The 71,733-nt window shown below is 44.2% G+C and overlaps 2 protein-coding genes and 4 long non-coding RNA genes across 9 annotated transcripts; 3 read left to right on the top strand and 3 right to left on the bottom strand.

Annotated features, from left to right (window-relative positions):
- The first annotated feature begins 2,157 nt into the window (after positions 1–2,157).
- On the top strand, positions 2,158–3,796 carry LOC120691377. The gene is made up of 3 exons (XR_005682210.1): positions 2,158–2,858; positions 2,986–3,044; positions 3,554–3,796. It is a non-coding gene; the product is annotated as an uncharacterized LOC120691377 (long non-coding RNA).
- Positions 3,797–6,331: 2,535 nt separating this feature from the next.
- On the bottom strand, positions 6,332–9,402 carry LOC120692427. Of its 3 annotated transcripts, none has more exons than XR_005682624.1 (5): positions 8,709–9,402; positions 8,427–8,513; positions 7,865–7,919; positions 6,875–6,955; positions 6,332–6,616 (listed from the first exon to the last, which is right to left on the bottom strand). It is a non-coding gene; the product is annotated as an uncharacterized LOC120692427 (long non-coding RNA). The 3 variants fall into 3 exon arrangements; XR_005682623.1 differs by having other exon boundaries at positions 8,427–8,510; positions 8,709–9,401; XR_005682622.1 differs by lacking the exons at positions 7,865–7,919; positions 8,427–8,513; positions 8,709–9,402 and having other exon boundaries at positions 6,875–7,381.
- Positions 9,403–45,119: 35,717 nt separating this feature from the next.
- On the bottom strand, positions 45,120–48,750 carry LOC120690591 (F-box/kelch-repeat protein At1g55270-like). 2 transcript variants are annotated; one of them, XM_039973295.1, is made up of 2 exons: positions 48,233–48,461; positions 45,120–46,953 (listed from the first exon to the last, which is right to left on the bottom strand). In XM_039973295.1, exons 1-2 carry the CDS (start codon positions 48,233–48,235, stop codon positions 45,703–45,705), a joined length of 1,254 nt encoding a protein of 417 aa, XP_039829229.1. In that variant the 5' UTR covers positions 48,236–48,461; the 3' UTR covers positions 45,120–45,702. The 2 variants fall into 2 exon arrangements, with proteins under 2 accessions (XP_039829229.1, XP_039829228.1); XM_039973294.1 differs by lacking the exon at positions 48,233–48,461 and adding an exon at positions 48,535–48,750 and having other exon boundaries at positions 45,177–46,953.
- A 1,172-nt stretch (positions 48,751–49,922) lies between these two features.
- On the top strand, positions 49,923–51,958 carry LOC120693044. The gene is made up of 3 exons (XR_005682836.1): positions 49,923–50,183; positions 51,133–51,322; positions 51,426–51,958. It is a non-coding gene; the product is annotated as an uncharacterized LOC120693044 (long non-coding RNA).
- A 416-nt stretch (positions 51,959–52,374) lies between these two features.
- On the bottom strand, positions 52,375–54,985 carry LOC120692767. Its single transcript, XR_005682736.1, has 3 exons — positions 54,414–54,985; positions 53,023–53,179; positions 52,375–52,808 (listed from the first exon to the last, which is right to left on the bottom strand). It is a non-coding gene; the product is annotated as an uncharacterized LOC120692767 (long non-coding RNA).
- Positions 54,986–60,563: 5,578 nt separating this feature from the next.
- LOC120690268 (putative serine/threonine-protein phosphatase PP2A-4 catalytic subunit) lies at positions 60,564–66,454 on the top strand. Its single transcript, XM_039972861.1, has 11 exons — positions 60,564–60,837; positions 61,353–61,409; positions 62,281–62,364; positions 62,471–62,542; positions 63,323–63,394; positions 63,617–63,657; positions 64,361–64,427; positions 64,995–65,186; positions 65,278–65,367; positions 65,450–65,557; positions 65,768–66,454. The coding sequence occupies exons 1-11, from the start codon at positions 60,739–60,741 to the stop codon at positions 65,831–65,833; spliced, it is 948 nt and encodes a 315-aa protein (XP_039828795.1). The 5' UTR covers positions 60,564–60,738; the 3' UTR covers positions 65,834–66,454.
- Positions 66,455–71,733: the final 5,279 nt, after the last annotated feature.

Here is a 71,733-nt window from a genome sequence, read left to right as displayed (position 1 = left end):
AAAGTTAGATCCATCCCACAGCGTCATTTTTAGCATCCTCTAACATATTAACACATTTTGGTTGGAAATAGGTTTATGAATGGTCGATTCCTTCCTTATCTCATGACTGACGAGGAAACGAGGGAGCAAGTGGCCCGCGAGGTGAAAGAATATTTCATATCTAAAGCGCCAAAGAAGATGATGCCAGTAGATCCAGAAGTAGCAACAAAGGTCTACGTATGCTTGAGCAACCCACCAAGATAAAAAAAAAAACATCCTTGGATTGCGACCGCACGCTAATAAAGGCCCACCAGAAAAATAAGAAATGTGGGAAGACCATTCCTTTGCTAGGCACACAACAAAAAGAACCCGAGCCGCTCCTGGTGCCGCCGAGGGAGGAAGACCAACATGCAGCGGAATTTATTCATGAAACAGGATTGACGCGTGAACAGGCAGCGGGGGAAACAGATGTCTTAGTCGCTTGTTGTGCTTTCAATGGTAGGCGACGTTCTCGTTGAGAGCGAAATGCCTGTGGTGACTCATCAATTTCGAGGATATGCTGACACTACAAAAAATCATTTAATCTGTGACAGATTTTGCATGACATTCTCAGAGAACGTCATGGATTCGCTGTTATGGGTATCAAGCCCAAAAACCGTGACGTTTTATAAATTTCGTCATAGTCCGGCCTAGAACATTGCGACATTTTAACAAATTCGTCATGAACAGCAAACTAAAGTCCAGAACAACGTGACGTAAACAAATTCGTCACGAAATGGAAAAAAAATAAAAGTTGCAAATGGCAAAGCTCAACCTTAGAACCTCTTAACCTAAATGTTTTAAACTTTCCATTGAACTACGGTATTTAGATCTTTTATACTTATTTGTCTTCCCTGGTTAGTAGTGCCAGGTCACCCAGCCCACACCAGCACAGTTACTCGGCCGCCCAGCACCTCTTTTTTTCTCTAAGGCCGACGCGGCCCAACTCGGTTCACCGGCCGCCCAGCATCATTTTTTTTCTCTCTAAGGCCGACGCGGCCCAACTTTCTCTAAGGCCGACGTGGCCCAACTCGGCCCAGCCTAGCAACTCCACCTCCACAAATTGATCTAAAAAAAGGAACGTGGGGGTGAGTGGGGTATCGAATCCAGTACCTGCTGCTTACTCTAGAGCACGTCTACCACCAAGATACCTCCTGATTTGTGCCAAAAATTGTTGTTTAACTCTAGTTAAGTAAAAATAGGAAATAGGAAGATATTTTCTTGCATAATAATCACTAAACTAACTACATATTTTCTCCTACAAAGGTAAAACTGAAGTTTCATCCAATTTTTAGGTACATCCGAATCAAAATATATTTAGATGTATGAAAACTTCAATGTTTGTGTTGAATTATATGAAACTACATGAGAGATGTTTCCATTTGTGAACACTGTATAGTGTCACTTTACCAAAGTCATTTAAGTTTTTTATTGTAAACTTATGTGTCCACATTTAAGGAGTATATGATCAATATAGGATTTGAGTCGTATGAAACTTCAAAGTTTGACTTAAGTCGTGTGAAACAATGTAAGAGACCTATCCATTTTCTGAATAACGTATACTTTCAACTTTTGTAAAAACTTTTGAAACTTTTATGACAATCTTATGGGCCTAAAATGTAATGGAATATCAATTTGTAGAATTTTCTAACCGAATTTGGATATTATTATTTTTATTATCAATAAATTTGTGCATAAAAGTTTAAATTATCCCTAACAAACATTTGAATCATTCATCCATTTTTAGGATATAGGATAAAATTGTATATATTTTTGTAAATATATTTTTACGATATTTTTAGGTATTATTTGGGATACTTGTAGGTCAAATAGTAATTATTTTCAATAAGCATGCAAAAATTTATTTAAATGGTAGAAAAATACTAAATCTGTTAAAAAATTCTTGAAATTTCTGCATGGAAACTTAGATGTTGTCTATTACATGTAAAGAAATAATTAGGTGTACATAAAGTAATTATTTACAAGTTACGGTGTATTAATTAGTAGTAGAGAAAAATATTAATAAGTAGAGAAGGAATGAAACAATATTTTGGCCCAAATGGCCCATCCATCTCCAACCGTTCATTGCCCATCTGATGGTTGTGATCGTAGTCCCAGGCTATATAATCTGTTGGATCCCCAACCCAAACCCTAACTCTCCAGCTCCCTCTCAATCCTATCCCCTCCCCGCCTGCCGCCTCCCCTGGCGCCGCCGGGCGCTCGGCTTTCCCCCTCTCTAGCGCCGTCGACCTCTCTCACTCTCTCGCTCGCTCGGAGGCGGTGGTGGCGTGGATGGCGTGGGCGGAGGGCGGGCTGCACGTGCTCCCGGCCGCCACGCTGCTCCCCTACGCGGCGTCCTGGCGTGCGTCCTGGCGTGGGCGCCGCTCATGCTGGGCAACGGCCCAGCGCGCGCGGGCATGGCCGCCGGCGCCTTGGTGTGCGCGCGTGGGTTCGACGCCGTGAACCTCGTCGCCGGTGACCTTGCCAAGTCGGCCGTCGCCTGGGCCGTTCTTGTCGCTGTCGTCAACAACAAGATCTGAGCCCGCTCCTCCGTCCCGCCTGTTCATGTGTCCTGTTCTCTCGTGTGTGCTATTCATGTTCCACCGTGTGCAGGCCTCTCTCTCCCTCTCTCTCAGACCCACCACTGCTCCCTTCCACAGATCCATCCGGCGGGAGCTCCAGCACCTCATCGGGGACACGGGGCCCGGGGACCTGCACTTCTTCCACTACACCGGCAGGTGCTCAAGGCGGCATTGCGGAGCCCTGGTTGAGGCAGCTCGGGTGAGCAGGATACCAAGGCACCTCGAATGAGCAGGGTACCACCACCAGCAGCAGTTAAGGTACGCATGCATGGTGGTCGATGAAATGTATGTGTGGGTGCACTGGTGATTATTTTACACTAGTAACCATGTTTGTGCTTGGACAACGGCAATGATTTGTATTAAACTATTTGCATCCCCATAGCAGAGTCGTGGTGGTGGAGCATGACCACAATGGCGCAGGATGTCTAGTGGGCAGAACCAAAGGTACATTAGATAGATACAGGATAGTTGCTGTCTTGTTGGCTTCATTTCCAAAACTGAATGGCTAATCATCTAATTCATCTGTAGAATGAGGTTCCATTTCATCGATAATATCTACCTTGCTTGATTTATTTCCCAAAATGAATGTCCAATTATCTTATTTATGTGTAGAACTGCAGTTCCATTTTCCACTTAATTTCTCTTTTTCTTGATGTAATCCTCCTGTTTGTTATTGCCGTTCAAACTATTGTTTGGTCCCTTGATTGTTGTGTAACTTTATTGATAATAATGGCATAAACATTTTAGCATCAGTGCATAATATATCTAATCTGAAATTAGCTTGTTAACTTTAAGGTTGTATATTCTATCACTGAATACTTGAATCATCTTTGCAGTTTACCTATGATATGAACTTATGTCATAGTGCATGAATCCAGATAATAACAAGTGAGACTCATGTCTCCTTTATTTACATATGCTCAACCTTTATTTTGTCTCCATATTTTCTCTAGTTTATGCAAAGATGGAGATAGTGGACAAGGTGAGAGGGGCGACAGCACACCCCAGTTAGCAGGAGCTAGGAGGTCAATTATAGCTTCTCGTGGAACTGCGTACTTGTGTTTGCAATTATGTTGAAACCTTTTTTTTTTGTTTCTGATGCTGTGCAAGTGATGCTAGTGGAAAAAAAATGTATGTGATCTGTTGATTTAATATCATGCTGAATGGAAACGTGATTCATGTGATGCTATTATTTTTGTGCTGAGTGTTTATATGAGTTGTGTGCTGAAATTGGTTAGCTGGAAATTAATTGTGGGTTGAGAAATATTTGGCCCAAGTTTGTGGCCCACGCAGAATTCGATCCATCCAGAAATGGGCTGGGGGTGCTGATGTCACCTGCCACATCATCCGCCACATCAGTACCACTTTACACATCATTGACATGTACACGTCATCATCACCCGCCATGTCGGATGCCACATCAGCCCCCACGTCGTCGGCCACATTGGATGCCACGTCAATATTCATGTCATTGATGGTTGAACACGTGGTGTTATCTGTGATAATATCTGTGACATTTATTTTTGTCATAGATATTGGGTTTGGGTTGGACTAAGTGGGCTTCGGGTTGTGTTGTGATGGTTTAGAAATGTCATAGATCGTGCTAATCTATGACGCTTACGCAAAAAACGTCGATCAATTTAATCTGTGACGCTCATTTCATGACGTTATCCAAAATCGTCATGAAAATGTCATAGATATTGTTTTGCGACGTTTTTTCATTAATTTATGACGAATTTGTTTCGTCATAGATTAAATAATTTCTTGTAGTGTGATTTCAGTCTTCGAAGATGCTTATAGAGATAGAGTTTGCATACATGTATTTATAGAGACGAGTGTGCGTGCGTTGTGAGTGTCTGAGTTGTACTGTGTAATCTCAAAAAATATATCAGTAATCAGTTACTATATCTTGGAAGAGCTGCACCCATTGAGAAATAGTATAGTATTGCTCCTCCTAAGGGAATTTAAGATGGTTTAAGGTGTACTGTAACATAAAAAACTAAATGTTTACAAAGACCGTTTGGCACAAGTAAATTGTAAGGGGGGACTGTTAGTCAGCTAGTGCATGTTAGACCATCAAATTAAGTTGCCAAACATTCTCAAGTGGCCACTGACCACACGGCTCTAGGAAGCGACCACATTCCTCTTTTATCCTCAAGGCAGTTGGAAAAGATAAACAGCTGTTTAGGAAGTGAACATTTCTCGAGGAAGAAGGGTTACAACGTAACGTTGCAGGTCGCAGCTTACATAAGTAGATTAGTTGTATCCTAAAGGCCTGTTTCGAAAGGGAAACTTGGGGACCCAAATGCTTAGGATCTAGTTCATCCAAGAATACCTAAAGAAATATAATCCTACATGCCCATAATCCCTGTGTGTAGTATGTGAAACTTCGTGTGTGTGTATCAATACTAGTTTTCTAAAACCGAAAATTACGGGGTAATAACAACAAGAATGATACCCCCGCCCCTCAACCCAACCCAACCCAACATTATACTCCCTTCAATTAATTTTTACTATGCATCTATAGATATATAGTATGTTTAGATGCATAATAAAATTAATTTATGTAGAAAAACCAAAATAACTAATAAATTGGGACATAAGGAGTAGTATGTTGATCTCAAGGTTGCATGTAATTAAAGAAAACATGCATCTTACCTGCTGGCATCCTGGAACACTATAATATGAGAAGTGTACCAACTTGTGGCGGTTTGACCAGATTGGAGATGGAAGCCTTGTGCACGTGCAACAATCACTTCATTCGGATTGGGTCCTAATGTTAGAAACCAGTCGTGAGCGTACATCGTGGCATCGTGCCAAACCCAATAGGTTGGGTCGAAGCTATGGCACCTACTTCGTTAGGGTTTGTGACGTTTGGCCATGCGGGGAATTGGTGTAGGTACATACGCAGGTGAATCTCACTCTCTTGGGACTTGGGGACACTCACACGGATACCGATAACTTTTATCAGCGGGTCTAGCCGTTGCCAGGACTATTGGCAGGCAGAAGAGAAGGAGGAAGGAAAGAGATGGAGTAGCCATTTAGTGGGGGATTGTTGGAAACGATGCCGAGAGAAACAGGGGCGCTCGTATGCCTTGCGTGAATGATGGGAGACTGGGAGAGGGGTGGTATTAACCAATGTAAAAAATAGTAGGCTAACATATTTAGCGGAAGTACTTCCAAAAAACTAAAAAAGCTATAGTGAAAACTACAGCGGAAGCTAAATCATTTAGCGGAATAATAAAATAATTAATAATTACATACAAATTTAGAAGAATCATTGGTCTAACACTCTAAAAATAGACTCAACTCATCTCTTGACTGTCCAACTATGGCTCTGCTGTTTTGTCTATGATCCACTCTAGTTATATTGATTTTTTATTTTTTTTGAATAAATCTTTAGCGGACATATCAGACATTTATTACCTCTAAATCCTGTAAAACCCCCTTTAGCAGACATAGCGAACAAATGTTATATAGCGTAGCGGTAGATCTCCTAAAAAGCTAATAGCGGGCAATAGCGGGCTATTTTGTACATTGACTAGAACATTAGGCGTGCGATGCGCGCCCTACCATTTATAGAATAAAATAGAAGTAAATCAAAGATAATAAAATGTACATTTAAATATAAATAAATCGAAGGTAATGAATGTGCCAAATGGCATAGATTGATGCATAAGAAATCGAATAGATATAACTTTTAAAGGCATATGCACTCCGGTCACAGTCAGTGCTTTAAAATGAACACACAGATGTTGGTTACTGTAGTAGGTGGTCCATTGTCCTCACATGAAGAAATCAGCAATAACTGGTTCAAAAAAAAATTCAAATTATCACCCATAGAATATACATTTATTTACATATACTTCCGTTGTCATAATCCTTTCCTGAGTTTTTTTTGAAATAAAATATCCTTTCTTGAGTATCAATTGGAGATCCTTTTTGTCTCTGTAGACTTTAGCTTGTACCGAAGCTGCAGCCTTGTATGCAAGGTAAACCATCATCCCTGGAAGAAGCTGCATAAATTAAAGTAAGCCAATTATAATTAGGGATTCAAGATGACAACTCTTACTTTAGTATTAAAATAGTCAACAGGAGAAGAGATCACTGAAATACATGTCTATTTATGGGTTAAAGATAACTGTAACATAATTTGCCAGTAAAATAAGATCTAGTACAATAGCATAGTGGTGTTCACCTGAAAACTAAAAATAGTGCTTTAGAAGTGAACTGAGAAAGCCGATAGTACAAAAATCACAACAGGAATCACATACCTTGGGGATAAAAGGGCCACTCCAGCACCACCCAACGTCTTCTCTATTGTGTTCTTCAAATCTTCACTTGCCAAGCCAATTCTAGCATTAGAATGAATTGTAATAATTGCCAGAAACCATAATATGAGGAATAAAATAATACTGTACAAAATGCAGTTGAGAACAGCTTAGAATCCTGAAAACCTACTTCTTAACTTTCTTCTTTCAAAAAATTTTAAAAATCCTCCTTTAACATGTTACTGTATGCCGATGTGAAGTTGGAGATACAGATTGCTAACCAACATAGATGTAGCTCATTTCAGAATAGTTGAAACACTTGTCACAACCTTCTCAAATACTATGAGACAGCAGCAACAGCACTAAAACCTATCATGATAGTAGCAATAGAAATTGTGGTACTGCAACATGAGATATTTCTATACTTAATTCAACATTGTTCAGGTTGGGTACATATCAATTCCCATGAGCTGGGTACATTCAGCATACATAGATACAGGTCGAGATTGACTCAACTTGTGCAGCCAAACACAATCCTTCATGAGTGTTGTTTTTTTTTTGAAAAGAACTTCATGAGTGTAATTTGCTGGCTTCGGAACATGCATGATTGTCAATGGGCATAATGCATCAACATTTGCTACAAAGAATAAGAGTAACATAAGAGTAATTCAAGTGCCACTTAGTTATAGATATTCAGAAGGTTAGTTTGCTTCTATGTAATAAGAAAATACTTATCATAAACCAAGTATACTGTAAATAATTATTGTTTGATGCTGTGTCTAGTTGAAGGCTTAGTAGATCTCAGCATAGATGAATCTGAGATCACACAAAACTAAATTTGACATGCTGCCTATTTCATTGAAACAGTTGCAGGCAATGACTTCATTAACATCCTAAAACATGAGTGATCTGAATCATAAATGCAGGTTAGCAATTATCAATGATAGAAATAGTATTTATCTAAGCAGTGTATATATGAGGGTAGAAGCTTACATGTATTTATCAGAGTAATGCTCTCTGATCAGAAAAGGTTCAGAATGCTTCTTTCCTGTAAAATAAGAGCATGTTGGAAATCAGAGTCTTTAAATGCTATCTGCTTCTTAAGGAGAAGAAAAACTATAATCAATCTTTGAGCACTGAATCATGGAACAGTCGAATTCTATTTCTACCCATGGAATAAGAGTTTTGACTGGCATAATTAATCTCGCACTATTTTGAAACAAAGAACAGAAATCAAATTTAGTCAAAACTTACGAAGTTGATGTAACTAATCACTTGAGAACTATGTTATACCAGTCAGAAATGACAGTAGAAGATAATGTGAATCATTTTAAATAGTGCTTCTCCAAGTGAATTAAAAGTGGGACACAACAATGAATCCTCATTAATCAGTTACAAGTCGGAAAGCTAGATAAACTTATTGTGTTCCCATCAGAGAAATTTCTCAAGCAGTCAACAAATAAATTAATATTATCATTTTTTGTGACAGCTAATTTAGCAATACATATCTGGAGAACAATGCCAATAAAAGGAGAATTGAAATATCAATTCTTACCTGCTCCAAGCACCTCTTTGAATTCCTATGCTCATTGGCCTGCTTGAGAGAGAGAACGAAACCACTCAAGAGAAATCCCCTTTCCTGCTACAAGAAAAAATAGAGAGACAAGCATTATAGCAGCAAGTTTCATTTTAATCAACATTGAGTTCGCACCATTTGCCTGAACCCTCAAAACTGAAGGGTGTCATCTAAAGATTGGGGACTACTTCACAGGAACAACAAACCATATATCTGGCTCCTTTCATTATTCATGCTAAGATTGAGACGACATGTACGTACCTCATTGCCGTCGTCGGCGACACCTCAACGCGGATCCAGAGATGGATGTGCTGCTGAAGTGGCGAGGTGCCGAAGGAACAAGAGAGAGGGTCGGGAGGAAGGGGGGGGGGGGGGAGGGGGGGGGGGGGGGTTGAGGGTAGATAGGTAGTAGAGATCGGCATCAGTCACGAGTGCAGAGCAACGGGCGACACCGCACCGAGGGAGTGCCCATCCCTGTCCCTTTCCTCCTCGTCCATGCTGCACCCAATGCTCTGGGGCCTCGGCGCGCGGCCCAGCATGGCACGGCACGACGCTCGGCAACAGAGGCCGTGGTGGCGCGGCGGTGGCCGGAATGCGAGCAGGGAGGGATGGCCGGATGGCGCATGGGGGAGGACGGCGTCCACCGCGAGAGCAAGCGGGCGGCCGGTTTGGGCGCGGCGGCAGCCGGCAAGCGAGGCGTCCGCCAGGAAGCGGTCGACCGATGCGGCCACAAACGCCACGCCCTCGCTCGTGCTGGCAATGCGTAGCCGCCTGCCGCCCTCGCCGCTGACGGCGGCGCGGCCGGCTACTCCCCCTCCGACGGCGGCAGCGAAGAGTAGGAGGAGCGACGAAGAAGGGGAGGGGAGGAAGCTGCTGCAGGGAGGCAGAGAGGAGAAAGGGAGCGGAGGTGGCGGCGCGGGGAGGGAGAGAGAGGGCGGAGGGTTAGGATTCCCCTCGGGTTGGTGGGTGGGGGGTTGGCCGGCTAGGTGGTGAGAGGGGGTGTTTGGAAAATCGCCTTGGGGTGGTTTCTGTGAAAATAACAGTATCGTCGATTTTTCTCTCCTTTGTGTTGAATAAATTTTGGTACGAGGTTTTATTTGTAAAATATGTACACGTGGTTACTGTGTGGGTCAGGTGTGTTGGATTATATTGTGATTCCTATAAACTTGGAGGGCTTTTTTGAAAAATACCCAGAGCTACGGCTGAACGCCACGCGTCCACTTTTTGGCATGGAACGCGGGCGTGCGAGCAAACAGGAGCAGGTTTTAATCAACCTGATGATTGGATCGGGAGAGTTTGAGGAATAGAGGAAAAATTTTATATCTGTTTGCCCCTTGGATACACCTTGGATCATATATATTAAAGCACACAAAGACAACACCAAACTTAATCAGATCATTGAATATTTTTTGTCCGGATTGGCACATATCACCTGTTCATAATGATATTCTCTAAGATGTAACTGTAAAAAAAAGTAAAAGTAGCCACCAACTCAATGTCACACCGGTTTTTAAAAATAAAATTGAATATATAACTATATATATGATAGGATCAAATTTTATACGTACAGTGATGATATAATAGAATAATGAGCAACACTAAGCCTATCAGATACACAACTTCATCCTGGAAACGACGGCCGATCGGTTGCGTACACCTAAAACTCAGCAACATCTTCAAAGAACTTCACATCAACTTTCTCTTCTAAGCAGCGATTTTAACAAGTGTGAGTACACTTACGGTTGGTACTGATCAGCAAGTATATTAGGACAATAAATCACATGCAAGGTTTAAACAAAGATAAAGATTGGCTAAAGCGGTAAGCATAAACAGCTGAACATTTACAACCTATTTACTAAGTCATGAATGAATCCTTCCCACATTTATGAAATAAAAATACAACTGAGTAATAAATCAAATTTAGAACATTAAACAATTGAATTAAAGCACATAATTCCAATTAAGTTATCATACGAGGGTCCGAGCCACTCTTGACCATGAGCATCACTGATATATCGGTTTTACCCTCCGTAGAGGTCGCACACTTTACCCACAAGTCGTTTTACCCATCACGCAGTACTGATCAGGCACTATCATCACACTTCCAAGGTATGACTGCATGGGTACAATACGAGGTCTTTATGAAGACTCCCTAACAAGTCAATAGCCCAGTAAGGTTTCAGTAGCTATGTGAGTGAACCTCCCCCAAGACGTGACAAAATCAAACAAAAGAGTACACCCTTAGAAGCCAGCGAACCCCTCATCAAAGCCTCCTAAACCTTTTGGTAACCCACTAACAAGCTATAGACATCTAATTGATTAGTTGGGACCAGAGCCATATAGTCCTTGTGGTTTGCACTATTTTCTCGGATGGTCACTCCATGGTTTGAATTAATTACTTTCACCAATTCATCGATAAAGTAAACACAAAACTCAATGACCTCCTTTGTTCCATAGGCACTGGCGATGCTTCTTCCGGACAAGCACGATTACGAACATATTTCTTTAGTACTGCGATGAACCTCTCAAAAGGGTACATTTTGTGTAGGAATACAGGTTTGAGTATATCAATCTCGTTCACAAGGTGAACTAGAAGATGTGGCATAATATTGAAGAATGATGGTGAAAATATCAACTCGAAACCCACAAAATATAGCACATCGTTCTGCAACTTTATTAGATTATCTGGATTAATTACCTTCTGAGAAATTGCACTGAGGAAGGCACGTAGCTTCATGATGGTTAATGGGATATTCTTAGGCAGAATCCCCCGCAACGCAATCGGAAGAAGTTGAGTCATAAGCACGTAACAATTATGAGACTTTAGGATTGTGAATTTCTTCTCCGGCAAATTTAGGATTCCTTTTATATTGGAGGAGTATCTAGATGGGATCTTGATACTGCTCAAGCATTCAAACATGCTTCCCTTCTCTTCTTTGTGAAGAGTATAGCTAGAAGGACTTAAGTAGTGTCGTCTGTTATCTCTCATTTATGGATGTAGGTTATCTCGTTCCCTCCGTACGTTGCAATTTCTACCGTGCTTCTAGTGTATCTTTTGTCTTCCGGTACACTTCCAAGAATCCTAGTAGGTTGACACAAAGATTCTTCATGAGGTGCATCACATCAATTACATTGCGAACATCTAAGACTTCCCAATATGGTAGTTCCTAAAAAAATAGACTCATGAGTGCCATTCAATTTTTGCTTGAAACTGGTTGGCTACCATGTCCCTTTCCAAATACTACTTCTAGATCCTTTACCATTTTAAAGTCATTCTTACCACTACGGTGCATCGACTTTGTTCGGTGGTCCGCTTGGCTTTTGAAATGCTTTCCTTTTATTCATACCGGATGTCTGACGGGAAGAAACCAACGATGACCCATGTATACAACCTTTCTATAGTGAATCAAGTATATACTATCAATCTCATCAAAACAATATGTGTAGGCTCTATATCCATTTTTCGTTTGTCTTGACAATTACTAAGAGCAGGCCAATCATTGATGGTTACGAACAACAATGCTTGTAGGTTGAAGTCCTACTATTGGTATTCATCCCACATCCGTACACCTTCTTCGTGCCATAGCAATAAGAGTTCTTCAACCAATGGGTTTAGGTACACATCAATGTCATTCCCAGGCTACTTCAAGCCTGGGATAAGTACCAACATCATGATGAATTTCCGCTTCATGCAGAGCCATGGTGGAAGATAGTAGATGTATAGTCACAGGCCAAGTCAGGATGAGAATGGGCCGGCCCGGACCTGGCCCCCATGGCCTCAAGGCCAACTTCTAAGGCCATGGGCCGACCCAAATCAGCATTTTGCCTATGTCCTTGATGGCCCAATGGGCATTACGGGTCGGCCCAAATAAACCTATGCATATGCAATCATTTCAGGCATCATTATGCAATAGATATCTCCACAGTTGGCAAATATTATTACAGTTATAAATCTCTAAAGTTAAAGGTCATTGCAGCAACAACAAAGATCAATTCTTTTTTTCCTCTGTAGACTTTGCTGCTATATAACCGCACTGGATGTTACTCATCGTTGTTGCTATGTTATTACAGTTAAAGGAAATATCAAGAAGTTTTTTCTATCGGAGGAGCCTCTGATGATGATGATGAAAGCTTTTATGGAAAGAAGAAGAATTTCCGGCCAAAACTCAAAACCTGCTGTTGATTGCATGATTTCCCTATTCTGTGCTCTAATAATGCATCTGCATAACTGCGTTTGTCAATGGACGACGCATCATGGTAGTGATTCTTTCCTGCCTGTCAAACCCGAGGCAGCGGGACTACTCATAGGCATAGAATGTTCTAGAGTAAGGGCTAGCGCATGAATGTACCTTACCTCTTTTGTAACTACCCGAATAGGCGTAGAACTAGCTGAAGAACAAGGAAACTACCCGACCGGGTTATAGTAGGACTCCAATAGTACTCGGCTAGGACTTTTTATGTAACTCTGTCCCCCCAGAATATATAAGGGCGAGCAGGGATCCCCTCGAAACACATCAACACCTAAGGCAATACAAGCAACCACACAGGACGTAAGGTATTACGCACCTCGCGGCCCGAACCTGTCTAAATCCTTGTGTTCCTTGCACCATCGAGTTCCAGACCTAGTCGATCCCTTGCCTACAATCCTACTACTAAGGGTATCCCTGAGCAGGCTTGGCGGCTAAACACCGACAGCTGGCGCGCCAGGTAGGGTGTTTGACGAGCTCATCAGCAAATTTGATGGCCGGATCAAGCGACGCCAACAACGTGCCTGAGGGCACAACTCTTGTTTTCGGTTCTTGGGTCTGTACGGCTGATGGGTCGGGCGGCTTCTCTAGCCACCTCGTCACGCCTAAAACACCAAAATCGAAACCTAACAACCAACCCGCCGAAACAGACAACGTAGCCGAACTCGGTGGAAACCAAGCTCCATCCGAGCTCGATTCAGAAATTGTGGAAAACGTATCAACTCCAACTCATCCTCTCGAGTCAGCCGAGTTCGATACAAACTCCAATTCCAAAAATTCTCAATTTTCTGAAACCCTCGGAAAATACGTGGCTTATCTCAAATCAATCAAATGCCCTAAGATCATCAACTCCGAACTACTCGACGGAGTAGACCGGGTTTCATGATCAACTCATGGATGCATCAATCTTGCAGAATCCGCTCTCGGCTCATCCAAGGCACAACAGAACCCAGAAACATCGAACCTACGGTGCCCCTGGTCGGGCAATATGTTCTTAGGGGTCGATCGAGTAGACTCTACACTCATCGACTGCATTAACATAGCTGAAAGAACTCTGCAAGACAAGAAACTGAATTCGGCAGAAAAATTTTGCGGGAAACCCGAGAAGGCACACTCCCGACTCGAATGGATGGGATCGCCTCTCTCAGGGAAACCCCAGAACCCCTCACCAAAAACTGTTCACAAGTGGACTCCAGAACCAACCGATATCTCTGATCCCCTATTCGATCAGGATTTCGATCAATTCATGTAAAGTCTTGACAACCTCGAACCATATGATGATCTCGAGGACTGGTCAGATGACGTCGACTTGTTCAGGGATGTCATGTCTCACTCACCACACATGGCAGACATCCTCTGGGGGCTAGTCAAGATTAAAAAGAAAAATTGAACTGCCAAAACCCCTGAAAAATCCACCGAGTCGATTCTCGACAAGCCTTGGACCAAAGAGCCAGAAGGGTTGACTCCCACCCAATTTTGGCTACATTGGATAAACGAGAATGCCCTCCGAGTAGAGATGGGCATCCCGCTTCTCGTTCACCCAAAACACACATACTCCAAAATCGGTGGTCTAACCGATTCTGACTCTGAGTACTCTTACGATTCGGAGGGTGAGCTGGATGATCTGATCCAGTACAGCAAAGAAGTCAAAACCAATTCGACCAAGAACTCCAAGTCCGATCAGGACTCCTTGCCCAACTTGGTCATATATGCGACACCGCAAGGACGGACAGTACGATTGGAGGAGACACATCCTCAATCTGGTAAGGCTCCTAGCCCTCAGCCAGTCAATCTCCCGTTCCAGAAATGTGCTCCGATAAATCCTCCAGGAAGAAAAGAAGACCAAGAGGTCGAGGACCTTTGTTGTGAAGTTCTCATGGTTTGCATCTCTGAACTCCACGAGTCAGACGATGATTTGACGGAATGCCTCAACCTCAACGACTACAATTCTGATGATTATGATGAGTACCTCTCCGATAACATGGAAGCTACTCCCACAGCAATCACAGAAGTCAAGACTACTATCAAGCAAGACCCGCCTACAGCTCCACCAGCCGTGACGGTGACCGTCCAATTGGAGGATGAGCCTGTGGCGGAGGAACTTTATGAGCGCCGCCGTGTGCTCAACCAAAAAAGGGCATTCAGGCGCCAGCATGTCACCAATCATCGACAAGAATAGCAAGGCGACAACTACGACTACTCAAACAGCGATCTCCGCAACGTGATTAACATTGGGCGTGACGCACGCAATGTAATCATCTCAAGGAAAAAGGAACGTGAGGAGATAGAGGCTTACGGCCCTTCTTCCAACTATCGCATCCCAGCACACATCTGTGGATCTTTCAAGAAGCGCAAGCAGGCAAGTACCACTCCTCAGGGCAAGCCCCGTGGTTAGTACCGTGCAGAAGCGCATAATGGAGGAGACAAGATCAACAAAACACTCCTACATAATTGCTTCATGCATCCAAAGAGCTCCCATACAGTCTTCGAGTGCAACACACTCCGCAAAGCCCTTGGAGCACCCCTGGTGAATGAAACTCTACCAACAATCTAGTCGCCTACTTTGTTGATTAGAATTATCTCTAAATGTTTTCATGTTTAGTCATGTAAACCCTTGCTCAAGTATTTATTACTGTGGGCAAGGGGTAGGTCTTAAGAGTCAGAGTCTGTCATTTTACAAATTCTGTAATCACGACAATTCTCAAATAAAGTTGATTTTGTCATAAATCGACTACTTGGTTTTCTCTTAACCACGGCCTGCACCCTCTTTTGCACTACTTCAAATTCTTTGCCGACAGATAAGACAAAGAGCCACTATCGAGTAGTCCATAGGCTACGGCCTACCTTAGGAGTCCTTAAAAGTGAGTCCCACTTGGGTAACCTGATGGGGTTAATCCTAAATGGTCGACTTTTAAGGTTACTCCAGTCCTCAAGTAGGACACCCTACTCGCTGTCTCGAGTAGGTTTTGGATGCTTCCAAAATAAGTTCCACTTGGGTAACGGTTGTCGGTCAAAACCCACCGACGAGTAGCGACAGGCAACACGTAGAGCCGGGAGGCAGCTGGGGCGCTGGCTGGCACCGGTCCCTCGGTCAACGGCCCAGATCCTGGCACACGCCGCCGCTTCCAGAGATGCAGGGCGTGCCACCTGACCTATACCCGATCAGGAAGGTGCGAACGTGCTTTCGACGATTTGCCTGCATGCACAAACACATGTAAACATTAGTCTGAGCCGTGGTCGGCTCCCCGGGACGACTCTTGCATTGGCTTTAAAGAGCCGATCGAGTCCCGATGTCAGATCAGATCTGCATATCTAGATATTAATAGATAAAGCAATTAACTGCAAAAACTGCTTCAATTAGATCTAGCTAATCCAATCCACGACGGTAAAAGCTTCACTGCTAGATCGGAACATCCTACACGTAGTTAGGCCTAACGAGCGTAATAGATAACCAAACCTTAACTAGAATAGAGACCTAAGAATAAGCGAAAGCCAATTCCCGGATCAATCCCTATTAAGATCAAGGCAAAGCATCTAATACATCGCCGGATCGTCCAACCCGTTTGCAAGGCCTAACCTAGCAGATATTAAGCCGATTTTTAAGTATAAGAACAATCCATAATAGCTTAGATCTACTAGATAGAAAAGAAGCAGGGTGTTATCTCTACGCGAATAACTCTATGCAATGAGAATTAGCGTAAGATTAATACATGATCACGCATAGATAACATGATATTCGTATATGATAAATAACAAGAGCATGATAAATCTACTAAAGGTCATGCTACGAACATCAGGATAACTAGCACTACTCGCCATCAAAACGCTTCAGTACGAGTAATACCAAGGTAAAAGCAAGAACAATGCTGCCCTGATCGCAAGAAGTTATCAGGGCAGCATGGGGCTTACTTGGATGAAACCCTAGGATTAGGGGTGGCGCTGCGCCGAGAATTGTGGCTGCGAGACGTGATGACGTTCATCTTTTTACGAATATCATAGGGTACATATTTATAGTCCGGAGACTTGGAAAACAATCTAAACCAACGTGTCCAAATCGGACTCTATCTCTAACCCAAACTGAACTAAATCTAAAGATACATGGCCCACATGGCCCAAACACTCACGCAGGAGCCGATTCACAAGCCTTCTTTAATTCCTGCTTTAAGCCCAACTTGCTCGCGGCCCATTAATTAACCCTGTTAATTTATGGTGATAACACATGCCCCCTGGTTTTGGCAATGATAATTACAAAACCATTTCGTTGCTTCATCTTCCCATTGATGCTCATTAAAACGCACTACAACCACCATGGAAGACGCAACGTCTCTGCAGCCGGCTCCTCGCAAATGTGAAAATGCCGATCCATCTTCCATTTTTTATTACTTAATCTCACCCCGAATCTATCAGAATCCAACACCAACCAGGTAATTCACCTCTCCGAAACTTCTTTCTTACGCATATATATTCTGGTTGACTGTAATCCTATTTCCAGGACGCAGCTGGAGACATCCTCAGTACTAGAAGCCCAGCACAACAGGGAACCACCGTTCATGAAGCCGACACTGGAACAACTAAAGTCCAAGAACAACAAGAATCAACCATCGTCCCAGCAGAAATTCGCAGCGAAGGAACTGCAACAGCTGATGTACCGATGGAAGTTCAACCCGGAACTCCCGATGCTCCGATGGAGGTGCGTGACGAACAGGCTGACATAGCCGATGCCCCTGTTGTTGCCTCAAACTCAACTGAGCTGATCGCACCCAGATCGACCATTGCTTCTTACTCAGAACAGGTAACACTACATGAGCCGATTCTAAATCAGCCGATAACTCCATTGATGCACCTTGTTCCCAAAACTAACTCCAATATCTCCACAGGGCTTCAATATTTCAGATTTGCTCTCCTTTGACCCAGCATCAATGGGTCTGATCGCCCCTGGAGCGAAAGTACCATCATCACGGCAGCCGATTGACCTCGCGGATCAGCTTCAACACATCAAAAATCTGCTATCTGCTCCAATCAGTACCCTGGTTGATGATTCCAGCGAAATAAAGAAAATCCTCGAGCAGATAGAATCCCAACTCCCAGAGTCACTTCAGGTCAAGCTCTGGCTAGCCGGCCATCTTCCCTTCTTTCGGGCAGAGGTGAAAGCAGCACAACAGAGAATAGAATTATGTCATTCTCAAATTCCTCTGAAAGCCGACATCGCTCAAAAGTGCAAGATGCTCAACAGAAGAAAGAAACTTTGGACGCCAAAGCCGATATCTCTGCGAGTACAAGGTGACTCAATCTCCTGGAGAAAGAACTGGTGGAACTCGAAGAAAAGGTCCGCACCACCCAGAGACTGATCCAACTGGAGAAAGCCTCGATTGCAAACTCCAAGCAAGAAGCCCAAGAAATGACCAAGCAGATACGGGCAGAGTTCGCAGAGATAAGCACCTTGAGTCAACAGATGGTAACAGGCGATGACAAGGACGACGAAGCGATCATAGCAAAAGCCGACGCCATACGCGCAGAAGCCATCCATGCCATAGAAGAGTTCCTGAACTAGTAGAACAATTCAGAGAACATTTAATGTTGCCTGTTAAATCTAAAACTCGTACCTATTAACAACATCTTAAGTCGATGGTTACACATCGGCTGCCTTGCTTCTCATATATATATATATATATATATATATATATATATATATATATATATATATATATATATATATATATATATATATATATATATATATATATATATATATATATATATATATATATATATATATATTACTGGCCAACTCAACGTGTTGGTCTCTCTCCCTTTTTTTTACTGGCCAACTCAACGTGTTGGCCTTTTTATAATACAGCCAGATGGATTTCATCGGCTCTTGTTATTCGCCTTCGCACATGCTCGGGAAATATTTCTTGAGGTGTTGGCCATTGACGGCTACAAGAAACTTGACACCGTCTAATTCTTCAAGCATGTACGCATTTCCAGGCAGGACCTGATCAACCTTGTACGGCCCATGCCAAGTTGGAGACCATTTACCATACTTCCTATCTTTAGTTCCCAATGGTAGCACTGCCTCCCAAACCAGGTCTCCAACCTGGAAATTTTTTGGCTTGACCTTTTTGTTGTATGCACGAGCGACTTTAGCATTGTTTTCCTTGATCTTCTCAAGTGACCAAAGTCTTAGCTCTGTGAGATCCTCCACATTGTCGCTCATCAAGGCTGCATACTCCTCAGCCGACAGATCATTCTGGAACTCAACACGCCTCGATCCGGCCGTGATCTCCCATGGCAACACAGCGTCTTGACCGTAGACCAGATGGTATGGTGACGTCTTGATGGATCCGTGACACGAAATACGATATGCCCATAAAGCCTCTGACAACACCTCATGCCAGCGCCTAGGATATTCATCGATCTTCCTTTTGATCAGCTTGATAAGGCTCTTGGGCATAATATGGGGATGATCTGATCAGCTTGAACCCCATGTCATCGGCGAACTTCCTAAATTCCTCCGATATAAAGACCGATCCTCCATCGGTCGTAATGGTCTGGGGAATCCCGAACCTATGAATGATGTGCTCTTTAACAAAATTGATCACATCTTTTGATGCCACCGACCTCATGGGTACCGCCTCCACCCATTTCATGAAATAATCCGTGACAGCCAACACCCACCGACCTTTGCTGGATGGCGGGTTGATCTGGCCAATCATATCCATGGCCCAACCCCTGAACGGCCATGGCTTAATGATATGATTCATTACTGATGCCGGCACCATATGAATCTTGCTGAATCTCTGACATGCATGACATCCCTTGTAATATTTAAAGCAGTCCTCAAGCATGGTATGCCAGTAATATCCCGATCGCCTAATCAGCCACTTCATCTTATGGGTCGATTGATGAGTACCGCAGGCTCCCTCATGAACCTCATGCAAAAGCCGATTCAACTCTGAAGGCCCCAGACAATTAAGCAGCAGTCCTTCCAAAGTCCTGTAGAACATATCGTCCCCTATTAGAACATACTTCATAGCTTTGAGTCTTATCCTTCTGGGTGCCCCCCGAGCCGAATCCTTCCAATAATTGAAGATATCGGCTCTCCAATCTCCAGGTTCTAGAAAATAAACCTCTACATCGACCCCATCGGCTGTTTTCTTGTATCCGGAAGCCATCTGTGCCAAGTCATTGGCTTCATTGTTCAAAGTCCTGCGTATCCAGTGGAAATTAATGTACCTGAATTGTGACATCAACTCGCGGCACTGCATCCATATCGGAAAAAGAGCCTCGCTCTCACATCTATATTCTTCCGTGAGCTGAGAAATCACCAGTTTCGAATCGCCAAATATTTCCACCGCTTTTACGCCAGCTTCCAGGAGTAATTCCATCCCCTTGCGAACGGCCTCATACTCTACTAAATTATTGGTGCATGGAGTAGTCACCCTGATGGAAAAGGAATAAGTCGTCCCTCGAGGCGATACCAAAAGAATTCCCACGCCGAACCCATCATCACAGGCCGATCCGTCGAAAAACATGGCCCAAGCACGTATAAAAAGTGTGGCCACGTTAGTGTTGACCCTGTCTGCAATGAGATCCGCCAGTGCCTGTCAATTGACTGCCTTTGCAGGTTGATATCGGATATCAAACTCCGACAACGCAAACATCCATTTTCCGAGTCGGCCTTTTAGAAAAGGAGACGACAACATATGCCTTATGACATCCGACTTGCAGATAACGATCGTTTCCGCCGAGAGCAAAATATGACGAAGCTTTGTGCATGTAAAGAACAAACAAAGGCAAAGCTTCTCAATCTCAGGATACCTGGTCTCAGCGTCCAACATGCGTCTGCTGAGGTAGAAAACAACCCTCTCCTGATCGTCATGTTTCTGAACCAGCACCGAGGCAATGGAAGTGTCTCCCACAGACAGGTACACGAAGAAAGGCCTGTCTTGCTGAGGAGTAACCAACACTGGAGGCTTCGACAAGTATCCCTTGATTTCGTCGAAAGCCTGCTGCTGTTCTGCCCCCCAGTGAAACTCATCCTCAAACTTGATCTTTACCAGACCCATGAACGGCTCGATACGCCCAGATAGATTGGAGATAAATCGTCTGACAAAGTTGATTTTGCCGATGAGCTTCTGCAACTCCTTCGTAGTAGGCGGCCTCATTGTCCTTACAGCTTCTTGACTCTTTAAACCGATCTCGATTCCTCGCTCATGTACCAGGGATCCTAAGAACTGACCGGCCGATACACCAAAGGCGCATTTCTTCGAGTTCATTCTGAGCCCAAACCTTCGAGTCCGCTCCTAGACTTGACGCAAATCTTCCAGATGTCCCCCAGCCGATGCGGACTTGACCACGACATCATCAATGTAGATTTCTACCAGTTTGCCGATGAGATCATGAAAAATGTAATTCATGGTGCGTTGATATGTTGCACCGTCATTTTTCAATCCAAAGGTCATAACCATGTACTCGAACAAGCCGACCGTGCCTGGTACTCTGAACGCGGTCTTTCTTATATCCTCTGGGGCCATGAAGATCTGGTTGTAGCCGGCATTACCATCCATAAAGATTAGCATTTTGTGACCGGCAGCTGCGTTGATCAATGTTTCCGCGACGGGCATCGGATACTCGTCCTTTGGCGTTGCTCTGTTGAGGTCTCTCAAATCCACGCAGACTCGCCATCGGCCATCCTTCTTTTGTACAGGGACCATGCTGGAGATCCATTCTGCATACCGACATGGCCTGATGAACCCTACATCCAACATCTTTTGCACCTCTTTCTTAACCTCCTCTAGGATTTCAGCCTTCATCTGTCGTGGTCGTTGTTGAAACGGCCGAAATCCTTTCTTAAGCGGGAGCCAATGTTCGATGATGCTTCTATCCAGACCGGGCATTTCAGCATAATCCCACGCGAAACAGTCACGGTATTCTCTCAATAGTGCTATCATCGGCTCACGCAGGCTCGGGTCTAACCTTTTGCTAATAAATGTTGGTCACGGCTTATCCTCGGGACCGATATCAACTTCCTCCAAATTGTCAGTTGATGTAAACCCGTACCCCAACTTACCGTTGCCTGTAAAATCAATTGTGAACGCAGGCAACTCGTAGTCATCTGCCACGTCGACAGCAAACACGGAGAGATAACAAAAGAAAAATTTCGGCCGACCGCACGGGCTGTCCGTTTCTGTATTACCTTTCGAAACTGAATACTCAATAACTAACCAACTGCCAGAGCAAGCTATTGTTTGTTCATTATGTAACAGTTTCAACTCCAAATAAGAATTATCTACTTTTTGGGGACGGTCGCTGGGACCGGCCTCTCTAAACCTGCTAAACTCTGTAGCATGCCAGGATGTGTTTATTCTGTGAGGCCAGTGGATAAGACCAGCCTCAATCCGTTTTTTGTCGCTTCGATCCGATCACAGTCTTCCAGCGCAATCCCTGAGATCGGCTCTTGTCCTTCCGCGTCCCAGGCGTTCATGTCTGTGAGCGAAACCTCGCTGGAGTCATCTGCACGGACCACCTCCACTTCGTCGCCATCCCATTGAACCAAACACTGGTGCATTGTGGAAGGAACACAACAATTGGCGTGAATCCAATCCCTCCCAAGCAGCACTGTGTACGTACTCTTACTGTTGACGATGAAGAACGAGGTTGGGACGGTCTTGTGGAAGGAACACAACAATTGGCGTGAATCCAATCCCATTGAACCAAACTCCACATTGAGGACGCCCTTTGCCTCCGACGGCTGCCCGTTGAAATCATTGAGCATTACGTTGGTCTTGACAAGGTCAGCAGCAGAACGACCCAATCAGCGCAACACTGAATACGGCATCAAATTGACTGCGGCGCCGGTATCGACCAACATTCTGTTCACAGGCTTGCCGTCGATGAGACCCTTGAGATATAACCCCTTCAGGTGCTTGTAGCTTTTCTCCTTGGGCTTCTCAAAGATGATCGGCTGTGGGCCAAGATCCAGCTGCGCGACGGCCAGCTCCTCCGGATGAGGCGCACAAAATTCCGACGGGAGCACAAATACCATATTCACATCAGCCGACGGTTTCTCATCGGCTTTTAAATGCTTGGGATGCCACTCCCTCCTTGGAGGGTGCCTTTCCACTCTTTGCGGGCGCCTGACTTGCCCCGCAAGATTTGGGCGCGCCTTCCTCAATACGTCGAGGTACCTTGCTTCTGCCTCTTCGAGATTGCGTAAGCGCTGCACTCTGCGCTTCTGCGAGCGACTGAGTCCGTCAGGACACCATCGTGGACGATGATACTTATCCTCTCCTTCGAGCTCAAGATCATCCCTGGATGGCCGCTCAACATAGTCGTCGTGACGCGCTTTGGGCCCCAAGCGCCGGAACACCGACGTCTCGCCTGACTGGCGTCCCCGAGGCCTGCACTCCAGGCAATCATCGATAGTAGGCAATGCCAGTGGTCTCGTATAGTCTGGCGCCTTCCCAGCGTTCTCCCCGTGTGGTGCTCGTACTCCTCCTCTTCCGATTCATACCGGCAACGCAGCTTGTACTGATACTCGTATTTTTCAAGAAGCTGATTAGAAGCTGGGAGTTGATTGCGGATGTGACACACTTGTTCTTCAGTAATATGTTGCTACTCCGACTCGTCTTCATCCTGGGGCTGTTTGCCAGAATCGGCCTCTTTCCTCTACTCGTCACGGCGGCGTATGGGTCCCATCATGCTAATCTGGAACACAAAATTCTGGCCCTCAGGTCTAAGATCGGACAACCCCACCACGTTAGCCTATGGCAATGGTTGACTGTCAACCTTCATCGTGTGTTGGGCCAGAATTAATCGGCCTTGCTCAATAGCCGATTGGATCTGCCGACGCAGCTCCTTGCAGTCATTCGTGGCATGGGTGAACGAGTGGTGCCACTTGCAGTACGGCCTCCCCCTAGCTCTTGCGTCGTTGGCAGCTTGTGATTCTCTGGGAGCTTCAACTGCTTTTCTTTGAGCAGTAGATCGAATATCTGCTCTGCCTTGGCCACGTCAAAGTCAAAGCCCTTCACAAACCCCTTCTGTTTGACCCACTTGCACGGGACGGGGTTTGCCCCCTGGGTCCACTCTGCCACAGCCACTTCTTCTTCCCTGCTAGATTCATCAGAATCATCTGCTTGGGGCATATTCACATGGCGCTTGAATTTTTCCAGGTACAGCTCAGGGTGATAGTGTTCATATGTCGTGAGCTTCTGCACCATGTGCGCCAGAGAGGTGAATTCCAACTGAAAAGCCAGATCCTTGATCGGCTTAGCAAGCCCCAGAACTGCCAAATCGACTGCCTCCTTTTCTGTGATGCGCGAAGAGTATCATCGATTCTTAACCTCTCTGAAGCGCTGCACGTACTCCGACACACTTTCCCCTCGCTTCTGCTTGACTTGGGCGAGGTCGGCAATCCCGGCTTCAGTAGCCTCTGAGTGATATTGGGTGTGGAACTGATCTTCCAGCTGCCTCCAAGTGCGGATCGAATCTGGGGCCAATGACGTGTACCATCCAAAAGCTGAGCCCGTGAGAGACTGGCAGAAGAACCGGACCCTCAGAGGATCCGATACTGAAATCATCCCGAGCTGCGTTAGGTATCGGCTCACATGCTCGATGGAGCTGGCCCCTTCTGACCCGCTGAACTTGGTGAACTCCGGGAGCCGATACTTGGGTGGCAACAGGATCAAGTCGTAGTCGCTTGGGTACGGCTTGGAATAGCCGATCGCCTTTCTCTTGGACAGAATGCTGAACTGGTCCCTTAGTATTGTGCTGATCTGCTCCACACTAAGAACTCCTGGGGCTGAGGGTTCAGCACTCGGCCCGGTAGCGTACTTTGCTAGCCATGCTTGTTTCTCCTCATCTGCCCCTGAAGCTCCTGTACTCACCAGCTGTCCCGCGCGTGTTGGGTTGATGTTGTCAGGTATGTACACGCACGTGTAGCCGTGCGGGATCTCCTTAGGCGGCTCGCTCAGGAACTGGCCCTCCCCGGAATCACCGCCGATCTTGTAGACAACGTAGATCGGCGAAGTCTGCGGTCCTGGAGTTGTGAGCGAGTATGGCATTGGCGGCCTAGACTGAAATGGGGCTTCTCCCCTGTGACTCCCCAGGATTGGTCCCAATGGGGAGTACTGGTTCTTGATCACCTCCTGGACGACGCGATGTGCCACATGCTCGAGCTCGTTCACCAGGCTTTCTGAGTGCCGATGAAGCGATTGAGCCACCATGTAGTTCATCTCCTGGCGCAGGGCTCCGGTGCGCTCCTCTGACGGTACGGACAGGTCGATGTTGTCGAGAGCGCCTTCGGGTGAGAACCCCTTCCACCTGATGTCGTGGCTGCAAGTCCTCTCGAAAGAGCCGATGAGATCGGCTTTGTACTGAGCTTTGACCTCATCATACTTCTACTGGTGTTCGGGGGTCAGCTCTTCATATGTGACAGGGTTGGTGGCCGGCGGAACCGGCGCTTGGTTCTGAGGTCCAGTCATCCCGGCGGTGGACGTTGTTGTTGATGAAGGTCCCACCGGGCGTGCCAAAATGTGTTGTCGGGTCCAAACCCACCGGTGAGTAGCAACAGGCAACACAAAGAGCCGGGAGGCTGCCAGAGCGCTGGCTGGCACCGGTCCCTCGGTCAACGGCCCAGATCCTGGCACACGCCGACGCTTCCGGAGATGCAGGGCGTGCCACCTGACCTATACCCGATCAGGAAGGTGCGAACGTGCTTTCGACGATTTGCCTGTGTGCACAAACACGTGTAAATATTAGTCCGAGCCATGGTCGGCTCCCCGGGACGACTCTTGCATCGGCTTTAAAGAGCCGATTGAGTCCCAGTGTCAGATCAGATCTGCATATCCGGATATTAATAGATAAAGCAAATAACTGCAAAAACTGCGTCAATTAAATCTAGCTAATCCAATCCACGACGGTAAAATCTTCACTGCTAGATCGGAACATCCTACACGTAGTTAGGCCTAACGAGCGTAATAGATAACCAAACCTTAACTAGAATAGAGGCCTAAGAATAAGCAAAAGCCGATTCCCGGATCAATCCCTATTAAGATCAAGGCAAAACATCTAATACGTCATCGGATCGTCCAACCCGTTTGCAAGGCCTAACCTAGCAGATATTAAGCCGATTCTTAAGTATAAGAACAAACCATAATAGATTAGATCTACTAGATAGAAAAGAAGCAGAGTGTTATCTCTACGCGACTAACTCTATGCAACGAGAATTAGCGTAAGATTAATACATGATCACGCAGAGATAACATGATATTCGTAGATGATAAATCTACTAAAGGTCATGCTACGAACATCAGGATAACTAGCACTACTCGCCATAAAAAACGCTTCAGTACGAGTAATACCAAGGTAAAAGCAAGAACAATGCTGCCCTGATCGCAAGAAGTGATCAGGGCAGCATGGCGCTTACTTGGATGAAACCCTAGGATTAGGGGTGGCATTGCGCCGAGAATTGTTGTTGCAAGATGTGATGACGTTCTTCTTTTTACGAATATCATAGGGTACATATATATAGTCCGGAGACTTGGAAAACAATCTAAACCAACGTGTCCAAATCGGACTCTATCTCTAAACCAAACTGAACTAAATCTAAAGATACATGGCCCACATGGCCCAAACACTCATGCAGGAGCCGATTCACAAGCCTTCTTTAATTCCTGCTTTAAGCCCAACTTGCTCGCGGCCCATTAATTAACCCTATTAATTTATGGTGATAACAGTAACCTGACGGGGTTAATCCTAAACGTCAATTTTAGAAGTTACTCCAGTCCTCAAGTAGGACACCCTACTCGCTGGCTCAAGTAGATTTTGGATATTTCCAAAATGAGTCCCACTTGGGTAACCTGACGGTGTTAATCCTAAATGGTCGATTTTAGAAGCTACTCCAGTCCTCAAGTAGGACACCCTACTCACTAGATCGAGTAGGTTTTTGGATATCTTTAAAGTAAGTCCCACTTGGGTAACCTGACGAGGTTAATCCTAAATGGTCAACTTTAAAGGTTACTTCAATCTTCAAAGAAGACACCCTACTCGCTGGATCGAGTAGGTTTTTGGATATTTTCAAAGTTATTCTCACTTGGGTAACCTGACGAGGTTAATTCTAAACGGTCAACTTTGAAAATTACTCTAGTCCTTAAGTAGGACAATCCATACTAACCCTTGAGAAGATCTCAAGTCATCAAACTCATCAAAGGGCAGAACAATACTTGCATTTCTTGGTACCCCGAGTAGTTGATGAGAGTCTCCCGCTTGCTTGGACCACCAAGATTGTTACACTAAGGGCTTGGTACCCCGAGTAGTTGACGGGAGTTTCCCGCTTGCTTGGGCCACCAAGTTCATAGGGTGTTTCAGTCATTCTTGGTACCCCGAGTAGTTGACGAGAGTCTCCCGCTTGCTTGGACCACCGAGTTCACAAGATATTGCCTTTCGTTCTTGATACCGCGAGTAGTTGACGAGAGTCTCCCGCTTGCTTGGACCACCGAGATTGTTACACTAAGGGTTTGGTACCTCGAGTAGTTGATGAGAGTCTCCCGCTTGCTTGGACAACCGAGTTCGTAGGATACTGCACTTATGCTTGGCATCTTGAGTCTAAATTGCTCTGCTCCCGTCCTGAACGCATCGAGTTATGTTCTCAACGATCATACTCAGGAGCATTCAACTACTTAAAACATCTCCTTTAAAGGGAAAACACCTTTCAGGCTACGGCTTGACTATTCTTCCTAGTGCTTTTCCCACTTGGGTAATCTCATCCTAACCGGTCAGCACTAGGAAGCTTCTCCAAGTTCTGGAATAGAACAATCTACTCGATCGATTTTCGAGCAAGATTTCAAACTTTGGCTCCATCCTTTTCTAAGGAATAAGCCAGACTACACTACAGAACGGATATTCTATATCTGCCACCAGATCGAGTGGGTGCGTTGCCTCCGAACTTAAAAGTACTCGTCCTGAGACTTTCAAGTAATACTACTCGACCAAGGACTCCCTAATCCTTCCAAACATCAACAAATACTCAGTACAGAGAATATTTTAAATATTTGTACACAACTTAAGAGTATTTGGGGGCTCCAGCAGCCCATTACATCATTTCACACAAATACAAAAGCCAGGAAGATTAGGCATTCCTCATGCTATCCACTATCCTATCTGCAATAGGTGAGACTTCAAAGAGGCACTTGTCAAACTGCTCATCACTACAGTCTGACTTTGCACCCTTACCTAGCGGATCCAGTGGTGTCTGTGGCTAGTAGGATTTAACCAACCCAGGCACGTGGGACACGTACTGCCGGGTGGTTACTGAGACATACTGCAGAAAGCACTGAGGGACTTTCCGAAGCTTCCCAGCCAAGGAGAGTGGCACCTCTGCATTGTCTTCTGGAATCTCTACCATGTCTACCACAGCCTGGGCTGCAGCCTTCAGTTCCTCGAGTTCTTATTGCAGCACAGTCTTGGACTCCGACAAGTTTTTCACTTGTTTTAAGGAAGATAGTACTTCCTTGTCAGAGTCTGCCTTGATCTTCCGGAGCTTTTCAATCTCATCCGCGTTTCGATACATAAGAATCTTTAAATCAAGCACTGTGCTCTCCTGAATCTTTAATGATTTTTGGAGTACTGCATATGTGGTTAAAGAGAATTCTTATAAACACCAGATGCTTAAAACTAGTCGACTGCTTTATTAAACAGCAAAAGACTCACCTCTCTTGTCTTTGGAGATTTTCTTATTCTTCTCCACAAGAGCGGCTTTATCGGCCGTGAGCTTGGACACTTGTTCCTTCAGAGCGAGTAGCTCTGAATTGTCCTGGGGCTTGTTGCTCCTCTGCTCTGCCAGCTCCTAACAAATATAAAGGCAAAAGATCAGTATCTAACTACTCGATCTACAAATTTAAGTACTCGAGTCATCGACTACTTACCATCAAAAGTTTATGCGCAAGGCCAAAATGCTCTTGCGCAAGCTTTATTTTATCTACTTGTGGCGGGGCACTTCCCGATGGAGCAAGGGAAGTGTTGGTCCCCACCACAAGGGACGCATCTGTACGCGGCGACTCCTCAGTTTTCCTCGCAGGATCCTCCTAATTTAGAGGACCTAGGAAAAATTCTTCGAGTCAACAAAAGAACAAGAAGGAGAAAAGTGCAAATTGGAGGAAGGGGTATAATAAACTTACCTGCAGGAACATCCTCCGACTGCTTCTCCTCCTCTTCTCTTTCAGGAAGTGGTGAATCCCGTAGCATGGAATCTGCCATCGCCTCTGTTTCACGAGCATCTGCATCAGCAGTACTCGCAGGCTCCTCAGTTGTAGACTTGAGGGCTGTGGAAGTATTCCCACCAGACCCCCTAGTCTCCAGGAGTATATATCAGGGTTAAAAGTCTTCGATATATAGACAAAAGCATGTAATCAAGTATCCAGAAACTTACGCAGGTGCCCTTTTCATAGAGAGCTTCTTTGCCACGGAGAATTTGGGGAGGGACCCGACGACTAGTGCTCTACTCCCATCATCCCCGGCGTCACCTTCTTTGGAACCACCCGCCGGCGCAGTTTTCTGCGACAGGGTAGTTCCTGTCCCCTTTGACGGGTCCACTAGGGTGGAAGGGACCTTCGATCCCACCCCAGCATCATCCCCAGATGCTATAGTCCGCGGCATCTTGCCCGTAGGACTTATAAAACCAGAAAGCTTAAAGAAAAGCAACTCGATAGAACTTGGAAAAGTACTCGATTGTAACTAAGCTAAAACTTACCTGTCTATATCAGGCTATGAAGCACCCCGACGCTTCCGTGCTGCTGTCCGGGTACCCTTTGGGTGATCCACCAAAGTACTCTCGCTTGGGCTGGGGCTCCGTTCCCCCACCTTCCTCGTCGCCAGCAGCCTCTCCAGCTTTTGCACGACCAAACTCACTATCAAAACTATCTATATAATTTTCCATAGAGAAAGACTCTTCTGAATCTGGTTTTGGGGGTGCATGAGCGCTTGGAAGAAGGTGAAAAGGACGAAAAATGCCTGGAAAAGGAGGGCTGCTTCTGTATACATCCACGTCTCCTGAACAAAATCAAATTTCATTAAGAAACTTGCTAATAAAGTACTCGAAAATACAAATCGACTACTTTGTTCATACCTGTCTCGGACGATTCGCTGCAGAAAAAGTATCAGGAATGATGGGCACATTCTCCACCTTCTTGAGTAGTTGCTGAACTCGACTTAAAACCTCTCCATTAGAGATTTCTTTGTCTGAGTACCGCGACGGATCACTTGTTCCTCGATACTGGAAACCGAATGTCTCTCGAGCTTGCAATGGCTGGATTCTTCTTCTCATCCAGTCGAAAATAACAGCATCCTCGGATATATGCCTCTGCCTTAGACTGGCAATCCGTTCTAGTAGTTCGGGGATCTGGCTGTCATCTATCGGTTTTTTATTCCATTCAGGCCTCTGAATTGGGGGACCTGGGGTAATCACTGGAAGACTCTCGCCATGGTTTGCTATGTACAACCATTTTGGCTTCCAGTCGATTACTTTACTAGACAGTTTATGGGGGATATAAACCTTATCCATCCCCTGCCTAAGCTGAATTCCCGCACCTCCAACTACATATAACTTGATAGAGTTTGGCTGGGGCTTGAGCTGGAAAAGATAACGGAAGAGTTCGAAATGGGGCTCGATGCCCAGGAAAGCTTTGCACAAATGTATGAAGATAGAAAGATGAATGAAAGAATTGGGGGTAAGATGGTGAAGCTGGATCCCGTAATAGTATAGGAGCCCAAAAAACAAACCAGAATAAGGGAGCCCCAATCCCCCTTCAAAATAAGGGGCAAAAGCCCCAATCTCACCCGTATTTTCATACGAACGATCTTGACCAAAGGCGGAATGCCATTGGATTACAGATTTTGCCGGCAAAAGACCCGCAGAAACAAGTGATTCCAAGTCTGAGTCTAAGCACTTACTTGGCATCCATCCCTCGTCGTGGGTAGGTTCCGCTTTCACATCCTTCCCCTTAGTCGATTTCTTGGGCGCCATTCGAAAGTTTACCGGTCACTTCACGTGCATACACTGGCTAAACCTAACCCAAGAAGTAGGGACTAGGGAGGGCAAGGAAAAGACTTAGATCTAGAAGTTCTGAGGAAAAGAGCAAGAATAGATATAAACAGGAAAGGCGGAGAATGGCGGCCGGTGGGGTAAAACCTAATTTACCCCTCTATTAAATAGGAGTGGCGGTGGCAAAGCTGTAAATATTAGGAAGCCTGAGAGTCAGTTAACGTTTGGGGTAAAAACGGGATCTTTTCTGAGACTTTTTTTTTGAGATTACATTCCGGAAAAGAAAACACTCAAATCCCATGAAAACTACTCGACATAACACTTCCTTTTCTGGGATTACATTCCAGATAAAAGATAAGAATTTTGAAGTAATAAACTACTCGACACTACAACTCGAGTACTTATTCTAAGCTTTACAACGACTTGGACCTGCACGCACACCTCCTGGATCTCCTGGACAAGGATGGTTGCAGCTACATCAGCCCAAAGCCGTTACAAAGCTCCAAACTTATTATTCCCACTAAGGGAATAATGATATTCGTATTCTAGGAGAAAAGTTTCAAGAGCAAGGAGGCAGATTACAATAAGCGCCTCGCAAGTCCTCTTCTCGCATCTTGAAAGGGAAATTCCCCTTCTCCCTGAATACGTTGTGACAATATTAAGCCTCCTCACCAGAGATGTCAGTTCTTGGGTACTTCCGTCCTGGAAATCCCAAGAGTATGACACAACTAGATGCAACCCATCCACAGAGAACCTCCCTCATTGGTAGATGCAAGGGAATGATTCCCAAAATGGATCCGATGAGGGTAGTGGGGTTGCAGGGCTTGGCAGCAGAGACTTCTCTTGCCACTCGCAAGTACTTTTCTAGCATCTTTTGCTAGAAAACACTACACAAATTTCAGGAGGGCGAGAGCTTCCTAAATGAGAGCACCAATTGCGAGCCATAGCATCAGTGAATTGGTGTTTCTAGCAAGGCCTCTTGTCCACCTTTTATAGCCGCGAGGGCTTCACTGGACGACGACCCGTGAATGCTACAGACACAGCAATCATGGGTGTCATAGTGCGGATTCTCCGCACAGTGAATTCCCATGTGAACGCACAGTAAAGAGATAAATATCCCGAGTTTTATTTTTAGGATGTCACGGGTGCAATCAGTGTGGCATATCCAATCGTATCATTTTTCTGGGATATTACCCAAAAAGAGATCTTTTGGGTATCGGATCTAATTAAACTTGCTGAGATCTCGGAATAAAATCAGATGCCGCGAATTAGATCCTTAATTCCAAATCTTGGCTCGGGGGCTACCCACAAGATACGAGATTTTGATTTAAGGCTCAAGGGCTGCGGGATATGTGGCATCAGAGATTTATTTTTCAATTTTTTTTAAATAAAGGAAGAAAAAGACTGAAGTGACCCTCAGGCTGATTCTGCGATTCAACCTAAGGCTCGGGGGCTACTCCATATGCAGCGCGAGTACTTCACGCACCATATATGATTAAGATTTCAAGGCTTGAGCACCTCACAGCCTCAAAGCAACCAGGAGAACTTGGAAGACTACTTGATGTACACAAAGGAAGGCCCAGAGGCAACCAGAAGGACGTTCTGACTATTTGAAGTACTCGAAGACGCCTCACCAAGTACTCGACTCCTGCAGAACTCGGCTACGAAGAGCTCGGGGGCTTGTCAGACCCGGGGCAGTGGGACTGCTCATAGGCATAGAATATTCTAGAGTAAGAGATAGCGCATGGATGTACCTTACCTCTTTTGTAACTACCCGAATAGGCGTAGAACTAGCTGAAGTACAAGAAAACTACCCGACCGGGTTGTAGTAGGACTCTAACAGTACTCGGCTAAGACTTTCCATGTAACCCTGTCCCCCCAGAATATATAAGGGCGGGCAGGGACCCCCCCCCTCGAAACACATCAACACCTAAGGCAATACAAGCAACCACACAGGACGTAGGGTATTACGCACCTCGCGGCCCGAACCTATCTAAATCCTTGTGTTTCTTGCACCATCGAGTTCCAGAGCTAGTCGATCCCTTGCCTACAATCCTACTGCTAAGGGTATCCCTGAGCAGTCTTGGCAGCTAAACACCGACACTGCCTACTCTGCTGAGTGTTGTGTACTAGCTGCATCACTGTCATGGCTTTTGCTTCTTGGAATGGATGACTCGTTGGGTGGGTTCGTGCCCGCGGTCGCGTCGCGTCTCTTCACCGTTTTCTTGGCTTCGCTACTAGTTTGATCCACCCGTCGGCTCACTGAGATGATTCGCGCACATCGAAACAAAGGAACAAAGGCAGCGCGTGCCAAAGCGGAGGAGCCTGGCGGCGCACTTGTGGATGGGGTTGCGTGGGGGAAGTGTCACGCCACGGGTCGACCCTATCGACCCATCAGGTCAACAGGTGTCGGCTCTAAATGGACCATTTTCATTTGTGGCCAACCCGGTGGCCCATTGGCCTTGCTATTATGGGTCGGGCCAACGATCCAATGGGTCGACCCGGTCCATTCTCATCTTGAAGGCCAAGTGTTGTGGCCACTGCTCATCTCACAAAAAGGATTCATGGCATTCGTACTCAAACCAAACCTTATATTTCTCGCATCCATCGCAAAGTCTTTGTAGGTTCTATCTATTTTTCCACTATGATCCATCAGCTGGGTGACTCAACATTGGATCTTGCTTGCGTTCTTCTTTGTGCCATCACATCAACTTAGCATTATCTTTATTCCTAAATAGATGCTTCAAATGTGGTATTATATGCGAGTACCACATGACCTTGGCAGGAACTCTCTTCCTGGGACACCCCCCCTCAACAACTCATCTCCAGTATCATCTCTCTTGATCTTGTAATGCAATGCACCGCATACGGGCCATGCATTCAAATTCTTATATGCATCACCTCGGTAGAGGATGCAGTGATTGGGACATGCATGTATCTTCTGTAACTCAAATCCTAGAGGGCAAATAAGTTGTTTGGCTTCATATGTTGTGGTAGGCAATTCGTTGTCCTCAGGAAGCATATTTTAACTGTTTCAGTAATTCACCAAATCCCTTGTTCGCATGTGCTGCCTTCGATTGCAGCAACTCTAGGATGCTGCTAAGCTTCTTCAATCCGTCTTCGCAACCTGGGTAAAACAAGTTGTGGTGATCCTCTAACATCTGCTGGAACTTCATCCTCTCCTTGTCGCTCTCACAATCTCCCCACGCACCGTGCAATGCCTACCCAAGATCGTCGGTGGGATCATCTTTTTCCGCCTCTCCTTTAAGCTCTTCCATGGTAATATCATCGTCAAAGGCATTGAATCCAGCATGATCAAAAAAATTTGTCATCATAATCTTCTTCATCATTATCTTTGTTTTCCACTATAACCCTATTTCTCCGTGGCTGGTCCAACAAATGTAACTAGACATGAAAGCATTAGCAAAAATGTGGCTGTGAAGGGTTTATGAAGATGAGTAATCGTTCTTGTTCTGGCAATCTCCGCACGGGCAGCACATAAAACGATTATGCTTATTTGCCTCGGTCACATAAAAAAACAATACAGGTCATCAATGAACTCCTTGGAACATCGACCAGCATTTTACATCCATTTTCAGTCCATCTGCATTATTTTAAAAAATAAAACTAATTTCACTACTCCAATTCTCATATTCAGATTTCAAATGGATAGATTTTGTTACATGTATCAAATAATAGTAAATAAATAAATAAATTCTCATAATTACAATAACATGAATTAAAAGGTTCGAAATATCCATCGCACAATATGAATAATAAATTCAGAAGTCTAGAATTAAAAGGTCCAAATATACATTATACACCATGATTAATTGAAATGTCTACATGATCCATTACACAACATGACTAATTAAAAGGTCTGAAATGCTGAATAAGCTACATGCTAATACAAACTACTCACGAGACTATTGATCAAGCCTCGTGAACTGCCGCACGAACTCTCGACACTGAACGGTCAGTTTCTACCATCCCCGACACTTCGCGCCTTGCATTACGTCGAGGTATCAACTTACGATCATCATTCGTACGATGCAACTCGACATCAATTCGCGCTCAAATTTGCGTCTTGCATTTCAAAGCACGAGGCAGTGAAATGCTTTTTTAATCCAACAATGAATACGACCGCTAACAAGTCCAAGACGCTCTTCATGGTGGAACTCAAAGGAATGTCCCGTGCGCTTCAAATGATTGCGTACAGATGCCCGAGCAGATGCACGATGCTCCAATGCATCATGTTGCAATGCCATTTCTATGGATTAAACATTATCACACTACACTTATCAAATAAATGTAAAACATGAATAATTGTTATCATTATTATTTGAATGAAATTATACTCACACTCACTTATCAAATGAATTGAAAATGGATATAACTACAATGAAACAAGAACTAACCATATTCACTAACTTTTCACTATTTTTCCAAATGATTATAAACATATTCAAATGAATTCATATTCGCTACTCATATAAAGTTCAAACATATTCAAATCCACATATGTCATATATACATACTTTTTCATATCCATATTTTTTCTATATAGTATTCCTCTCTCTTTCTGTATATACTCTCATTCCAAAAAACAACATTCTACTCTCTATACTAATTTTGATCAGCTAATACAAGTAAATAGATCTACGTATCCAAACCTTAAGTATATTTGAGCTCAAATTGTGTATAAATGGAAAAAAATTCCAACATTTCCTATTTAAAAACAACAATTTTCTCTATTTATAAACCATGAAATGAGCTACACTAGCAATGTAAGATGAGAGGATAAAGTTTCTAACCTTTAGATCTATTGGATGGATGGAAAAATCAAAAGCCTTCACAAATCAAGGAGAAAATGGGCATGAACATCCCCCACTTGAGCCCAGAATAGCAAGAACAAAGGAGCTGAATGACTCGGGTAGGGGGGGGGGGAAGAAGGGGATAAGGGGGCAGGGATATTTTGTCTCGGTTAAAGCCACCAACCAGGGATAAAGCGCCCCCCCCCCCCACCACCAGGCTAGCATATCTATATCAGCCTACATATTGACCAGGTCAAATTGTAAAGCACCCAACCGTCACCTTCATTATTTTATGCTGATCAATGGCGGTTTAAAAACCAGCAATAGTTAACCATTTTTTATTCAGCATTGGTATTGGCAGCTTGCTGATTGCAACCAGTAGCTAACTAAATGCTTAAATATGTACCATCTTGTGTAAGACATTTATCTTTCGATGTTTAAATTATTCTGGGGCTTAAGCATATGTAGCCAGCTGCGCAAGTTGTTGGCCAATGACTTGTTTGTTACTCAAATAATAATACAAAGCACTGCAGGCCATTAACTTATTGTAAGATATATCTAAACGTGGTTAATTAGCATGGAGTCAGGATTGGCATATGCTGGGTGTGTGTAAAAAACGGTTGACACTCAGCATTCCTCCGGTTGCGGTTCAGCATCCCTATGTATATATACTAGTGTTATGCTATATCTATATAGCCTACATATTGACCAGGTCAAATTGTAAAGCACCCAACCATCACCTTCATCATTTTATGCTTATCAAGGACGGTTTAAAAATCAGCAATAGTTAACCATATCTTATTCAGCATTGGTATGGCAGCTTGCTGATTGCAACCAGTAGCTAACTAAATGCTTAAATAGGTACCATCTTGTGTACGACAGTCATCTGTCAATGTTTATATTTTCCAGGGGCTTAAGCATATGTAGCCAGCTGTGCAAGTTGGTGGCCAATGACTTGTTTGTTACTCAAATAATATATATAAACGTGGTTAATTAGCATGGAGTCACGATATATGCTGGGCGTGTGTAAAAAATGGTTGACACTCAGCATTCCTCCGTTTGCGGTTCAGCATCCCTCCGTTTGCGGTTCAGCATCCCTATGTATATATAAATATATCATTAGAGTGTCAAAATAATCTATTAATAAATATTCAATTTGACATTTCACATTCACATTCAAATTCATGCATTCAATAAGAAATAGGAAACTAACCATAAATAAGGTTGAAATGTAAGATTTGGCAATCTATCCACAAATATTCTCTCATAAAATATATCTATAAAATATGTATAAATACAAAATCTCTCCATTCTCCCTCATTCCAAAAATGGTAAATATTTCTAGCTAGAAAGCATATAATAATTAGCAAGCTAACTATGAATGAAGGGAGGATGGAGTTGCTAACCCTTACAACACTTGGATTAGTGAAATCCTTAGAAAATGCGTGTATAAATAAAAAAAATCTTTCTATTCTCCCTCATTCTAAGAAATCACAAATTTCTCTAGCTACAGAGCATAAAACATAGCATAATAACCATGAGAGAAGGGAGAATGAAGTTGCTAACCTTTAGAATACTTGGATGAGTAAAATATTCAAGAAAAATGGAGAAATCAGGCGACAACTCCCCTATGGAGCCATGGATGAACAAGGGAGGATGAAGGAATAAATGAGCTGCTTGGGCTCGGGGAGAAAGAAGTTGTGTCTGTGTATCTAGTATCGGCTGGTGTTTTCAATCGGTACTAGCTGAAGCAATTTAGTACCGGTTGGAACCGCCAAGCTGGTACTAAGTTGCATCTAGGCGGACCGGTAATAATTGCGCGCATTAGTACCAGCTCATTATGTAGCCAGTACTAACGCCATGGACGGATTCACCATTTTCTAGCAGTGGTTATTGGAAACTGTCAAAATTGAAATGAAATTATATTGGGGCCACATCTGAATAAGTTGAGAAAGTTAGCTAGGGAGAAGTGACCTTATATGATAGTTTTAGACTAAACATGCAACATTATTCTTAAGAGCTCCGAACATGACAACATAGTAAAAGAATAATACGAGAAGATAACCTTACTGACTGGAATCCAAGGTAGGCTTCATATTCCATCTGCGCTACGAACAATGATGGGACCCATATGTTAATTATTTAACATGTACTCGTCTACATATTGCCTTATGCTTGTGCAAGAAGCTAATTTATAAACATGTAAGACAAGTGATCAACATTGGTGTCATTGTAAGATTAGTTGATGCCAACCATGGAAAATTAGCATGAGTAGTGTTGAATGAAATGATGTGACACCTTCTCATGTATGGACGTATGGTAAAGTCTAAACATGTGTGTGTATCGGAAATAGGGGTGTAAACTAGAAAATTGGCGCGCCGTCTGCATCCATACATGACCCGTACTATGATTTTCTTGGACCTGTGGTATTTTAGATTAAAAAAAAGAGAGAGTGAACGGGAGAGAACAGAGAAGGACCAGAGGCAGCAATGCCTTGCTAGTGCAATGTTTGCATATTTCGGCATGATTGGTTCTCTGTCCAGCCTGGCCCTATTCCTAGAGCCAAGCCCGGTGGAGACAGGCTCAACGTATGCAAGGTGTGCATGTTTGGTTGCCTGCATCGGTGTAGCCTAGCTCTCTGAAGACGGTGTCCTCGAGTTTATACATATCCCATTAGTCTAAATATTCATCATTTGCAAACGCCCCTATTAGCATGAAAGTATTGCTGGAATTTAGGTATGTCCAAGAGTATATAGATGTGTAATTACTCTAAATATTGCGTCATCTTTAATGCCCCAGTTTTCTAGATCCCATATTTCTTTTGCTGTCATGGCCTATATAAACATCCGGAATGCATGTTATTTCGGTGGTGATAATCACTAAACGCCAGGTACGGGATAAATGACATCATCAAGTCACAATCATGTTGTAGTGTTCATGAATAAGGAAGTCTAAATCACAATGATTTTAGGGTGCGTTTGGCAGAGCTGATTCTCTACTAAATCCAGCAGAAGCTCTGCCAAACAGTTTTTTTTTTAGAGAGAGGTGATTGTTTGCTGATTCTGTTAAGTAATTATGCGAACTGAACTAAGAGGCTGGGAACTGAAAAAAAAATAGGTTCTCCTAATTCTGTGAAGTGATTCTCCATTCTAATTTTAAAAGATTATTCTAAAGAATTAAAGAGAATCACTTCTTTCATAGAATCAGCTCCATAAAGAATCAGAATCAGTTGGTTTGGTGCACACATGTTTCATTAGGTGTCAGTCAATGTTGAAGGTCATATCAAACAATACCAGCGTCAATAATTAACCAGAACATATCAGCTAATGGGAAAATCTTGTTTCTTTTAAGCGTTATATTTCATAATATTTTTATAAGATCAATCACTTTTATTTGGTATAGAATATTGTATCGAGGAGGGGAGGAGGACCGCTGCGCGTGCAGGAGGAGAGGAGGAGTGGCGGCGCGTGGGAGGAGGGGAGAAGACCAGTGGCGTGGGTGGAGGAGGGAGGAGCAGCGTTACATGCAGGAGGGGAGGAGGACTGTGGCATGCAAGGAGGGAGGAGCGGCGGCGCGTGGGAAGGCTGAGTCCCGGCCTCCTCGTTTCTTTTATAGAGAAGCATTTGTAGGGCCGGTGATGCCCCCACCCGCTCCTAGAAATCGATTTGTAGGGGCGGATGGGACGCCCCCATCCGCCCCTACATTGATTTTCAAATTTCTTTTAAAAAATAATTTAAATCATAAAATATAGCAAATCACATTAAAAAAAAGGTGAAACTTGTACCAAAGGCTATTGTCACTTATAGAACTAGAAAAAATATGACAAACATATTTCATTATATATAATGATTAAGAGTGTGGAAACCACAATGTATACCCACCCTACTATACAACTGAAGCTATACTTTGAGATTGCCACACTCTTAAATACTATATATACTGAAATGTGCTTAGCATATTTTTTTTCTTATTCTACATGTCACAATAATCTTAGGGTTTCACCTTTTTTATGTGTTTTGCTATATTTTATGAGTTAAACGAGTTTTTAGAATAAATTTGAAAAACATTTGTAGGGACAGGTGGGGGCATCACCCGCCCCTACAAAATGATTTCTAGGCCTGAAAATGATCCCTGTTTTCAGGGGCGAGTGACGCTATCACCGGCCCCTAAAAATGCTTTTCCAGAGGCAGGCCAACTGCTACAATAGCCCGCTCCCTTTGTAGAAGCGGGTTAACTTTTGACCCGGCCTTAGAAAAAATATGACGTTCCTACGAATCGTTTTTTAGTAGTGTCTCTTTATCACATTTACTTGTTTGGGGTTGGATCATTTGGTATAGCAGCAAATTGGTACATATAAACACCCTTGCCATAGCCGTCCATAAGAAGGCAAACCACCACGTCAGAAATGCCTAGTGTTGGCTTCAGGAAGGATGTGCCACAAGGCACATCGATGCCAGCCCAAGGAGGGTTAGATTTTCACCCGCATTGAACATAGCACGGTAGGGTAGTGAGCTACTGAGAGAAGATGCCTCCAAGGAGGGAATGGTGTCCGCAGACGTCGTTATCGAGGTTTTCACCTTGACCTCCATCGATCCCACCAAAAACCGAGCTGAGATGTATGAGACAGCCGGCATCGTTAGCCACACCAACACGACACCGTTAAATGTCTCCATTTGATCACCATCGGCCACATCACCATGATGTCTCTAGCGAACAACTGAGCAAGCCACCGCTGGCCACGCCATCACGATGCTGCCAACACATCTCAGTGTGGGCAGCAATGACGACCAGAAGAAGTGGCCAGGCGCCACCGCATCGTGAAGCAAGCACCTGAGCGCCGCCGCCACTGCCGCCACCTGGGTCTGTGCCGAGCAGCCGTAGTGTGTAGGCCTCGAGCCACTGTCGCCTAGGGCTCACAAACTGCCACTACCGCCCAGGGCCACAGCTGTCCGCCCACCAGCGGATCTGGGTGGAACCACCTGCAGAGAGCAGACCCGGGCACCTCCAGCGCATATCCGGCAACCAGGCCCGCGGATCGGTCGCCAGCCCCTAGCTTGCGCCACTAGCCACAAGCCACCAGAGCAAGAAGAAAGGAGGGGAACGAAAGGAGAAGGAAGGGAGAGAGGCAAAATGTGAAGAGGGAAAATGAGAGGTCCCCGCCACTGCCATCCTTGCTGCTCGCAGGGCTTCCGATGGGTAGCTCCGACAGTGGTGGAGGCGGAGGCAGGGCGAGTGCACGATCTAGCTACGGCGGGGAGATTGGGGAGCCACCCAAGTCGCCCGATGGACGACGTGGGGGTGGGCGCCTTTTCTGTTTTTTATGTTTCCATCTTTTTCTATTTTTTTCTCTCTTTCTCAACAAAGAAAAAGCAAAAAAGGAGTTTGGTGGGTGTGTGGTGGCTCGTGCCGATGTCCCCATATGACTGGGCAGAGTTTGCTGTGGAGGCTCATGACGGTGACCCAATCCGACTGAGCAGGATTCTCGTTGGGACTCGTGTCGATGTCGTCCCAATCCAACCGGGCCGAGAGAGTATAGGCTCGAGTCGATGACACAGTCCAACCAAACAATTGTTGGAGATGAGTTGAGTCCAGCGCATGTTGATGCTCCAAAATCCAACTGGTCGATGTTGAGTTTATTTGAGTAGTTCGTTAGTGTTGTGTGGCGCGTGCTGATGCTCTAATCCAATGTAGTTTTTTTTTCCATTTGTACTTTTCAATATAATCGGCAACTCTTCTACCTGGTTGGTTTAAAAAAATGGCATATACATGAGGATATGAATCTCATTCTGCTGGGGGCAGTCGCATTGATATAGAGTAATATTATCATGGGGAGTAGGCATGGCCAGGACTGTTGGAAACAACAGGAACAGGAAAAGCAAGGAGCTACAGGAAGGGGGAAAATTGAGTAGCCTTGTATAGGAACTAGAACATACCGCACGCTTTGCGCGCCCTATCATCAGTTTTCTTAATTCAAAATAAAATAAATCTGTATACCTAAGTAAATAAAGCAAGGGGTAGAAATGAAAACATACAAATGTAGGAATTTAACATGGCAGTGACACATATTACATACATGCTCTATGTAGATAATAAAATATCCAACGGTGTATAGATTGGAAAGGAGTTGAGTTGCACCGGGCACAAATGCTTTGAATGATGGGCAAATTCATGGTAATGTCTCATAAAAATATCTTAATAGTAGTATTGCTAATTGAATAGTATCTGCATTCCGTAGGTTGACAAACCATATGTTACATTTGTGATCAATATTAGTAGCTACCAAATATTTTAGTATGTAGCTAGGATATTGATCCAAATAAAAGTTGAGTACTAAAATATTAAAGAAGAGGTCGGAGATAATACAGTTTTGCAGTCATGAATTATCAAAAGAGAGTTAATTTATGCTAAGAGCATGAGGTAGGGCCGTACGGCAGGGAGGGCTAGTGCCGCCACTACAAATCAATTTCTAAAAAAAAACTTGAAAACAGCGAAAGTAAAAATATCCCAGCCAATCAGTCACCACCACAAACCCCTGTACTACCATGGTACAAATTTTTATGAATATGCACACTTGCGTAAACCAGAGTTTGAACCTACCTCAAGCCTCTCGCATACACCCCTCCTCACCACACTACACATTCACTTGTAACTCTAAGAGGTATGTCATTATTTTGTATTAACTCTAAAATTAAAATCGATTGGTAGGAGCAGATCATGGCATCATTAACCCCAAAAATCTGTTTCTAGAGGCGAGTGATGCCATCACTATTTCCATTTTCGTCATCTGTCTCTAAAATTCTAAAATTGTGGAGATTGGTGACACCATTATCCATCCCTATTTATAGAAGCGGGTGAGCTGAGCGGATTAGTTTTTAGACCGTCCCTAGAAAAAAAATAGAGGGCCAAACAAATCGTTTTTCACAGTGACGACTGCCTACCAAGCGAGCCATGACCCTATCCACCGGTCTCTTTTTTTTCAGAGACACATGTTCTAGCAGCACCTCTGTCGCTGCCTGTAGGATCATACTTGTCTCAGCTGGCTGCTTTTTTAGGTGTGGGACGTGAGCGGCGGGGCCCATGCTGCAGGCAGGCATCGTGGGCGAATAGAAGGGCTCATCTAGGCGACGTGGCTCACTGCGAGTGAGCTGCCGTATGCGTGAAACACTCTCAAGCGATGGCGAGGTACCTCTTTTAAGAAACCCGATGTCCGATAGGAAAGGGAACGGGAAGAGCTGGAGGGACAGAAGGGTTGTATTTCCTTAGGGCACCCGTAACAGTAGTAGAGAGCAGCTCTCTATAATACTGTCCACGTCAGCTATAGATAACAATATAGATGATTCATCCAACGGAGTATCTATAAACACGTACTTCAAAAAATTTATGGACCCCACGCATCGCAATTTTTAGTTACAGGTTTCTCTCGCACGCAGATTCTCATTTCTTCTCAACCACTCCCCCAAATCTCTTCATCCTCTCGCAGCTCAAGAGTAGCTAGCGGCGATGCATGCACCGGCGGCTAGCCACGCCCATCCCCCGCGCGCCCCAGCAGCGGCGAGTGCTAGCGGACGCGCCGCGTCCGTCTCCGCTCGTCGAGGCGGCGTCGCTCTACGGCGGCGGCCATGCTTCACCGAGAGGTCTCGCCGCGGCGCTAGTCTCCGGCCCTGCCGCGTCCCCCGCAGCGCCAACAAGCTCCAGCCCCGGCCGCATCGCCCGCGTGGGCAGCGTGCGCTCTGCCTGGATGCCTCTGCCTCATCCTCGTTCAATCCCCTTTCTCCTGCTCAGCGAGTGGAACCGGAGTGGTGGGTCCGCTCATGTGGAATGGCGTACGTGCTAGCGAGAGCCGCTACATCTAGCGACGATTTCTCTCTTCTCAGTTTTTTATTCTCAAATGCTGACATGGCTTTGCTATAGAGAGCTGATAACGGCTCGATGCGGGTGCCCTTATGTGTTGTCTGATACTGAGCAGTAGAGTGGGAGAGGTTATATTCATAGTATGAGAACTGAGGGTGATCTAGTATAGCTAATGACTAGCTCGATGTCGTCAATTGGTGCAGCGAATATGTTTTAGCATCTACTACTTCATGCATGTCTTTTTGTAATCTATGCGTATTGATTGATCCCGTCTAAGCTCTTGCGGGAGTCCCTTTCCGCCAACTACCATCATCTTGTAGTTGGTTAGGTTCCTTATGGTGAAATCAGCCAATCAAGGTTTGAGCCCTCAACTCAACATAGGTTCTCATATTTTTCTTCATTTATGAGTGAACGGAGCTATTATTTAGGTTGGCAGCATACGTGCCAATACCGAGACGTATGTTGGTGACCGTCAATATCAAGATATCAGAAGTGCTAATCATAGGTGCGCGCATGCACGAACATGGGTGTGGAGTATGTGCAATTTTTGTTTTGGAAAAAAATAATATCCAATTCTTATGAGCCACTCTTCACCTAGTACCTATTTCAGCAATCTTCTCCATATAAACAGTTTCCACAAACCCCACAAAGCAGCAGCACTAAACTTTTTAGTAACAGGAAATTTCTTATTATTAAGCCAGCAAGTACTTACGAATTCAAAATTAATCCGTGTCTCTATCTATTGCCTGAGTGATGTCGCTCCACATTCTCTTTGCTACCACTAGAAGCAAAAAAAGAGATGTTGCCTAGTTTCTATTTCATTACATAACAAACAAGAGACACCTCTAGTGATCTTCTCTTACTCAAGATGTCTCTGGTCGGAATTTTTGTTTTGGAAAAAAATAATATCCAATTCTTATGAGCCACTCTTCACCTAGTACCTATTTCAGCAATCTTCTCCATATAAACAGTTTCCACAAACCCCACAAAGCAGCAGCACTAAACTTTTTAGTAACAGGAAATTTCTTATTATTAAGCCAGCAAGTACTTACGAATTCAAAATTAATCCGTGTCTCTATCTATTGCCTGAGTGATGTCGCTCCACATTCTCTTTGCTACCACTAGAAGCAAAAAAAGAGATGTTGCCTAGTTTCTATTTCATTACATAACAAACAAGAGACACCTCTAGTGATCTTCTCTTACTCAAGATGTCTCTGGTCGGAATTTCTGTTTTTGTTAAAAATAGATGCCATCTGAAACACCGTGTCGTTCGCAACGCGTCAACACCTAGGGTTCATCCGATTAGGTTCCTAGAGGGAGCACAGGGTCGAGAAGAGCAATTGCTTGCCCCTGCTGTCTCTGGGGATGCTGGAGACCATGGGCAAGATGGTGTTCAAGATGATGGCCTCGGTGGAGGTCAGCGAGGACATGACAGCAGGGGGAGGAAGCCAGAAAGGTGACACGGCAGACAGAAGAGCAGTGCGAGAAGGTCCTGGGCCATGCAGGTTGCAACATTAAGAACCGGAGATAAATGACAACAGGCCATGCCACTTGATCTGAAGGCATCCAAACTCTAATCCTGTATTCCGTTCACCTTACACACTATTGATTTGAACAAATCTATCAAAGAAATCACACCAGAAAAGGCTGCTCCATACTAACATACCAAATTCTTCAATCTTGTAAAAAGAAATCTTACACAAAATGCTAATCCGATGTATTAACTATATGATCACAAAGACATCATGGATATCCTCATCTAATGAACAACACAACATAGAAAGCCTAAAACAACAAATCCATCCAGCATCACAAAGATAAGTTACGAAATATCAGGGATAACAGTCATTGCAAATAAAATTTGAAGCATAGTAGGATTATCCTGACTACTTTTGTAATCCTAGAGTCTAGCTAGTCTGCCCCTACAACACATATGGACATTACACAGTAAGATACAGGATGCTACTCGATACAAGATAGTATGATGGAGACCCTAACTTATAGAACAATATATGCACCAACTAAATTTCCCAGTCTGCAACGCATAGACTGCCGTTACACAAGGGAAGTTTTCTCTCGCTTTCTGGTTTCAACAAAACCCTTCTACAATTGTCTTCCAATGCTGCCGACTGTAATTGAAGTTCTCAGTTCTCAAATGAACAAAATTGTTTGGGCTGCAATGAGCTATTCCTTGCCATGACTGATATCGAATCGAACTACCTCTTAATGGAGGGTTCTTCCACTGATCCAATCCTGTTCCTGCTTGCAACATCTGGTCATATTTCCATTCACAGAATCTGCTGTTAAACTTGCAGCACCTGACAATGGATAATGTAACTCTTCAAGTTCCGTCCCGCAATGGTCGACCACAAGTTTGCCACAAACGACCTGTGCTGACCCTTCCGAGCAACAGTCTCCCACATGCGTGCACTATCTGTCTCGACACTCATTGTTGGGTCCGAGACATCAACAAGAGTTATGCTCATGTTGTTCCGGATAATACAAAGTTTCCCATTTAGTGACACCAAAGCTGCAGCTTCAAAGGCACGTGAGCTACCCAAATGGTGCTTGCTGTCCATGAATCTTGTCCATGTTCCTGTGTTGTCATCATAAACTCTAAGCTTGCAGCCATCCCGACAGTCAGCTGAGTAGAGCCGACCATTGAAGGAAATGCTCGGGTTCCGCCATCCTGTAACCATCTCATCATCGATTGTTGACCAGGCATTGGATGATGGTAAGTAGACTTCACTGGTCACTTGGCGATGGGAATCGAGCCCCTTTAGAAACCACTTGCCATCATATACCACTCCGATGAAAGGCACCATCCCATTGTTCATTTCAGTAATGCAGGCCCATCTGTTCCTATTTGGATCATAAACTTCCGCAGACTGCAGTGTCCTCTGTATTCCTTCACACTCCCCACCAGCAACGTAAAGACAATTGTTTATTACACAAGAACCAAAAAAGTGACGTTTCCTCAGCATATCTGGAGCTCGGTGCCATTTGTTTGTCCGAGCATTATAGAATACAACACGCCTCATAGAACCCCGCAAAGGATCTTTCCCACCAAATAAGTACAGATAGCAACCACTCAGAACAGCACAGCCAAAGCCCAATGCTTCTGAATACTCTGATGGAACTGGTGGGAGTGACTTCCATAGCTGGTGTAGTGGATCAAAGGCATGCCAGGATATCTTCCCTTCACGGTCCCTTTTAAAGATGTAAACCCATTCTTCTGCCACTCCAATTTTCTTACGCAAGGAGTAGAAATAATTCCCAGACAAAAGGCGGTTCCATCTTTTGCAAACCATCCTGAGATTGGGGTGTTCAACTCGAGGAACCCGTATAAGGCAGGCAATAGCAAGGTCATCAGGAAGGCCAGGTAAAAGTGGTGCTTGTGTTCTGCATCTTTCCTTTCTTGAGCCCCTTGACTTGCGCTTGCTTTGTTTGACCTCAGGTTGCATGCACATCTTCGCACCAGGAACAAACTTTCTAGCATCAACAACAGTTTTAAGGCCTGTATCTAATCTGCAGTAGCAGGAGACAGACTCCACCTGGCACCAATGAAAAAAATGTTTAGAATCTGTATTGACAGAATACACTTTATGGTAAATAATAGTAAATAAATGAAACATCAAACAGATGATTATGATTTTTAGAATTTCAACTCTTGAAATAAACAGAGGAGATAATCAAATCCAAAATGCTATAAATGAAGCATCAGATATAACAGCACCATGGGTAGCTTCCTTTCTTTATATCTAGAAGTTCTTTTTGTTCACATCTCATGAATATATAATCTCTTAATCAGACAACCTGGGAATGGCGATTGTAGGATGTTTCTATTAGTTCTAAATTGTGTTTCCTATGGATTACAATGCAGTGCGCATTAATGCATCAGTAAAGCAAGCGATAGTTGGCAGGACAATAAAATCATGAACAAGAGACCTATCATGTCCTCAAGTTGAATTTGCGTAGTTCAACATTATGACTGTATGAGGGTGAGAAGCATTACTTTTGAAGATAATGTCTAAGGATTTTGCGAACTGGCTTCAAATTCAAAGACATTAAAACTTCATGGAACTAAATTCAGAAAAGAAACCATGTAGCATAGTACATGTTGAAGTTCATTATAACATAACCTGAACCAATGCCCCAGGTAGTACAGGAATTCTTCGGGACTGATACAGTATGCAAACAGTTTGAAAAAAGCTGAACCAACTATCAATGTCCCAGGCCGGCCAGGCAGGGAGAAAGAGTATGCAATTGATTTGAAGGACATCCATCAATTTAACTACAATTGCAGTTAACCATGGTGTAGTACTGGAAAGGTTGGCTATCTATGGTTTTATCGGTTTGGCCAATACCGTTCTGTAACTAACTACTAACTAGTATTCATCCCTAGTTGCAACCAAGCCTCACACAACGCTAACTGCATTGCCTTGTAATACAAATTCCTTCGAATTAACAAAACCCAAGCAGATAATATGAGGCACGTTCTGAAAATAATGAGCATCCCATAGCTTGAGCTGGATATATGCTGAAGAAATCCCAGTCCATCGACAAGGAGCAGACGGTGCAATTACAGCAGAACACAAGGTCATGCAATCTGCGCTGAATGTACTTACTCACCCAATAATCACGGCTAGAGAAAACGGAACTTAAGCATGCACGATATGCAAATCCCATACAGAAGTGATTTCCTACTTCACAAGAACCAGCACATCCACAAATCAAAGCTATGATAGTACTCCTACTTACTACAAGCACTCAAGCGATACTGGTACTGACAGATTGCAGGGAAGAATTCAGGCATAGCTAGAATAGACAGACCATTTCCCGGTCCTGCGGTCCATTCCTACCGATTCCCACGGCCGTGCCGCTCAAAAACGCCACAAAAGATCCACCGACGAACCATAGCCTCCGCCCCCAAGTAGCCAAGCACTCAGATCCAGACAGCCCAACCGCGACGGGTATCCCATACACCGAAACCCCCAATCCCCTCGCCGAAAGATCGAAGCTTTCGCCCCAAAGACAGCGCCTTTGGCCCCCAACACCGCCCTCCTAATCCCACCTGAATACCGGCGCCCTCTGAGCGACGACCAAGAGGGAAACGGAAGCGGAGCGGGGCTCACCAGCGGCGCGCGGACGCGGACCCCTGCGCCGGTCGGCGGGGGCGGCCTGGACCCGGCGTCCATGGCCGGATCGGGCGGGGGAGGAATCCGCACCGGGTTCGCTCGCCGCAGCCGCGGGTCGGTCGCCGGGAGGTGGGGAGCTGTGGAGGTGGAGGAGCAGACGGGGGCTGTTGGTTTCTTGAGGCAAAACCCCGGTGGGATCAGAGCAGGGAAATGAGGGCGGAAAGCGAGCGGGTTTCGTTCCATTTGATTAAGGCACACCCCTTAAACCCGTAAATACAAAAAAAAACATTACATTAAATGTTTCAACACATGTATAGAGTACTAAATGAAGTCTATTTACAAAACTTTTTACATGGATGGGCTGTAAATCGCGAGACGAATCTAATGAGTCTACTTAATCTATGATTTGCAACAGTGACCATCCGCTAATTATTGATTAATCATGAATTAATTAGTATCATTAGATTCGTCTCACGATTTACAACCCATCTATACAAAAAGTTTTATAAATAAATTTCATTTAATATTTCAAATTAACAAAATTTCAACACAAAAATTTTTGCACGTGAAACTAAACACGGCCTAATTGCGGGCGGTAGACAGGGGTGGTGTGGACTTGCGTGGTCAGCCTCTCCGACAGCCTCACTCACCAGACACTGTCTGGTCGCCGCCGTCCGTCAGGGTGTGTTTAGTTTACTTTGCATTTTGAGTTTTTGAGTTTTTTAAGGGAATCATCAACATTTGAAGAACCAAATGTAGACTAATTGTAAAACTAATTATAGATCTCGTCTGTAAACTACGAGACGAATCTAATGAGCCTAATTAACCCATCATTAGATCATGTTACTGTAGCATTACTGTAGCAATTTAGTGCCTAACCACGTCCTAATTAGATTTATTAGATTCGTCTCGTGATTTACAGTCTATTTGTATAATGCGATTTATTTTTCGACTACATTTAATACACAATGTGTGTGATTTACAAAATTTTTGCGCTTTGTCTTTCGGCATTTAAACACGGCCTCACTCTCTCCTCTTCTGGGTTCTGGGAGCGCATGGCTTTGAATTTTGCGCGTCCGACTCAGCCGTGTTCGACACTTCGAGCATCTTTTTTACGATGCTTGGTGAGGTATTGGAAAGTATTTCATGTGTTTATGATTTGTGAGTCCAATTGAGATTAGGCGTTGGGAGGCGTCAATGAGAAGGCATGTCTATAGTCGGTGGACCCATAGTTGCCGTAACGCTTATCAACGCTTCCCAATACCTCCAAAGTTTAGAGGGGTAGGAATTCCATGACAATTGCTTTTTTGTGTTCTTTTTTCAATCAAGGGTAAAATGGTCAATTCCTAATTTTAATGTAGTGAGATGAATATTTGTTTAAAAAAAGAAAAGATGTTCATTCTTAGGGTTTCCTGACTGATCCATCTGTGGCGTGCAGCGCCACCGCCGCCGACGATCGCCTCCGCTCCCCCGTTCTCTCTGGGCTCTCTTTTGCGGTCATCGACGTCGGCGACCCGTCCACGCGCGCGCTCTTCGTCATCGACTCCGGCAGCGACCTCCCCTCACCCGTCGCCGCCGATTCGATCCTCGGCACCAGTCGCCGACGCCCAACAGACGATTTGATCCTGCCTCACCCCTCCCCGCCTGTACATCCCCATCCTCATTTTCTTTTCGCTGATTCAATCCCTACAATTTGGTTCAAGGTTATCTACGCTGCAGGAATCCGATGGCATTCCATTTTGAGATGGCCCTCTTTTTCTTTGCTTGCTTTGATTTCGTCTCCTACTGTGCTCAGTAGATTCCACGTTGAACGTAGTAGTTATAGAATGTTTGCTTTGCAATGAGCATCTATTGTAGGTCGACTCTTCTGCGAGTAATCGTCTAGGATATTAGTCTCTGCTGTTGTTTTTAGCTTGCACATGCAGCGCAAGCTTGTTCCTGTCAGGTCGTGGCGAGTTGCTTTGCACTCGTGTGGTATAAACTCTTTCATTTTAATTCTTCTTCTCAATATAAAAATGTACAGCTCTCCTACGTATTTGAAAAGAAAAAATTGTTTACCAATGATTTTTTTACTGTGTCTGCTACCAGTTATCCATAATGCAATGCTTGTTCATCATACACTCTCTCGTTCAGCAATACCATACCACGATATCTCACTTGAGATCGACCTTCCTTTCTGCAAATCCACCACAACACTTTGGCTAGCTGCAGCCGTCGACGATGTCCATCACATTGCTCCTGTGTCCTAGCCCTGATGAGAAACCATCAACTACAAATATGGACAGCTTGTTTCCGAGAGCAAGAGAGCAAGCTTTCTGACAACGGCATGGCAATACATCTATTCAGAAATTGAAAAGTACTTGTTTTGTTCTGATATCTTCAATAACTCAAGCAACTCATGTTTTTGGTAGTATAGGCTTGATGGTTCTGCTGTCCAAATGTGGTTTGAATTGGCTTTTCAGTTTCTGAACGACCTTAAGAGTCAAGAGTATCTCTGCTGCAGATACAATGAGATGATGATTGGATGTATTCCTTTTTGTTAATGTAGCTTTGAAAACTCACCAGGTCCTTTTGTCTTTGTGATTTCTGTTGCAGGCATGGCAGAGTCGAGCTCGCAAGGTTCTAGGATAAGTGCAGGCAGTCGTGGTGGCCGTGGCTTTCTGAGGTCGCGACCACCGGTGCCCTACAGAGAAGGGCCTCTATCTTATAAGCCCGCCGTGGTGTGTATGTGCAACAGAAAGGCACCACGGTGGATTTCATGGAGTGATGATAATCCTGGTCAGAGGTACTACAGATGCAGCCGAGCAAGGATAAGAAATTAGCTTAGTTTGCTTTCCTGCTTGTCCATTTGACTTGGCATATGATTTGTGTTGATTTCTGATGTATAGACTGAAGGGGACTGCGGCTTCTATGTGTGGTTTGATCCTGAGCAATCAACTTTTTTGAAGAATTTACTTTTCGATCTCCGTAATGTTGTTTGGGAATTGAGGAGCAAAGTCGAGGATATTGCTGAGCTGAAGCAAATCAATGAAATGGTGTCTAGTGAGAATAAAGAGAAGGATTTAGTCCTAAAGGCACAAGAGAGGGGCCTGGAGGAGAAGAATAAGCAACTGGAGGAGAAGAATAAGCAATTGGTACTACTGGCTAACAAGATCACTGAGGGGAGTAGGTGTAGTTTATTCTGTTGTGGCTTTGTAATGTTGCTTGTTGGCCTGTTCGTTGGAATGATGTTAGGTGCTATTTGATGTATCCATGTTCGGGAAGATGGTTTTGAATGTCCTGATAGAAATAAGTTAAATATTGATGTATGGCACATGTTTATGTACAAAGTTTGGAGAACTAGTGCCTAAGCGGGGGGTTCAGGCTGTTTTTCAGACTTGGACGATTTTCAGGTTAAGCCTGAATACATGGATTTTGACCAGAGTTTGACAGAGTTTTTAAATGTTTAAAATAAATTACAACACTTACAAAATAGAACTACATCAGATTATATATGTGGGGCAACAAACTTTATAGTGGACAAGGGTGAAGTGTTTAGGCAAAATCAATTTTAATAAGCACTCAAACATGGCTCTGCAGCCGGCCAGTATCTCAAGCCTGTTGATGTGAGGCTTTTTCTGACAAAATCGTTTCCCGTCTTGTAAATTCAGCATCTTAATCAAGATGTGATTCACCTAAACTGTGGCTGAAATTACCTTGATCGCAGTTGGTTCTGAACATCCTACATCAGTTTGAGCGTGGATGCACGGGCCATTCCAGTGCAGATTCTTCAGGATTCAGAAGAAGTGCTGCGCTGCGCCGCTGCCAGCTGCTGCACCACATTGAGATGTACAGACATGTTCCAACCAAATGCTCAGATTCAGCAGATGCTCAGCACACAAATGTTCATTACAGAATTCTTGGGCATCGCCGAGATGCTCAGCTGCCTCTGCATCCCAGAACCACATAGATTGCAGGGTGCCTTTGCATGTTGTTCCGAAAAAGAAAAAGAGCAGGTACAGCAAAAAGACATTGTTATAGGACAAGTACAAGTCTGCCCACATTATTCATAACTCCAATAATGTTGCCACAAGGAAATTAAATAAAACTAGCCATGTATTCTAAGGCTTCTAAATAATCGGTTCGTCGAATACAAATTCTAGGAGATTCCCGATGTCCTCAGCCACCTTGACCACATTGTTTCGGAGGTTCTTGAGCTTCCTTTCCATGGCATCGACATGCTCTTTGATTTCATCGAGCCTCGGGTCCATAATCAAAAGGCTTTGCTTTAGCTGTGCAAGATAAAGTGCATTCATGAATGAGGTTGGACTGTCCATAAAGTTCATTTATGCCATAAGAGTGAAATAAATGGTTATAAAACGTAAAAGCTAACACTGAGCAAAATATACATGCTAATGTCTACTAGGATGAGATGCGAACTCATAGACTGCAAAAGGATTTATCTGATTGAGAATCTTTAATGCAAAATTAGAACAGAAACTATACCTTTTTTCTAACACTTCATCGTCGGAACTCGAGCTCGATTGTCCACGTCGTCCTTCTTTGAATCGGAGAGGGCGCTGCTTCTTTGCAGCCAAGGAAGACACCTTCTTGACGCCCCCGACGATATTCTTTCCAGCCGATCATTTTTCTGGCTTCATCTCTAGACGGTAATTGAGTATAGCATGAATCAGTACAAATTGACTAATTGAGTATAGCATGGAAAGTAAACAACAAAAATGGCAGATATATGTTTGGCAGCTAATATGTTTTCAAAGGAAGCCTTCTGTGGTGGGTGCTTGCAATATATATTAGCATTGTGCAACATCAAGCTTTTAGGTACCTTAATTTCTAAATTTTATTTCCAGAAAAAGTCATATTAACCTTTAATTGTTCATTTACCAGGTTAAGAAAATTGCAGACAGCATTGATGAGGCTGCAAAGGAACTACCTGATGCTAATTTGGTCAGTTAAATAAATACACATTTTTATAATACAACTAAGTATGGTTGGGGTACTTCTAACAGAAATTTATGGTCATATTAGAGTCTGGAGGATCTATGGGCTAATTACTCAAAACCAGTCCAACCAAAGCCACATATGAAGGATACTGCATCATGGAGACCCATCCAAAAAGTATGTTATGCGCCTATATGAAATTTCACCACATATCTAATTCTAGCATGACATTTGTGAAGCTACTGGATGAAGGGAACAATCATGGACCCACTTGAGGGAGCGATTCACATACACTCTTTCTAGCATGACATTTGTGAAGCCTTTGCCAAGTTCCTAACTCCAGTGTTCAGGTTTTTAGTTATAAATAGACAATCATTCAAAACCTATCCTAAAAGTACCAGTGAAGAACCGAAATACTTAAGGCATGTCAAGAATCAACATGCCATTATAAAAAAAAACTGCAATACTCTGCACCAAGAAAAAGTACCAAATTGCACAGAAGACGACACAGCAGCAAAAGAAAGACCATACAGAAACTACCCGCAGTAATATGAATGATTCTATACAAGTAGTTACTCATTTGCCCATATTGACAAGCAGACAAGGTTATCCTGGACATTGTTTCAATTACTAATATCATAACACAGAAGCCATCCGAGTTAATACTTAAGATAAGAACAAGCTAGGCTACTGACAAATATGGAAGATGAATTAAGAGAAGCTATATCATAAATCTACCAGATGAACAAGCAGTAGTACTTAGTAGCACAATTCAAGGTCTACCTGTAACCTAAATTATCAAAATATTTGACATAAATCTACCAGATGCTAGCTTTCTGAAATTGCTAGAGGCAGTGATGAGCGATCCGTGATGAAAAGTACGAACAAGATAGATCAAATGCCTTAAAACGGATCAAAGAGGGGAACGAAGTGAGTACCTTCTGTTACCGGCGCGGCGGAAGGCGGCGAGGGCTACACGGCGGTGGGATAGGCGACGGTGCAGGGTACAGGGGGCCAGGCGATCGTCGGGTGCTCACGCGACGGTGCTCTGGCGGCTACTGGATCCCGGCAGCAGCTCGGACGGAGGCGCCGTCCTCGGCGCCGACCGGAGGGAGGCACGCGTGTTGGAGGCCGCCGGGGGCGCGGATGGAGGCAGCGTCCACGAGGCCGGCAGGAGAAACCCGGAGGGAGCTAGGCACGCGTGCTGGACGAGGACGCCGGGAGCGCAGACTGGGCGAGGCGAAGCCACGCCATCGGCGGCGGGGTCAGCGCCCTCAACAGGGCGGCGCGGGGCGAGCGTCCAGGGAGGGCACGGCGCGGTGCGAGCGTCCGGATATGGCGCAGGCGACGGCGGGGTCAGCAATGGATTCACAGGGCGGCGCGGAGCGAGCGTCCAGGGAGGGCACGGTGTCGGCGGCGGGGCGAGCGCCGTCACAGGTCGCAGGTCGGCGCAGGGCGAGGTTCCAGGGAGGGGCGGAGGGCGAGCGCCGTCTCGGCGCAGGGGCGAGCGTCCAGGAGCCGATCCGATGATGCTCTTTTTTATTTGAGGATGCGCAATGACAACAATGCCCTTTGGACAATAAAATCAACAAAAAAAAACTTTTTTGTAGAGGTATTGGGAGGTATTAGAAAGTATTGCAAAGTATTTCCATGCATGGTAAATGGGCTCAATATATTGCAAAGTATTTCCAAGCATGGTAAAAGAGCTCCTTTTCTTATTTATTTTTGCCAAGGGAAAAGACGGCTTTGTTTAGATTCCCAAATTTTACATCAAAAAATATCACATTGAATATTTGGACACATACAAGAAGTATTAAATAAAATTTATATACAAAATTTTTTGCTGTTATAAATCGCGAGATGAATCTAACGAGCCTACTTAATTCATGATTTGCAACAGTAATGCTACATTAACCATCCGCTGATTATGGATTAATTTTTTTTCGCGACTATGCCTTAGCACGTTTTTCATTAAGAAGAAAGCAGTTACAGACACAATCTTGATGCGGCCAAACAGAGCTTGACTAACACAAGAGCACAAAAGACTAAAAATAGAGAAACACTAAAAAAACACACAGGCGAAAACTCACACCAAAACCACAGCCAGCAAGCAACACGGGAGAGGGCAACACACATTAAATTCATCTCACAATTTACAACCCATCTGTGCAAAAGTTTTGTAAATAGATTTTATTTAATACTTCAAATTAGTAAGATTCTCTTTCAAATTTTTTTGTCAAAACGTTATAAACACACGGTTTTAAAGTTGGTTTATGTGGCTGTGGATGTTAACATAACACGGTTTGTCTTTAAAGTTTAGAGAAGACCGAGAGCTGTTCAAGGATCACCTACAGGGTGCACCTGCAGTCACCGGCAATCTGATATTTTTTTTGGTCAATGGGAACGCGGTTTGAACATAAAACGTAAGGTCTTTGCTACAAGGGGTTACAGTGAATTTTTTCTATTTTATGGAATTTTCATATACTAACTACGTTGTCACTTTAAAACATGTCTTGGTGCCATTTGGAGTTTGAGTTTCCCCGAACAAATCAAATCCTTGAGAACAATTGGCACTAGCACACAAGCTTGTCGGGAATTAATCCTAACGAGAGAGGCAGGGAGAGCAACTGGAAGAAAAAAAAAAACAATCTAGCTAGTCTCCCTCTGAAAAAATGAACAACTGGCTAGGTGATGAGGGAGGGTCCTTTTCCTCTTGTATGGGGAATGTTTGAATCAACCGTGACAAGAAAGCAAGACAAATGATTAAAAGTTGTTAGTTTCGTGCATGCATTGGCATGACTTTAGTGGGACACCTTAACAAAACAAGCAATGATGCGTCCTGCATGGCTACATCACGCAACAGCAAAAGTGTTGTCTACATAGTACTACAATACAAACGTTGCATCCAGATCTGATTTTTGCGTGCTGCCTGCGAAAAAAAACTACCCTTTTCCCTGATCCGGCAATGCAAGGATATATACCGGGTGACTAAAATGGTGGAAATATTTGGGAAAATCGATCTTTTGGCACTCTAAATAATTTCGTCAGTTTCCCCCTTTGGATGTTGCCTTCATCAAATTGAGGTACAGTCAAAACAATAAACTCTCTGATTCAGTGGCATTATTTGGCCCCTTTTAAAGCATGGAGGGCAAGATGGTCCTTTCAAGTGACCTGGCAAATTTTTTTTCTAATAATCTCGTTGAACACAAATTTGTTGAAATTTTGATATTTCTTGGAAGATTTTTCTTCAGACTTTGGTATATCCTTTCCTCTCTCTCTCTCTCGTTTGTCGAAAGGATTTGCAACACATGACAGCTGATTTAATTTGCCACCTTCTTTTGTTTTTTTTGGGGTGGGGGTAGCTCCAAATTTGTCAATCATATGCCAGTAATTTTGTCAACCACCGTGATTTTCATATATATGCTTAGTTAGGGAAAAGTTGTGCAACATCAATTTTGGGTTGGCTTTCATATCTTTGTTCAAACCAAATGGTCATATCCCCTGGATTCTTCTTTATAAGGCGTGCACACTTTTTATTATCTAAACACCTCATAATTTTCAATCAATAATTAACAGTAAACTTGTTATGTGAAAATGATATCACTAGATTGACATTTTAAAATACTTTTTTTATTGTTATGATTTTATTCGTTGTGTTCGCTTGGCTGTGGCTGATGGCTAGTGCTGATTTGTTATGATAGAATAGTACTGCCGACTGGCTGGTAGCTGGTAGCTGGTGGCTGGTGCTGATTTAGTATGGGAGAATAGTACTGCTGGCTGGTTGGCTGGCCGATTGTTACAAATGTTGTACTAGTATAGGAGAAATTAATGGTTCGAGTTTTATATTAGAGACCGTCACTGGTCAAATCGCGCAAGTGTAGGGACCATGACAAATTGACCAGTAAATTACTCGAGTTCCTTAGTACTTAAGATTAAGATTTGTGTAAGTTAATCAAAGGCCTGTAAAGCCTGTGTGATCCCACTATTAAACCTAAAAGGGAGAACTTTTTGTTGGCTGACTTATTGATCGTGTACCACACAGAAGAGAACCATGTCAAAGCATTGCTTTCCTATTTCTTTAGCAGGACATGTTGACAAAGTGGAAGAGGCTGCAGCTTTTCCTTGTTTGTTTTTGCACTTTGTTGTCGGGCAACGCAAATCTCAAGTAAACGCTCATGAGACAAGATGGCGGTGTAGTTAATAATTGTACTCCTATCAAAAACATGCCTGACGTTCAAGTAAACATGCTCAAAGGTAAGAGTCTCCTAAAAATAAGAAACGCTCCTCATGCCAAATGTACAGTTTGACTCCTCGGATACATATATAGTACGTACTAGTCAGATGATATACTACGTCCCGGGGACAGTGGGAGGAGGTTGGTGCTTGCTGCCTTGGAGATTGCTGGACACCTGCTGCAATGGAAACGCTGGCGCTCAAGGACCATGGGCCAGCATTGGATGTTCTCCGGAATATATGGATGAACAAGCTGTGTGCTGCCGCACGCAGACGCATGGCAAAAATGGAGGATCTTTTGTTTCTGAAATGTGCAGCTCGTTTTGCTTGCGGGGGTGTCTGTGAGTGAATTGCCCAATTCACATGTACTTCAACACTCCACTCACAAGGCTCCCTCAGGCCGCAAATGTGAAAAATCAGGAATCGATTGCAATTATTTTATTTATCACGCCCGCCAGGATTCAAACTCGAGATCTCTAGTTTTGATACCATATTAAGTTGTATGCACCAATCAATTCAACATAATCCTGACTAGCGCAATTAAATAAAATAACTGTAGCCAACTCATAATTTTTAAGCCTACAAGTGAGAGGTAGTGTTGAAGTATAAGTGGATTGCACACCTTTTCCAATCAAGTCAAACTTTTGGGTTGAATTGGTTGCAGCATGCAACTTAATAGCATGATTAATGAGTCTGATTATTTCTAGATCTTTAGGTAGCAAATTTTAGTATGGAGGCCTATTATGGACTGAGAGTTGCATAAAAGATATTTTTGCCAAATGATGTACAATTTGTGCACAAAATTTTTTTTCTGAAAAAGATCAATGTAGACATAAGTTAAAGTTTTGTTGTATCATTTTTAAGCATGTATTAACCAATATATGTTGCTAGTAAAAATAGGAACACTTGGACGCTGACATCATATGGTATGCCAACGTGGCAAGATATATGTTGAAGGACTAAATTGAACTGCATGAAAAATGTTGAGAACTGACATGGTCATTTTATAAGTTTTACGGCTGAAGTTAACCCTTGACTAAAAGCTCGAGGATGAGATAGGCTATATGCCAAAGAAAAACTAGTATTTCTTTTAGTTTTGCATTGATTTTCTACATAAAATTGATCTAATATCATCAAAAAAATTATAGTAGATGATATTAAGGGTATCGGCCCTAGAGTCTGCATGCATGGAATCTTTCTCAAGGATGATGTTAAGCTGACGTGAGCACCAATGTCTCATTTGGGACGAAAACGAATCGACATTTCGATGTGATACAATCCTTTCCATTTTTTTTTTGGGTCCAGCCCTTCTCAATCCGCACTGTAGCTAAGGATGGAAGGGTGCAGGCAGACGTCAGCTAGATTTTGGGTCCAGTATGATTGGAATTTGGAAATGAGGATGTGCTCATGTGCATGCGAGTGGGTGAGTTAAACTATTAGATTATTCGTTTTATTAGATCGACGGAAGAGGAGAAGTTGCAATATTGGGCTGATCTGTACTTGCTGTTAGGCTTCTTTGATAGTAATTTTGTTTTTTCAGTTTTAAAACCGAACAAACGGACTAAATTTTGTCACTAACATCTTGAAGTCGAACTGGAGATCGAAAACACGAGTTTCAGTAGCTTTGCGTTAAGTCTTTGTTATTTTAATTTGGTCTATTTTTCGGAACCTTAACTCCAAAGTCCAAACTTCAAGGCATATCCAAATACAAAGATTATCAATGTCTTGGATGTTTATAGTCTTATAGAGATTGGCGAGTGCAATGATACATTGTTCATCGGTGTGTGGCGAGAAACACAAAGAGATTGATGACTCGCTGCGCCCGGAGCATTGAGAAGGAAGCTAATGTGCATTGGCGCACAAAGCAAAGCTATACGATGAACAAGAATGTACTCGGTTCGAACAGGGACCTCACGTTCGAGTTATCCTCGATGTTTGTGCTTGTGGCTGACATGGATGGCCCACACTAATTTGCTGTTCGTCTCCATCCCGTTGCCTGCCCTCTCCACCACCGGTAAGGATGGAAACGGATCCGATTCGTATGGAATCGGATTCGGATAGCACTTTTTACCACATTTTAAATCAAATACGGATATGAATTCGGATATTCTCGGATACGAATACAAAATGGATGCCTCAAATTCGGATACAAATTCGGATATTGACTTGATATATGAGCTAACGTTTAGCTATTTTCTTTATTAGTAGTTTTAGATTATAAAATTGTTATAAATATACAAAATAATGTATAATAATATAACCAAGATACCTAGTTAAAAATAATTTATTTATCGTTAATAAATAAATACATAAAAATAAATTTAGAACTAAAAATATATTGCAATAAACATATAAATAATTTTATTATATATAAATAAAAATATAGAAGTAATTTTGAGATAAAATAAGAATATTTAAGAGTAAATTTAATTTTTATATTATATTTTTATTATAAAAACTAATATGGGTGGTAAGAAATAAATATAATTTTTAAATAGTTTTTCAATAAAAACGCATACGGATAGTATCGGATATTGTCGAATACGAATTTGAAATCGGATAGAGAAAATCAATGAAAATCGGATTCGAATATATCCACTTTACTACCATATTAAATTTAAATACAGATACAAATATTCATATTAATATTTAAACAAATACAGATATCGAATAATTCGGATATCTGCTCTATTGCTTTTCCATCCTTAACCACCGGTGTCCGATCCTCCCGTTCCGTTCCTCCGTCCGGACCACCGGTGATCCTCCCGGCCCCACATCTCCTTCTGTTCTACTGACACTGGGCCCTGCATCTGAGGTATCTCACTGACGCCTTGACCCCACAGGTAGCGGGGCCCGCGCCCTCCCGCCCGCTTCTGTCATTCCGCACCTCTCCGTCCCGTTCCCTCTCCTCTCTTCCTCCCGCCCGCCCCCTGCCCTCGAGCTCCCTCCCCCGCGCGCGCTCTCGTCGGCGACGATCTCCAGCCAGAGTGAGGTAGATCAGGGGCTCTGTCCCGGCTGCGGGAGAAACGGATGGAGGACTCCGCGGGCTTGCGTGGCGGCGGGGGATGCGGCGGCCTTGACGCGCAGATCGAGCAGCTCATGGAGTGCCGCCCGCTCCCGGAGACGGAGGTGAGGCCTGCCGCCAAATCCCGTTCCATATGGTTGCGTATGATTCTTCTCCACGGTCGATTCGTGGCGGGATCGAGGAGGTTTAGGATGGGTGGTCTCGGCGCCGGAGCTCCTCTAGGTTTAGATCGTTTCGGCCAAAGGTGGTAGCTTTTTGGGTGGTCTGGGTTCCGCCGCCAGTTGTAGATCTCGTGTGCGGCTATGTTATCGACTATTTCGTTGAGGAGGGGAATAAATAGCGCAGCTTGGCGAGCGCTCCCATGATGGCTAGATCGGAATATGCTGTAGCAGCTCAAGCGTTAGATGCCGAATCTGTTGATGCTGTAGTGCTGTGTGTTTCGATGCTACTTCACCTGGATTTTTGCTGGCTGTACCTGTCATTGAATCGACATTCTTACTGCTCTATGTTTGGGCGCTGCTTTATTCTGGCAATGCTCTTGTCATGCCATGGTGGAGGGCTGAATGTTTATGTCTTTACTTTGGCATGGTGTCATCTTTACTGACTAGAGCATTGACAGGTTAAAACATTGTGTGAGAAGGCCAAGGAGATATTGATGGAGGAAAGCAATGTTCAGGTATGGGTGTATGACGGAGCTCTCAGCCAGTTACTCATCTTGTCTTTTAGTTATTGCCGTTACAATGTTTAGCTATTTACTGCTTATGGTGATATCCATGTTTTCGGGGCCTAAGGTTGGTTACAGAAAATGGTGAACGTATGCTCTACTTAGTTTGAGTAACGTTATCCGTGGTTTTATTCTATTTGCAATTGGCATGTTTTTTCAGTTTTTCATGTGTAAAGGAACAGACTTGATATGGACAGGAAACATTGAAGCATTTGTAATTGGCATGTTTTTCAGTTTTTCATGTGTAAAGGGACCGACTTGATATGGACAGGTAACATTGAAGCATTTGTGCTCTTTTCTTGGCCGTCCATGCCATAAGTTCACTTTTTTGGAATATGATGTCTTGGGTAGTTGTATCTTCCGCCTGTGGAATATACAATGATCACTCTATATGCTGGCGGGCGTGCAAAGTGGTTGAGTGAGAGACGAGTAGGAAAATTTGTATTGCCTCACTATTGGGTAGGTAATCCCAGATAAGTGCATATGAATTTTCAAACCAATGATGATGCGTGTACTCTTTACTAGTGCTGCACTGGAGCCTTGCAGAACAGTACATATGTTTTTTTTTTCTTTTTGGTTTCATCCCTTATGATTGCTGTGTATATAGCTACAATCTAAAGGGTGATTTGATATGTTATACACTTGTTCCGTCTGCTTAACTACTAGCTTCTGCTGTTAAGCCTTCACGAAATAGAATTTTATCTGTGTGTGGCCACGGCCAAAGCGGGCATGTTTGCTTTGTACACTTAAGTATTCTGTTGTATTTTGCAGCAGAAGATGTTTTTTTTTAACTTTTAACTCAGCTTTTATACTATTTGTACAGCCAGTTAAAAGCCCGGTGACAATTTGTGGTGACATTCATGGACAATTCCATGATCTTGTAGAACTTTTCCGGATTGGCGGGAAGGTATTCCATACACAACCCACTCTTTATGTTTGTTTTGCCTTTGTACGTTTGATGTTGTTTGTTTCATTCTTTCGAAACTGACAGATCAATCTTTGTTGTTTACCAGTGTCCAGACACAAACTATTTGTTTATGGGAGATTATGTGGATCGTGGCTATTACTCTGTTGAGACCGTAACTGTAAGATCTAGCCTGCTAGTTGCATTTGTTTGTTTTTTTAATTGTAATAGAAGCCCAACATTCTTTTTTATAGTAGTGTTGTATTCTGCTGCCACCATTCTGACTCAATTAACTATTAAAGATACAAGTCATAGATGCAGTGATTATCTTGATAGCAGGGTGATTTGTAGTGTAGCATGCAAGTCAGTGTTGTCAGATAGACACTCACTACTATTGGTTATATACTACTTGGATATTCATCTTGCAAATATTATTCCTGAATATAGTAACTTTGGTGAGAGACTTACATTTTTGCCACTTGTTCTCACCCTAATTTCCTTTCTACCGGCTACAATGTTTTTTTTTCTTTCAATTCTCTCTTTGTCGGACTTTTCTGTTAGTGTTAGATTCTGTATCTCCTCTATACGTATCATGACTATAAATTGCATGTTTCTGGTCAATTGTTTTATCATCTCGAAACAAGAACAAGAGCAGAACCTGAGTGTTAGTTGATTTAGTTAGTGCCAATTTTCACTCTGGAAATTTCCTCTGAAGTTTAGCGATAGCAACTTATGGCAAGGGTTTGTGATGCGATTTGTTGGTGCCACAATGCACCCTGCTTATGCGAATGGAATGAAATCCTTGTGCAAATTTGGGAACTAGGGTCAAATGTGTAGCAATTCTAGCATCGCCAAAATTAGCATTATCAATGAAAGTAAGAATAGCTGTTGATGACTGCATTTTACATTCATTTAATAATTTTATGTCCCTTAGTTGACATGATGTCGTACAATTTTGCAGCTTTTGGTTGCACTGAAGGTGCGGTACCCACAACGTATTACTATTCTTCGTGGAAACCATGAGAGTAGACAGGTACTGTACAAATATTTCTCCCTTTCATAATATTAAAATATGAACATTCTCGTTTGGTTTTACTAGCTTTTCTTAATCTAATATTTCTTTGTAGTTTGTATGCATATAGAATCATGCATGCTCTTTATTCCTCCTGCACGTTCGAGAAAAAAAATGCATGCTCTTTATTCTGAATCCCATTCTCAATCTTTATTTCATTCAAGAATCGTTGAATTATTGCAGATCACACAGGTGTATGGCTTCTATGATGAATGCCTACGAAAGTGAGTTATTTAGGTGCTTGAAAATCACCTACTTGCCTTACTCTTATTCCATGTGTAGCCTGTTACTTGTGCACTTTAGCATCAGTACTACTAGAAAGACATGCATTCCAGTTGCTCCACGGTGATCCTAAGGCTGCTAATTACCTTAATTGAATACTTGATAATTGTAATAATCATAAAGAGGAGCTCTGCTACCAAGAGAGACTCCTAGCATTTCCCGTAGGTTAGGGGGGCACCAAACCCTGGCTGGCTACAAACAAGCTGCTAGGATTCTCATGGTGGTACTCACATTTGCTAAGGCCTGCGTTGAGCACGTGTGGGCTGTGTACCTACATTTGCTAACGCATGGGTTCGAGCCCGGCTGGGCTGCCTCCTCAATGGGAGACACTGCCATTGCTCGGTTCTCCATTGTAATAATTAATTAAGGTCTCTATGCTGCCTTTTCACTATGGATTTTTAGTCAAAGACATTTTAAATGTTCTATCAATCATGTACCTTAACATTACTCAAGGAAGTTAAATCTCCTATTACCATTGTGGTACTCTAATATATCATGCTGCAGCCTAGATGGAATCCTTGTTGGCTATTTACAATCTGAATGAAATTGAAAGTTCATTAACTCGGGTTCTTCTAGCTGTCATTCTTCATCAGTTTGATTCTTTTTGTTTGACCCTGTTGTACTGTTTTTTATTCTTCAAAACAGATATGGCAGTGCCAATGTCTGGAAGATCTTCACCGATCTTTTTGACTATTTTCCTTTGACAGCATTGGTATGTATGCTCAGCTTTAGGCCATCTTTCCCAGTCCCTCAAGGTCACAATATTGTTCCTGCATTTTTCAAAAAATTATGACACTATTCATTGATAAGAACTGTTGAAGTATGGTAATCCTAAACTGCTTTCATCGACTGATGTTCTATGTGCTATTTTGTCAACTTAATTCTTCACTATGTTCTTGCTCCAAAATTAGAAAAAAAAAGCTAAGGAATTGATGCACTGAAGCATCCGTCTGCCATATTTGTTTTTCATTCATGTTCAGATAATAATATATGTAAAAAATATTGTCCTTTGAAATACTGGAAATGATCTGTTTTCATTCATGTCCAGATAATAATATATACAAAAGAAGATTGTCCTTTGAAATACTAGAAATGATCTGTGGTTAGCTTTTGATTTGACTCATATTCTTTTTGATGTTTAAACATTTTTTTAAAACTGATTTGACATTTAAATCTGTATGATACAATTTCTACTGTCAGCTTCATGTCTTAATTGTTGATAGTTTCTATTGTTTTGTTTAGAAATCTTATTGATATTGTATTCTTTCTCTACTTGAAGGTGGAATCAGAAATTTTTTGCCTCCATGGTGGTTTATCTCCTTCCATTGAGAATCTCGATAGTGTTAGAAGCTTAGATCGTGTTCAAGAGGTCCCTCATGAGGGACCTATGTGTGACCTTCTATGGTCTGATCCAGATGATCGATGTGGCTGGGGCATATCTCCTCGAGGTGCTGGATACACTTTTGGCCAGGTACTTGGTATGCCACATCTTTTCTACTTATTTGGTAGACTGTTATCAGTTCTGCTCTTAATTGTATTATTGTATGGCTTCCATTTTCCAGGACATATCGGAACAGTTTAATCACACCAACAATCTTAAACTTGTAGCCCGGGCTCATCAGTTGGTTATGGAGGGTTATAACTGGGCACATGTAAGTTATTAGCAAGGATTAAGTTGTAGCATCAGACCATCAGTTTGGCTACTATGATCTCATGGTTCTTACAAATTCACAGGAACAAAAGGTAGTGACCATATTCAGTGCACCTAATTACTGTTACCGGTGTGGCAACATGGCATCCATCCTTGAGGTTGATGACTGCAGGAATCACTCATTTATTCAGGTAACTGATTTTTCTTAAGTTATGCTTTTTCTTTCTTTATTGTTTATTACTTCAATTTCTCCGGGTAGTGCTATGGCACAGTGTGGCAATGTCATGCGATTGAAATTTGGGAATCTGTGGAATTCTGGATAGCATTGATGTGGCAATTTTTTTTTGGTTGCATATGTGAACATTCCTCCATGGAAATTCAACTTGGGTTTTATCATGCAGTTTGAGCCAGCTCCGAGGAGAGGTGAACCAGATGTGACACGGAGAACACCAGATTATTTCCTCTGAGTTATTTGCTGTACCATTTTGATTATTGGGCAAGATTGCAATAGTGGTTGCTGGTCAGTAACATTTTTGTTGGATCCGTATGATAAAGTAACCTGACCAGCAATAGCAAGAAAATGCCGCTGCCTTAATAGTGTGACAATTGATCTCCATTCGTGGCATCAAGAGGTGCTATCAACCTACCACCCAAACCGACGTAAGAATCTGGTGGTGAATTGGCGCCTGTGTTGGCTCTGTTGACCACTGGCTCGACAGAGATAGAGCTTTTGTTTTAGCATAAGTTGCTTGGGTTCGTCCTTGTTTTGTTTTGCGTTGATGTGCCTACAACCTCGGTGATTAATTGACTACACATGCTGATCCCCTCGTTGCAAGTATTGTAAAGGACACGCAGCTAGTTCTTCCGTTCGTTACTGCTCATTATCCGATGTTACCCGTTGTACCCACACTTTTTTATGTAGCAACCAACGTGTTATAGTCCGTTTGTTTGGTTCTAAGTCTTTGCTTCCCATATTGCTTGTATCATCGTATGAACTATTCTGAACTAGACAGTACTTGTGACAGCATGGACATGATCTCATGTCAGTTGGTTTCTCTATTTCACAATATTTGTCCCATGGGGGGTAATCTTCCATTGTGTCTGAAATCACCATCTCTCCTTTCGACGCCACGCATCATGCCCATCTTGTGGTGTTGTACTGAATTTATTGCCTTTTAATTTAGTTATTATTCTGGTGACCGGTGACAATACTATGCTTAAACTGCTGTTACATAAGTACTATTTAATTAAGTTTATAGGTGAATTTTCAATTCTTAATTGAGTATACATGACGGCATAATCCTAAGGGCAGCTCCAGTGTTCAAATCGAATTCAACTGAAAAGGTACAACCACGGCAGATTTGTTCGATTTCTACTAAATCGAACACAACTGCAACAACGTGTGTGGAATCCACTATCTAATAAAATATACCATTTCTTTCTTACCAGCCTCAAGTTGTGGTGGCCATCGTACTGGCGCACTACTATTTACCCATTATTTACTCGTCTTTTGCATTCGACGCGAGGAATCTGCTACTTCCGTTCAACCATTGCAGTGTGTAAATCGAATTGAAGCTCACGGTTCGATTTCCATGCACACTGGAGGTGCTCTAAGGCATGCAAGAGTACGCAACCTCTTCCTCCCATTATTAGGGCTTCCTAGCAGCTTAGCGTGAAAAGCTAGAAAGAAGCTCAAACAATAACAAACTTCTTGTGCAGTTTCTAGAAAGCTGAAAGCTCAGAAAATCTGAGTTTATATGGAAAACTGAAAAGCTCAGTTTTATGAGCTTTTCATAGCTTTTTGAGCTCAGAAAGCTAAACATATCTTCTAAAAAGTAGTATTGGATTTTCAGAACAAGCCAAGGCAGTAAAAGTTAGTGTTGGATTTTCAGAACAAGCCAAGTCAGCAATAGCTTTCTAGAAAAGTTTAAAAGCTGCGGCTCAAATAAATGATATGGTAGATAGCAGGATTAGAGGCTACCCGCCCTCACGTTGGAGCCTCTGGAAAGTATTTGGTTCTAATCTTGTTTGTTCTTCATTGATACAAGATAGTCTCTTTTATAGAGACGACTGACTTGACCCCTAAGCAATATGACTTGACCCCTAAGCAATATCCTAACCGAATCTATCCATCTTATCTCTTTCCTAATAAACCAAATTAACCTAATCAAATAGGATTCGGTACTGTTCACGCGCGCGCTACAGTACTCGTGGGCCTAGATCGGCCCATAACACTTCTCACGCGTTTTTCTTCCTCCTATCATATGTGCGGCCCACAAATGAGTCCACAACACTTCCGCCCTCCTTTCAAAACAGCTCGTCCTCGAGCTGAAATGATGGATAGCGCTCCTTGAACGACTCCAAGGGCTCCCAAGTCGTGTCGGCCGCTGGAAGGCCGAGCCATTGCACCGAAAGCTCCCACACGCCACGGTTGAGTCTTGCGCGCAGCACCTTCTGAGGAGTAGGGACAGCCCGGCCGTGGTCGATCGGCGATAGTCGTACTGGTGCAACAGGAGGATCGCCCACATGCTTCTTGAGGAAGACCACATGGAAGACGTTGTGGATGCGGGCCGAAGCTGGAAGCTGTAGACGGTAGGCGACGTCCCCAATGCGCTCCACAACCTGAAAGGGACCATAGAACTTGTGTGCCAGCTTGGCAGCCACACTGGATGTAATGCCCGCCGCAGCCCAATGGTTGAGGCGTAACCATACCCAATCTCCAACAGCAAACTCCACGAAACGGCGAAAGCGGTCAGCCGTCTCCTTCATGATGTCTTGGGATTGGTGAAGGCGATAACGAATGTCGGTGTGGAAGACGTCACGCTCATAGAGCTGGCGGTCCAGGGCCACCACCCGCGCCAAACCTGGCCTGTAATATGCCAAAGTCGGTGGAGAACGCCCGTAGACCACCCGGCCACAGGCCTAGGCCCACAAGTACTGCGCGTGAACAGTACCCGCGGGTACTGTAGCACCGCCATAGGTTAAGGTTTAGGATGAGTCTAGAGATTAGATTCTTAAGGGTCAAGTTTGTTTGGCGCCTTGTCTATAAAAGGCTGCTATGAGTCCTAGGGTTAGGCAAGCAGAAAATAGATCAAAAAAGCAGCTCAGAGCCTCCAGAGGGAGGGCGAGTTAGCCGATCTATCCTGCTGTTCTAGTATCGATAATCAACCCACATCATTTGGTATCAAGAGCCTTCGTTCCTGCGACCACCAAATCCCATCCATCAATCCTTTCCCTTGCGCCCAGATTGGATCGATTTCACCCCTATTCTTCCACGAATTTCATCTAATTCCACCCTAGATCGCATCTGCTGTCAACTTTGACAACCACCATGGGAGTTCCCAAGTTTCACGTCCCAGACTTTGATGGTAGTTCCGATCCCTTGCAGTGGCTGCATCGCTGCAACCAATGCTTTGATGCATGGAAGACTACAGAAGAGGACAAGATGTGGTTTGCCACACTCCGATTAACGGGCGTGGCTTATCAATGGTACTGCAAGATCGAGAGGAACCGTGGCATGCCGACGTGGGAGCAATTTGCCGGCAAAATCAGCCGCCGGTTTGCGCAGGTCCCAGCCCCAGCTGCGCCACCGGCATCGCCTCCTGGACCGCCGCCGACCGCGCCTTCCCGCCTGCACCGGTGCTGCCTCCGCTGTTGCCCGCGACATATTCCCCGGCGTCCATGCCAGCGATCCCCGTACCGTCAACGCCCACGCCATCTCCGCCAGCGAACCCTGCACCACAGACGCCGTTACCGGCGTCGCCTACATCGCAGCCACCGGCGCCACCAGTTGCGCCGCTCGCCGTCATCAATCCACTTGTGGGAGGGGAGCATCAGCCTCTGCCAGTCAAGGATCCATCGCCGACGGCCTGTCGCCGCCTATCGAGGCCGCCCTCGTCGGCGCGGATCTTCGCTGACAGCATCTCCAGCCGTTATGGGTCCGGTTGCCCCTTCCGTCGCGGTGTCGTCCGCGCTCCTCCTTGGGCCGTCTGTCGCGGCTTCCGCCCTCCATCGCGGTGGATCCATCTCCACCCGCCGGCCCCCCATCTGCGGCTGCCCATCCCGTCCGTGGCCGCCTGTGCGCCGTCCGCGCTCCTCCGTCGTTGGCGACCCGCACGCTGTCCGCGTGTGCCTCCGCCCATACGCGGCCGCCCACACGTCCGCGCGCGCCTTCGAGCGTCCACGGCCGTCCATCCACCTGTTGCCGCCCATCAGAGGTTCTCCAGCTCCACGAGCGGCCTCGGCTTTGGCGTCTCCATCGCCTGCCAAGGCCCCGGCGACCCAGTCCCCGCTAGCGGCTACGGCCGTTCCCACCGCGACGATTGCGGCCCTGTCTTCAGCTTTTGCGGGCACGCTTCCTCGCTGTTGGCTTTGGCGCCTCACCTGCTCCCTTCGTCGCCCGCGTCGGCGTCCTCCCCAGGCATTCAGCACGCCTGGGCCACAGACGCTTCGGCGTCCCCACCAGGTGCCCCGTCTTCCGTCGGCCGTCAACGGCCATGGCTGCCCCTACACCAAGCGCGGCACATCGAGACCCCGCAGGCGAGCAAGCAGCTGCATGTGCTGGCCATGCTCGGCTGCATCTACTACACCGACCTCGCCAAGCACGAGCATGGCACGCTGTCGCTCAACGCCGCCGACGCTGTGAACAGCGTCATGCTCTGCGGCGCGCTCGCCGGCCAGTTCTTCTTCGGCTGGCTCGGCGACGGGCTTGGCCGCAATAGCGTCAACAGCAGGACACTGCTGTACATGGCCTTCTACTCCCTCGCGTCTGGCTCACGTTCAAGAGCACGCCCGTCGGCGTCAGGGCCACCCTCAGCTCCTTCTGCTTTGAGGTCGGATTTGGCATCGGCGGCGACCTCCTACCGCATCTATGGCAAGGCCGATGACGACTTTGCCATCAACGTTCGCGAAGGCGTCCTCTGCTTCCTAGACACCTTGGTGTTGTCTGGCGCCGATGAAGCGCTCGAGCACATGCTGGTGAACGTCCTGAAGGAGAACATGGGCCACAGGTGGCCTGAACAGCAACCTCGACATCTTCTTCGCCGTGGCATCCCCTCTGCTTCTCTGCTGCAGCTACCACCACCAGCACCGTCATTGTCTCCACCGACGACCTCTCCCTTCCGTGGTTTTCCAGCTCGAGGACGAGCTGTCTTCGAGGGGTGGAGAAGTGTTATGGCAAGTGGGCCGGCCACAGGCCTAGGCCCACAAGTACTGCACGTGAACAGTACCCGTGGGTACTGTAGCGCCGCCATAGGTTAGGGTTTAGGATGAGTCTAGAGATTAGATTAGTTAAGGGTCAAGTTTGTTAGGCGCCTTGTCTATAAAAAGCTGCTATGAGTCCTAGGGTTAGGCAAGCAGAAAATAGATAAAAAAAGCAGCTCAGAGCCTCCAGAGGGAGGGCGAGTTAGCCGATCTATCCTGCTGTTCTAGTATCGATAATCAGCCCACATCAATAAACAACTAAACTAGAAAGAAAGCATTACCAGGTATGAAATTGCCACATCAATTGTCTACCATGTCTAGATGATGGTAGAAGAGAAATTGTCAGGCCAGCTAAACCAGAAAGAAAGCATTACTGATAATTCAATGAACACTATGCTTGAAACTAGACCGTAGAGATTTGGATGGGCCGCTTCCTGAAAATGAGATGAGCGATTACTTGTGTGTTCAGGTATGAAGTAACTAGGACAAGGCCAGAATACTTGAGAGGTGCAATGCCACCGAAGGTTGCACAGAGGAGGATCCAGGAGATCCTGTGCAATGGGGAGCTGCTGTGGAAGTTACGCCCAAGGAGTTATGGAAGGGCCAATATTCTGGTTGCCCATGCCCTCGACCATGATCTTGAGTGCCTAGAGTGGGAGTACCCAACATTCATGACCAGGTGAGGAGCAAAGATAACTAAGTCAGTGGATTATATATAGATCTACATATGTTAGAAAGCATTCATGATCTTCGAGATTTCATTTGATTTTTAATTCCCCTGGAACTCTGTCTTGCAGTTTTTGAGGCTTTGTATAAACGAAATTAGATTAATTGAAAGGAATTAGAGAAAGCATCAATGTCTTAACTAGATTAATTGAGAAAGAATTCGAAAAGAGGTAAGGCATCGGTTTCTTGCCATTGAGATGTGCACTTGACTACACGAAGTTCAAACCAATGAGAGCGGCGGGTGGCCGTGCAGTAGCGGCTAATGAGGGTAACAACCTTGCTGCATCAAGGCATCATCCATCCATTGGGTTGCAGCCGTCAGCATGCAGTGAGATAGCAATACTAGTGAGGAGCTAGCAAAAGGGTCACATACTCACAGTACATAAAGATCAGTTGATTCATTAATGTGAGCTTCAATCAGCATGGAGCATGTCATGTA

Source organism: Panicum virgatum, chromosome 9N (assembly GCF_016808335.1).
Source record: "Panicum virgatum strain AP13 chromosome 9N, P.virgatum_v5, whole genome shotgun sequence".
In the NCBI taxonomy this organism is placed as follows: domain Eukaryota; kingdom Viridiplantae; phylum Streptophyta; class Magnoliopsida; order Poales; family Poaceae; genus Panicum; species Panicum virgatum.
The sequence above is the reverse complement of the archived record's forward strand: the minus strand, read 5'-3'. Positions and strand labels throughout refer to the sequence as shown.

What these genes read in the sequence shown, in the direction of transcription:
- LOC120690591 (XM_039973294.1), bottom strand. Translation starts at nt 48,597, where the DNA reads ATGGACGCCGGGTCCAGGCCGCCCCCGCCGACCGGCGCAGGGGTCCGC. An exon ending in TCCGCGTCCGCGCGCCGCTG is followed by an intron (nt 46,954 to 48,534) that starts GTGAGCCCCGCT and finishes CATTGGTGCCAG; the next exon opens with GTGGAGTCTGTCTCCTGCTA.
- LOC120690268 (XM_039972861.1), top strand. Translation starts at nt 60,739, where the DNA reads ATGGAGGACTCCGCGGGCTTGCGTGGCGGCGGGGGATGCGGCGGCCTT. An exon ending in ACTCTGTTGAGACCGTAACT is followed by an intron (nt 62,543 to 63,322) that starts GTAAGATCTAGC and finishes ACAATTTTGCAG; the next exon opens with CTTTTGGTTGCACTGAAGGT. An exon ending in ATTTTCCTTTGACAGCATTG is followed by an intron (nt 64,428 to 64,994) that starts GTATGTATGCTC and finishes CTCTACTTGAAG; the next exon opens with GTGGAATCAGAAATTTTTTG.